We start from the raw sequence: 51,753 nt of genomic DNA, 5'->3' as shown, positions 1-51,753 counted from the left end.
ATCAGGTTTGTGTAGGGGACTGTGCGCGCAAAGCCAGGTAAGGGCAGCAGAAATAGGCATTCCTGCAACTGCGCGATTCCTCTCTGCATGCCTGCACGCTAAAAGCAAACCTCTGCACAGAAACACATCTAACTAGGTGCCCACACAGCTGCATGCACTGCTCCAGTCCAGTTCTGCTTTCATGGCTGTGCTAGGGTGCTCTGCTTTTGGAAAGGAATATGACCTCGAGTATCCTGGTCTTGTAGTGCTCCTCTTACATCTAAACTGGTGCAACATGTTTTGACATTCTATGGTGGAGCTGCAGCTCCTTTTCGTGATGAAAGCTCAAGCTGAACAAGCACAAGAGAGGTTCCTGGTTCTGGTAGCCGAATGCTTTCTGATAGAATGGCAACATCCATGCCAGGAAAGAGCTTTGGGTTTGTTGTTTTGGGTTTGTTTTTCTTATATAACCACAGGTGGATAATAGGTTTGCAAAACACAGGAACAGATGGGTATTTAAAATCAAAAGAAAGCCAGAGAGGTTGAGAGGGAGCGCTCTCTTTCCAGACAGTTAGAGCTCGATACCTGCCCAACTTCTCTGAAGAAATACCAAGAGAACAAGGTGGGGGAGGGGGGGGGGTGGTGGAAAAAAAAAAGGCAAAAGAAAAAAAAAAAGCTGCAGCTTAGTCATATTTGTATTCTTATTAAATGCAGGACTGCCTGAGGCGAACAAGAGCTGATATCATAATTATTGGCTTGCCTAGCCAGCTGCCTTCTCTCACCTGATGTAAGATCAGATCTTTCCAGCCTTTGGAGACTCTGTACCGCTGAGCCTCCACTCTCTCTGCAGGGCTGTTTGAATGACCTAATCCTGTCCTGGAGCAGCAGCACGCCGTTTTGCTTCAGTAAAAAGGTAAGAGGAAACCTCTGACAACTTCATATAGCTTTTTAGAATTCAGCCGTGAAAGCCAAACGGAAGGGGGAGCAGAAGTCTTTTGCCTTGGCTCATCTATTTAATCTGAAGTCCCTGAGGCTGACTTTGAAGAACTTCAAGCTGAGGGAAGGGGAAGGTCAGCACCTACATCCCGTTCCTCGGCAACTCCTGTAGGTATTTGTCAGCCACGAGTGAAGAGCAGCAAGAGGAGCAGCCAAGGAGACACCGGGTAAGTTAATCAATCTGTTGGTCTCGTTCTGGGAGAAATGAAGACTGTAGGTGATTTCCCAAAGGGAAAAACAACAGCTCTTGGTGTCTCGGGTGTTTACCAGCTTACTCTAAGCTCCTTTCCGTTCCATAGTTCTGAAGGAAGCTGGAAGTGTTCACCATTACCTGGGGAACAAAAAAGAAACCAACAACAAAAAATAAGTCCAACAGAAGTAAAAGAATTACTAAAAACTGGAAAAAAAAAATAGGAAGCCACAGGTCTCTTAGATTCCTACCTGGTTTGTTTTAAACTTTTCCAACAGCAAATCAAACACCTGGGAAGTTGTGTGTTTTGAAACTGAGCTTGCTGTTACTATACAGCCTCTGCTTTAGATCTGTCACTTCTGCCTCGTGTTCTGTAGTGGCAGAGGAAAACATTTGTTAGACTTACTTGTAATACAGAAAGGTGACTGAAGTGACACCAGGCAGAAGCCAGGATGTGTTCAGTGCAGAAATGGCCAAAGTGGAGTGCTGGGAATGGAAATTTGTTTCTGATTTCTTTGTTGGCACAGGAAGTTTATCGCTTTCTTCTTGCTTCTTAGTTTTGGACTGTTAGATTTCTAGCAAGAGAGGAAGCTTTTGGTTTACAAACACAATAATTAGCAAAGCTATAAATAACAACAAGCCATCACTCACTCTTGGCCCTCCTGCAAATTTACTGGACATCAGCTTAAATCTTGGGGAATTAGACTTTATCTTATAAATGTTTCTGGTTGATTTCCTCTAAATCATCTAACTTGAATGCTGATGGGAGCCAAGATGAACTGAAGGAGTTTGAAGCTGAAAAATATATGGATTTTGTTCATAAGGGGGGCGGGGGGGAAGGGGGGAAATACTAAATATCTGTAGTGCATATTTCTTAAGAAGTAAAGGATTGTGTAGTTTGTTCTCAGCCTGGTGTGCGCAGCCAAGAAAATATACAACTAAAGTGCATTGTTTACTGGTTAGAGGGGATGAACATAAGTAGAAGTAGTATTAATGTAAATTAAATAAGGGGCTACATCCTGGTAATTTGAGCATCTACACTCTCCTCAAATGTTAAAATATAATGTGAGAAAGTACTGGCTTGGACATGAGCACAGATACCTGTAAAGTACTGCTGTGTTCCTCGATACAACTGGAACCACGTGTCAGTTACTGAGGCAGGAGTCAGTCGAGTTCTCCAGGCAGCCAGTGAAAATATCTTTATGCCACTGTGATAGGTGTGATACAGGAACCTGCCAGGAACCCATGGAGACACTTGTCATTACTGCAAAACACTGAGCTGAAAGAGGAACACAGGAAAAGGGTCATCCACACAAAAACAATCTCTGTCTGCTCCATTCCTTGTAGGAACAGGGTTTTGCTGGTTTAGAATAGCTCACTGCTCAAATACAGCTTCTGAAGGGGATGATGAGAAACCTACCTCCACCCCCAGACATTGCACTGAGCCCTTTGAGAGCATCTCTGCTGTAAAACCAGAAATAAACCCATGATTGTTTAGGATCTCTGGAAACTAAACATAACCACAACGAAAAAAAAAACTCTAACCTTTTAAGCTGCAAACTTCAGAAATTTAGCACAAGTGGTGTGATGTAGAACTCCTTTCACTCATCAAATCCTTCCCATAGCCTGGTTTCTTACATTGTTAAATGACCAAGGTCAGGGAGGCAGTGATATGGCCTCCATAAAACTGAAAAGAGAAATTTCCAGCTCCTGGAAAAGAAATATCGATCACTGGCTCACAGCAGAACCAAAAGAAGCCTTTGATCACATCCCAGAATGACCACAGCTAGATCTGATGTCAGAAGCTCTGCAGTAATCCATGCAATAAAACTTAAAAGGCATGAAGTTGCAAATGAAAAGAAAAAAACAACAAAAGAAATCAAATCAAAGTTTCTCTACCATGTATTAAGCCTTGACGAGGTAGAGACTCAAAGCACTGAAGAGTGTGTAATGAAGTTTGTTGGGTGTTTTTTTTTCACATGCAATATTCTGTCCTGCTTACAAGCAATTAGAGATGCAAAATATTCTAGCAGCTTTTGCCTCACTCGTGCAGGAACTTTGAGAGCTGGCTTGTTCTGACTGTGCTTGTTGGAAAGTAGGGAAAAGTGGTGTTTCTGCTGTGCTGTAAGCAAGACAGTATTTGGTAGGTCTGTGACTGTAAACCAGAGAAATAGCACATGGAGATAACATCCAAGCAGAGAGGATGGGCTGTTTGTGGCCATGCTCTTTGTTGTCACTCAGAAAGTCTGAGCTTTATGGTTTGGGTCAAACACAGTTCTCTGCTGTCCTGCACCTCAAAAATCATTAGCCTGAAATGCAAAGAGATTAATTATGGAGATAGTGCACATTAAGCAAGGTATACAAACAAAATCCTCCTCTTGTACACCTGTGAGTATGGTCAGCGCCACAGCTTTCCGAGACAGTTCTTCAGGTGGTTAAGATTTGAAAGCCAGGTGGCTGTTTTCAGAAGTTATGTGAGGTTGAAGGAGGCTGAAATACCCTGAGCAGAAGCTCACTAACACATCACCACAGAATGGCATCACTGGTTTTTCACCATGAGGGTGGTGAGACACTGGAACAGGTTGCTAACCCTGACAATTCTGGTGATTCTTCCACCTTAGGAAGGAGAGCTGCGAGGTGCTGTTGGCTTTTCTGAGTCACTGTTGAATCAATGCCCTCACATAGTGCTAAAAACAGGATGGTGCTTACATTCAGGATCTGGACAATTCTATTTATCAAAGACATCATGGCATTTTTAACAAGGTTAGGGAAACAGTTAACCCTTTTGCCACATTTCAGATAGAAACTCTCATAAAATTGTCAAGGTTGGAAGAGACCTCAAGGATAATCCAGTTCCAACCCCCCTGCCATGGGCAGGGACACCTCACAGCAGGTTGCTCAGAGCCCCATCCAGCCTGGCCTTAAAACCCTTCAGGGGTGAGGCTTCTACCACCTCCCTGAATCATAGCCAGCTGCTCTGCACCTTCCCTAACTGGCTTCTCACCCAAGAGAGATTCGGGGGGGGGGGGTTGCTGTTTCATTTTAAATCTATTAAGCCCTGTAAAACACAGCCCATTTTTTGCACCCCTCTGGTCACACATGGGATACTAGCAGTGGTTTCTCCCATGATGGCAAGAAAGCTGAGCCCTATCACGGCTGCAAACCCCCTCTTCCCCAGGTGACCTATATGCCACCAGTCTTCCTTCAAGTCAACACTAGAAAGTGTTCCAAACAACTGTGAAAGAAAACATTGCTCTTCATGTTACTCAGGATGCAAGAGCTGTCCACAGAGCAGCAGTGTTACTTTCTGTGTTATATAAACAAAATGGTGCTACATAAGCTACTTGTATGTGTTTTACCTAAATTCTCTACCATTTTCAAATGAAACCTGCATTCCTTGTGCCCTGTTAAATGTTGCCAAGTACTGAAGGGAGCTGCTAAACGTGTGGTTAGTAAAGTGATCCCTGTAGAGCCTTTACAAATCTCAGCAGTGTCTTTTGAGGCTTAGTAACTATATGTAAAATCACTTTAAGATGTTTGGATGAGACAGGGCTGCTGCAATCCAGAGCATTATTATCTTTCTGTTGGTGAAGTGCTCAGAAATGAATGAAGCATATAGGGTGAGGTTCCATCAGAGTCATGTAATGAAGCTAAACATGCTGTCATTTTAACCCAATTTGTTTCCCTCTGTACTGCTGCCTCACCAGTTTGTTAGAGCCTCTCAAAGGAGCTCATCTAGTGTCAGCTTACAACTTCCACACCTAGCCCGTACTTTACTCCTGGAATGGGTAGGTATCCCTGCCCTGCAAACTCTTAACTGCTGGTTCAACAGACCTGCCAGGACAGGTCCCTGCAACATTCCCCTCTGTGGGCAAATGGTAGGATGCCAGAAATGTTAGACAGGAACCTGTTCTCCCAGGAATGTAAGTAATTCATAGAAGGAAATAATTTACTATTTTCCCAGCTGGAATAATTAAACAGCTAGGCACTGTCCTCCCAAGCTGCAGAAAAGGCAAGCAAACGAGAAGGGAAAGAAAAAAGAGCTGGAATATATCCTCCTCCAGACTAAACAACCTTAATTCTGGAAAACCTTCTTCATAAGCCACCTTTTTGAAGCCTCTGACCATTCCCTCTTCTCTCCTATGGACTCCAAATTGGAGTCCATTGTTTGAAAATGAAACCTGGACACAAACCTCCAGCTGATGACTTTATCCAGACCCAGAGGAGTTAAATGCCCAAATCTCCCAGAATAGAATCCTGTAAGCATCTCAGAGCTACTAGCAGTCTGCCTTCTCCATTAGGGCACAATGAGCCTGAGCTAGGCTCAGAGCCCATTAAAACCTAAAGATCTTTTCATACAGAAATGCTACCAAGTCCTTTCTACTCTTTCACTATCTGTGGAGTTTATTCTTCCTGCCTAGAAGTTGAGCTTAGTTATTCTTCAACTGCACTTTGCTTCCTCCAGATCATTTTTCCTGACTCCTTCAGAATATTAATCCTGGCCTCTAAATACCTACTCAAAGCCTTCCTCCTCCATGCTGTCTCCAAACCTGATTAGTGTACCTCCCTAGTCTATCACAGAAGTCATTAGTGAAAACACCAAGTAGAAGCAGACTCTTTAAGAAACCCACTCAAAATACCCTTTCATTCTGACAGCAGTCACTAACTGCTCTTAATGCTCTATTCCAGCCAGTTTTACCTCCTCTCCACTAGGAGTTTTATCTGAAATAAATGGTTCTGGTTTGCTTATGAGAACATCCTGGGAGACAGCATAGAAGTCTCAGTAACATCAAGCTGCACGACCTGTCCACCTTCTCCTCTCGCAAGGCCAGTCAGTGGACAGAGCAATTACACTGCTGTGATGATTCCTTCTTAGCACATTCAAAATGGCTTTTACTTTTGCCTTTTTTCCCCTTACTTGGGGGGGGGGGGGAGGGGGTTATTTTGTACTTTTCTGGGAATCATGGTTAGTTCTGCCACCTGGAATTCCCTCCCACTTTCTAGTCTCAGGACAGGCACCTCCTTGCAGTCTTCTCCGCAGGACTCAGACTTGGTGAATTCTCCAACGACCTGCAGCTCTGTGCTAATTTCAGCTGATTCTCTAAACTGACTAGAGCAAAATTAACTGAGGCTACTGAACCTGGTGTCCAAAAGCCTCAGCCCTGTCCTCTGGGAGGTGAGAACAAATGTATGCTTCACTGCATGAGATCAGAAGCAAGCAGCATTAATATGCCAGAATTTCTCATCCTCTGACTTGGCATTCCTCCGTTAGCTTTCCATTGTGCTTTAAGGTCACTAATTAATGTATGCCCTACTTTTCCGCCCAGGTTTGGGTTGGGGTTTTGGTTGGGTTGTGCTTTTTGTTGGTTTTTTTTTCTGGTTTGTTTTTTTTTTCACTTTGAAATGCAGAGTGTCTAGGAGCACCTGATCTACCAGATGGCTTTGGGGTCAGCTTTGTGATATCTGACTCCTGTTTTGGTAAACACACAACAAATACTATGGTCTAATGTCTTTTATCAGAGCCTTTCAAAGCTCTGACATTTCCAAGATTAGCCATTAATGCAAGGTGCTGTTTGGGACAGTCTGCACACTGTCTTCTGAGGTGTTGAGCAATCATACCACTTATTTAAATCTATGGAAATCGACTCTCCATAAGTATGTATCAGTTCAGCACACAGCATAAAATACCTATGCTCAGATGGGAAAACTCTTTGCCTCACAAAACATTTCCATGCAGTGGTTCAGGCTCTCAAGAAATCCAGTCATGGCTTCCTAGATTTCTGTCCATCCTCACCCAGGATAGAGAGTACCCTGCAGCCTAATTTGACATGTATTGGCTAGCAGTAGCTTTCAGTACACAAACCTAACAGCTAAAAAGCAAATGGAGCACAGCATAATTCAGTCAAGCCTGTTCTTTTTTTAACTCCCTGACCCTATCAAAATATAACAGGGCACTGACTTCAACTGGGAAAATCATTCAGATTTTTCTATGCATCTGTGCATGGAGCAGCTCCAGAGGACTGCAAGGGAGAGTGCAACATTGGTGCCACAGTGATGGGGTTCCTTATTGCTGGAAGCTGCCACAGAAAAAAAAAGACATTTTTGAAAAGATACTCAACAAAAGTACTTAAAGCTCAGGGGCACAGGAATTGAAGCTTTTCCCACATGTTAAGACAGTGTTGAGCTAAAAGGATTTGAGAGAGAACTGCAAAGTAAAAATTAAGAGCGAATGGAAATGTGGCAGCTGGAAATACACAGACACTGGAAGGGAAGGGAGGATGTACCAGGAGAGAATCTCTTGAGTGTAACAATACAGATAATCAAATCTTACCATCATGGAATTCTGAACTGTAGGCACATGATGGATCTATGCTACTTGCTTGTGGTTTTAGACGCTGGAAGAAGCAAGTTTTCACCTCTGTTTCATAACTACCAATGCAGAAATGCACATTCTTGAGGGATTCTCTTGTATTCACTATTCCAGCAGCACTGAGTTTATCAAGAAAGAAAAAAAGGTAACATATGCCAAGAATCACCCTAAGAAAAGTGGCAATTGGCAATATTTATCTTGGAAAGTGAGGAGGAAATTAATACATTACAGAAAAGCAAAGTGAATCTATCTGAAGAATTCCTTTGCCCTACTTTAAGCAGTCACATTTGAGGATGTGCTCATTAGTGATGTTTCTTGTTCAGACAAACATGAACAGTTTCTCTAGCAGACACAGTACCTGGACTCAAGGTGAGATTGGATGTGGCACTTGGTGCCATGGTCTAGTCATGAGGTCTGTGTTGATAGGTTGGACTCAATGATCCTCGAGGTCTCTTCGAACCTTAGTTATACTGTGATACTGTGACTTCCCTGACAGAAGAAATTGGGCAGATGCTTCTGATTCTGAAGCTGTTTTCCTTCTGATACCCTTCTCTCCCCTTTAACTGACCTGGCATGGAGCTGGACTAGATGCTCTCCTAAGGTCCCTTCCAGCCTCAGCTTTGATGTGATTCTGAATCTTTCCAATGGTATTTTTGCTCTGCAGACCTTGTTGTGAATTTGAAAGAATAGCTGTGAAAACCAGGCAGCTTATAGCTCTGCCCTACAGACTCCCAGCTGTGGTGAAAAACGGCCTTCAACCATAGCATGAGACCTGCTGTAGGAAGCCACTGTCACCACAAAATGGCCAAATGACCAAGGAAGCCAAGGGTGAGGTTGCTTGCATCTGGCCTCTTCACCAGCAAAGAGTAACTACAGCTGACAGGTGCTTCTTATATAGAAATTCATTTCCCACAGCCTCAGATAAAACTAATCCCCAAACAGAAATCTGCTCCTTGACTATGAGATACATTCCACACTTCATAACTGACAGCTAACCACGAGATAAAATTCTGAGTTCAGGAGGGAAAAAAAAATTAAATCAGAGGGCATAAATATGTGAATAATAATAATTGGGGGAAAAAAAAGTCTAAAATAAAACACACTCTTTGATTTCAGGACATCAGTTCATGAATAAGTACCTAAAAAGCCTCCAAGTAACATGCTCTTCGTATAGGGCCTTAATTCCCCCTTGCTGACATCTGTGAAGCTCTGCTCTGGTTTTGCAGTCTGGAGTCCCTCAAAAGAGTCTAACATTATCAATTTAATCCTAGGCTTGTTTAGTCACTCTGAAAAAGCTAAAACACTAAAACCAGTCGTTAAAAAATGGTTTATGCATAGAGGGCTTTAAGAAGAAGTAAAATATTGAGCTGCTGTTGTTACTGATGTGGGCACAGATTTGGGGGGCGGGGGGAAGCCAGTCTGATACAATATAAATGCATTTTAAATACAGCCATTCTCTTCTTTGCTCCTGAAATTACCATTCTGAGGACAGAGTTAGCAAGACTATAAAACTGCCCTTCTAGGCCCTTCATGAATATTCTTTATCAGCTGTGCTTTAAGCCTTGGAAACGAACACCTATAAAAAGCTTAATTTGCATTAATTCTTACGTATAAGGAAAAGGCAGTGGGGTTTGTAGCAGGTTTGGTTTTCCATCTCTCTCTTTAATGTGGCAATCCCCTTAGAGCACTTAATTATCTTTTATGTATCACTGAAATTTAATATTTTAAGAGCAGAAACGAGCACAGTTTCAACTTCTTTATAGCTTAGCTGCTCCCCCCCCAAATGCAAGACTCTATTTCAGCACAGGAGTTAATTTTTCACACTAAGGAGAGAATGGACAAAATCCCTGTTGGAAGGGGCACAAATCTCCCAGGAAGAAGCTCCTTGTGCTTCACAAGCTGCATGAGGATATATGTGTGTCAAAAGCAACAGGAGTGCAGGGGGGGCAAAAATATGGAGCACTTTCATGATTCCTGGTTAATTTTAAGCTTTTCCTAGTTCCTAATTTTCTCCTCTGTCAAGAATTTGGTAACAGCCCCAAGGATGTGTATCCAATTCCCTGCCCTTGCTTAAATGATGCTTCCTCCGTGAAAGGGAGGCTGTTTATTCAGCCTGTTTCTTGCAAAACTGTTCCTGAGTGCAGCTTTTTGATGTTTGCTCTTTCTGGGACCTTCTTTTTGTTTCAAGGGTGTTATTACCTCACATTGTGTGGTGAAAGAAATCTCTATTTTTCTAAGGTCACCGGGGCCTTCCTCTGAGTGAGTGGTGAGGAAGGTTCCTCATTCTGCAACAGAACTGAGTTTCTCCTACAGAAGCTGTGAACTTCACATTCTCTAGGTTTTGTGGTGTGTTTGGTTTTAAATGTTTTTAACCCAGCTTTAATGTTATTTTGAAAGACACTTTGCCAAAAGTTCTTCTAATTAACCATCACTTGAGACAGAAATAACTGAAACCCTATTTGTTGCCTCAATTATCGATAGAGTGGAAGTGCTTACCCTGAAGGGATCATCTCATGGAGTGGACAGACACACAAATGGGTAGAAGTCAGAATTGACTAAGAGGCAGCAGAAAGCACATCTGCAAGTTTGCAGAGATATGTAACTCCTGAAGGAGATACTCGTTAAAAAGTCAAAACATTGAAGCAAGGAAAATACCACTGCCGTAGCCTCCATTTCTTCAACACTCTATCGATAGAATATTTGGGAGAGTTAAACCTTGAAGGGGTGCCCTTAAACAATGCAAGTCACAAATTTCTGCATTTTCAGTGTTCTTTGCTGAGCACAAGAACCATTCATTACTTAGTCACAGGACAGTAGGGGTTGGAAGCAACCTCTGAAGATCATCAAGACCAACCCCCCTGCCAGAGCAGGACCACAGAATCCAGCACAGGTGGCACAGGAATGCATCCAGATGGGTCTTGAAAGTCTCCAGGGAAGGAGATTCCACAACCTCTCTGGGCAGCCTGCTCCAGTGCTCTGTCACTCTCAAAGTGAAGAAGTTCCTCCTCATGTTGAGGTGGAACCTCCTGTGCTGTGGTTTATATCCGTTGCCCCCTGTCCTATCACAGGGTGCAACTGAGCAGAGCCTGTCCCCTGCCTCTTGACCCCCAGCCCTCAGATATTGATAAACATTTAGTAAATCCTCTCTCAGTCTCCTCTTCAGGCAGGTAATGACCAAATAAAAATAATTAATGTAACAGCACCTGAAGGCTGATAGACCCAGCTAGAAATTTCATTCTCAATGATCAAATCCCATTATTTTGCATCAAGCATTTAAATCCTGCTGGCATGAACAATGTGCTTTTAAACAACAAGGAATGGAAAGCACTTAGGCAAGAAGCTTGACTCCGTTTTGCTCTTCATTCAGAAGAAAGATTTTTCATGAAGCTTGGTTTAAAACAGACCAAGAGGAAGAATCAAATCAAATTAACCCCTAAATCAAATCACCATTATGGATACTTCTGCTTTTGCCAGTTAGGAGCAGTGTTGATGAAACAGACTCGAGGAATCAATTAGGTGTGGAGAAAACAGGTGGGTGTAGCAGAGCAGTGAGTGCTTGGAAAGTGGGGAGGGTAAAGGGGAAGAGCAATCACTGGACACACTGCAGTCAGGCAGAGTGAAGGTTAATTGAGTGAATGAACCTCAGTGCAGCTTGGTCTGTCAGGTATGGCCACGCCTACAGTTTTTAGAGACTCTTCCACTGCTCTCATATCTCATAAGTGTCAATAGGGATGGTTTTAGCTGTGCCCATTCTCTCATCACTTCCCCCATTTTCAACTCTTTTCCCACTAGGAAATTCCTGGGTACTTACATTAACAACAGACACTAAGATTTCCAAGGCTTACAAACAACGAACATAATCCTTCCTGGGAAGTGCAATGCCGTCATGCACAGCTTCTTGTTTTGTTCACTGTGTTAGATTTGCTTTTTCTTCACCCTTCCTCCTCCTTCCAGTCTTCCTGATTTCAAGTCTCTTGTATCTCATCTTGTTCTCAGCAGTTATTCCTCTCTAAAGGATTAGCAAATGTGTATGTTACTTGTGTTGCAGAACAACATCAGGCCATGTTTTCCCCATAAGATTCTTTCATCTCCAAACTGTCCCTCATTTATTCTTCAATCTATCTGTCTCTTCCTTTTCCTGGTATTCTGATATATATATATATGATACTTTAAGTTACAAAACTAAGTTCTCAGCTTGATGCTGGAGCACAAACAACTTTGTAATTTGGGGGGCAGGGAGAGAAGCATGTGGGGATAATCAGGTATGTGCCTTTTTGTTTCTCCACCCTACATTTTTCTCTCTCTCTCTCTCCCTTTTTCCTAACTGGAACATTTGCTTCTGCAAGTATCTCTCTGGAAATAATTTAGCTTTTACACTGTAGAGAATTTATAGCATTGAAAATTCTTTGTTTTCCCATGTTTAAAAAAGAGTGCAAGGCAGTGCACAGCAGACAGAAAAACATCCATCCTAGGTGAAACCAAAAATCCATCTAGCCCAGCAACAGCCAGATATTAGCTGATCTGTTTCCAGCAATGGACTTGACTAAATGCCTGGGGAGAAGCATGAAACAATAAATGCAGTCTGCAAGTCACAGAGCTCTTAAGTTGGAGCTAGTGTCCACCTATTTAGTAAGTCACAATAGACTTTCCTTGTCAGGCATCCCTTGAATCTATCACAAGTTTTTACATCTACCTGACCCTGTGGTAGGAGCTTGCGTAGCTCAGCTACTCACTTTGCAGAGAACCACCTTGTTTTGAATCTCCTTCCTACTTTGATGGTCTGCAGCCATTGAAACAGGAGGCTGCTGTCCATGTCTGTTCACCCTCTTCTATTCTTTCATCCTCATCAACCACCTTTTTTCCAGGCCAAAGCCTACTTACTCATTCCTCCTGTGGAAGCTGGTCCAGACCTTTGATCAGACCTTTTCTTTCCCCAGTCTGTCCCCTACAACTGTCTCCTTTTCAAGATCAGAAGACCCAGAACCACACACTGTTGAAGCCAGCAATGCACTGTGGTTTTGTACCACGGTAAAGATGTGTTCTGGGTTTCCCCTCACAATTCCCAACATTTGACTTCACTTCTGTGGTTGCTGTTATCACTGAGCTGATATTTTCATGGAATCACTCAGCCTTATTCTTTCCTGAGTTTTAATGATCAACTAAATGCCTTTTTCTTTTGAGAGGAAGTTAAGATTGGGATTTTTTTTGGCAAACCAGATTTTTGTGCTTCTCTTCAGGTTTCCCTATCAGGTTAAAATGCCCCAGCGCTGACTCTCATAATGTCTTTGTGCTGTTTCTCCCACCTAATCTTCATCATACCTACTCAGAATAACAGGATGATCTGCACATGTTGTCATGGTGCTCTTCACCACTGTTCCAGTTTGTTTGTGAATACAATAAGCAGCACAAAGTTGTCAATGCCTCAGCAGGCTCCTAAACATCATCCCTAGCACCAATGACCTCCTTCCTTGTGAAAACCTTTCACTCACCTTTGACTTTCATTTTCTTTCAACCAAGTGTTTAGCCATGCAAAGACCTTTTCTGGGGACACCCAGGATTTCAGTAGATAATTAGACCCCTTAAAACCTCGTGGTGAAGAATCATGTCAGCCAAACAAATGATCAGCCCCATTTTCCCAGGCTGAAATTCTTCAACGTGCTAGCCAGCCCTGAGCACTTCACATCCAGAAACAACACTTCACTATTGTGGGCAGAAAAGTTATTGCAAGGACTGGAGGGTGGGTTCCCTCCAGAGAACTAAATCTCATTCTCCATTAACCTGTTCCTCCATTTTTTCCTACTTTATATGCTGCATTTTTCATGCATGCCTAGGAATAGGTGTCAGCATAATGCCTCACTCCAAATCAGCTGTGCTTCTGTCAGCTAGCTGAATTGCTTACTAGTTGCCAGGTGGATGCTGAAAGACCTTTGATCTCAAAAAAAAAAAACCAACCCACCCAAAGTAAGAGCCTGAATGTTGCTGGGTTTTGCTTTTGTTCCTTTCCAAACTTTTCCCCAGAAATTAGATGCTTGAATTAGGGCTGCACTGCTTCTGACTGCATACAATTCCTTTCCTTCACTGGCAGTCTTTGAGGCCTGTGCAAACTCCGCTGCACGACCCAGAGCAAACATGTCCAACGAGTCCAAACCGCAGCTCAGTGTAGCCCGGTGTAAAACGAACAGCGGCCGTTCCGACTGGAGCTGTCGCGCACAGCAGCTTTGCCTGCTGGCATTAAGGGCTCGAGCCAGGTGATAACAGGTGAAATTCCCCTTTGTTTCCACGTAGAGCAGTCAGGCATTTCCAAGGCAAAAACTCCCAAAGCAAACTTCAGTTAAACAGCTGCTGAACTTGGTTATCTGTGGCCCTGCTGTTTCCCTGCTTTACACATCCCTGCCGAGTGAATCAGTCCAAGGTGGTGGTGGGGTGGTGGTGTTTTTTTCTGTTGTTTTCTGGTTTAACATACTCAGCTTACGACTGTGCAAATAAGATTCCCAAATCCATTCCTCAGATCAAATAAAGGTAATTACAGAGCTTACTGTGGGCGATTCCCAGTGGGAGGGTGGGAGTGGCCACGGGTGGGGCTGCAAGGTGAATACTGTACATGCACAACAGAGAAAATGGGAATGTACCACACCCATCATAAAACATGCTGCCACAGCCAGCAACAGAAACCATTAGGGTGGATCATCATACACACCTTCTCATAAAGACAGAAAGATGGCATGAGATCCCAAGATGAACTCTCAAGTCACAGGGAGATGAGCATGACTCACTGAGAGAGAAAAGGAACATAAAACAAATTAAGAGACTGCTGGAGAATCTCTGCTGTGTGTCCCCATGCACAACAAGGATCCCCCAAAGAGGATTAAGAAGGTACACTGCATTCCACACAGCCCTGAAGCTATCCATAGGTAACTCATGGGAACAGTTTATGATTAATCACATCTCTTACAGGAGCACATAGAAAAGAAAGAATAGAGCCACAACATTTCAGATGCTGAGTACAGAGTGGCTGGCAACTTCTGCCCCATGTTACTTCTTGTATCATTCAGTGGTTCTCACTAAGCAATCTCAGCCCTTAGAATTTGTCTTTCAAACCAAGTGACATTTGCCTTTCAATTAAAATTTTAATGGTGAGCTCTAAAAATAAATAATCAATTGGGGAAGGGGGGGAACACATGAGAGAAGGAACTGAAGGGACATTGCAGGGAGAGGAAAGGAAAAAAGGTTGGATGAAGGAATCCTTAGAAGGAGATAAGCTACATGATGATAAGAGAAAGGTACATGGAAGGGAACAAAAGGTGGTGAGGAATAGGGCTATTAAAAAGGTCAAAGTGAAGCACAGGTGCAGGGATTGTGAGGGATACCTGGAGATGAGCAAAGTGATAACTCCCCAGTATATTCTCCTACCCTTCAACAATCTGCAGGTCATGAATTTTTGAGCCAAATGAGGTACCTCCTTATCTGCCTTTCAACTCTACGGCTATAGCTGCTTTATCTTTACTTTTTCCTGTGCTATTATTTTTTCTGTCACACGATTGTGCTGACAGCTCTGCCATCCACCTATACATTGCTCCTCCCCAGACTCACTGCCGAGTAAAACTTCACCCCAAATTCAACACAGAGTTCAGCTACACACTCACTATGATCAGCCTGTGAACACCCTCCTCCGTTATCTCTTGTGCTGGTTTGACCTGCCAGCCCAGCTGGTTATTCATGAAAGAATCACACAGTTTCTGGATCATATTAACTACTTCAACTCTTGGAACTCTGTCTGACTTCATGCTTAGATGTCTGGTATAAAGCAATGAAATTTCATACTCCTCATTCAGGAAACAGCCCAACCATTCATCCTGAAAACAGGATGCAAAGGAGAGGGTTTTTAACACACCATCAGAGCTGCAAAGCTGCTAGGCAGAGCTAACATCATTTAGTAGGTTTTTTTTTACTTAGGTTAAGTGGTGTGGTTGGAGAGATGTGCAAGGCTCTATTTTGCTGAGGAAAAAGGTGTGGGGAAAATCAAGTCCAGATGACAAGCTCACTCACCTTCTTAGCTTAATCTTTCCATGCTTGGTTTCTGCTCAGTGCTGGGCTCTCTTTCTGCTCAGTTCAACACCCAGGAGGGACTCTTCTCCATCAAGAGCTTCCCAAATGCTGGGTCTGCCCAGTCTACAGGAAATACAGAAGTTCTTATAGCATTGTTGTCTCAGTACCAAGATTTCTGCTGTGTTTTGTATTTTGGCATAAATGAATACTTTAGCATTAGAGACAAAACACATACCCAAAAGGAACAGGAGCAGGTGATCCTGCTCTGGCAGGGGGGGTTGGACTAGATGATCTCTCAAGGTGCCCTCCAGCCCCTAACATTCTGTGATATATAATGCAGGTGAGGAGAAACCTGGTGATCTCCTTTTCTCTGTTTTGGGTGAATTGCTGTGCACTGGAGAGTATTTGCTGTGTCAACACCATGGCATGCCTGCATCTTGAGTACTACATGTAATTTTAGTCCTCCCATTCCAGAAAGGTGCCAGCAGAACTAGAGGTTATTCAAGGAAGGGCTGCAGGTATAACCAAAGGTCTGGAGTGGCTTCAGAATAACAATGACTAAGTAAGATTCAGTCCAGGAAAAAAAAAAAAAAGAAGAAAGAAAAAAGGAAAATGTATGTAGTAAATGTACAAATGTAGTGAATTACAAACACAAAGTTCTGTGTTGGAACAGGTGTGCTCCTCTCTCCTCACAGCTGCCCTCAGAAGCAACAGGTGTAGGATGAAACATAAAGAAATAGGAAAGCTAAAATGTCAATGTAAGGATAGGAATCTGTGCTAAAGATCAGAGTGACAGTGACATTGCCTCTGTATTTTACAAAGGAAACATCCTAGATCTGCTTCTTAAAATATTTGGGTTTGTGGTCTGTTGCAGGTCTTTTTTTGTTTGTTTTGGTTTTTATCCCCCCCATACAACAGAGTTAGGCCAAATGCCTGCCTCTTTCTGGTTGTTTTTTTAAGTAGTTTATAGAGATAGTTCTGCTGTGTTCTAAAGGTGTTCCCACAGCACATTAAAAACCTGCTGCAAACATTCCCCTCTTCTCTCCACCTACCAGAAGCAGGTGGATGTTTTAGAGCTACTAACCACTCCTGCTTGAGAGCGTATCTGGACATGGTAGCAATTACCCTGGGTCCCTGTACAGAACATAGTGATCACTTGGTATTCAGCCTTGCCTGCGGGTAGCCCTTAAAGAAAAGAAGCAAACCCCTGATAATTCAGGAATGATCTCATTAAGTGGCATCCTTCTCTCCTTTGAATTCATTGCCCTGATGTAGGTGATCCAGCTCCTTAATGGATTATGACATTGCAGACCACCAGGCTACCCCTCTTAAATTCCTGAGAACTGCTAGGTTCAGTCTTCTTTATCATTTCCCCATTTGTCTTTACAGCTTTTGCTACTCCATACCACCACCATGTTTCTAGCACCCAATTCCCTTCAGTAATATTTCTCTTAATGCACAATCACAATCTCCTGCTACACGTGGATGTCATTAATCAATTCACTTGCTCTCAAATCTCTAATGAAAATAATGGCATTGGAGTTAATCCTGAAGTACTCCACCAGACAACTTGCCCTGGCTAGATTCATCACATTAAGTTCACCATTATTCTAGTCAAGTTCAACTCACTGAGCAAGCCTCAACCCCAAACTCCTGTGGCATTATTCCACTATCAGATCTACCTGAGTAAGATCTACACTTTTATGGAGTTCTGAAAACCAGCTACCTACACAAACTCATGTCATGTTGTAACATCCAGGTTATTTATATCACCCTCACAACAACCACTCCATGGGAGCTGATTCACGTGGAAAGATGTAACATCAAGCAAGCTGTAATGCAGCCATAGCTAAACCCTTTCCTCCCCATCAGTTGGTATTATAGGGTAGCCAACCCATGCCATGTACTGTGAGGCAGAAAGGGTTTCATGCTTGCAAATATTCTTTACCAATACTTTAGATTATCACTGCTTCAGCTCTGATTTGGTTTATTTTCCACGTGCCCCCACAAGTCCTTTTCAGAGACAGCTAAATGTGGGCAGTAATCACTGGCTGACCATGAGAAATTCGAGCTCAGAACCCTTGAATAAGAAAGCAGAAAGAGTTAAATTAAACAAAGACTCAGACAGATATAAATTCAGATGAGAAGGAAACACAATCCTTAGAAGCACTGTAAAAGCTGTTCAAGTATCCTATAATCAAGGTCCAACACACACTACAGAGAGAAGCAAGAAAGTAGTAAGGCAATGAAGTGGCTGATCCAGAGTTTAGTGCTCTGCAGATTGAAATCCTCCTTCTGAAAGTATCTTCTCAGAATAGGGAAAAACATTGGTGACAAGAATATTGGAGGTCAACAAAGCAAATCATAACTATCGCCAACCATCATCTGGCACAACCTTTGGTGTCAAACTGTCAAGAATAAGCTTACAAAGAAGGTCTTGCATGCATTGTAAGACACCCCCACCCCCCCACCCCCCTGTGATTCTCATTAATAAATTCTTTTACTTCTGAAAGTTATCCATATAAATAATAGCACATAGAATTATTCCTGTGTGCCTGGCAAGTGTGAGCCACAAAGTCTTGGTCATTTCTACAATATTTAGCACTTGTCGTTATCAGGGGGCAGATTTGTAAGCATAAACTGAAGAGTGGAATTCTGAAGCCCCATAGCTTCTCTGGCTCCTTTCTCATAAAAGACTGGGAGGTGGGGGGGAAATCCCAGATAGTTAATTCTTTCTTGCACTGGAAAAAAGCCATGTGACTTGGAGGAGGAAAAGATGATTTAGTGTTTTGGGGAGGGGGCAGAGAAGAGAGCAGCTCACACAAGCCAGTGTCAAGCAAGGATCAGCGAGCTGCCTAAGGCACGCATGCAGAATGAATTACAGATTGGGGAGCATCCAAACACACCTTCCTCTCCTGAAAACTGATCTCAGCCCCAAGGGACGGAGAGGGCATTTACAGTAACACACAGCACCGAGAGCAGTTCAGGTTGCTTAGCGGCCCAGTGCCGAGCGCTGCTGAAGTGTATCAGCGGCGCAGTGCCCTCCAGGATCCAGCAACGACACAAAACCAATAATTGTTTAAACTATGGATGGCTGCCACAGGATTCCAGTCATGCAGAGCTAATAGATCAGCTGCTGCTACTGTGCATGCCCAAACGCTCAGCTGAGGTTACAGTTTCTCACTCTTTTCTTTTCGTGGAAGATAGTTATCTTATCTCGGGGGCCGGGATTGTCACGCAACATTTACAGGAGTAAAAAGTGACATGAGCTGGGGAGAAATGGTTCCAGCTGCATCTGTGATAATCAGATACCTTTGTCCAAATCAAAGCATCATTGTTTTCTTCAACACGTCCCACATCCAGGCAGTGCATAATTTCCTTAAGCTGTCTCCCAGGAAGAGTTTATTGCAAATGATTTATTGTAATCCTGACTATTGGCAACCTCCTCTGACTGCAAGTTCTTCTCTCTTAAAGACTTTTAAGGAGCTAAAGATGGTGTCTGGGGTTTTTTAACTCTATGTTCTTTCTATGAAATAATTGCTGTCTCTAAGGGACATTTTACACAAACCAAAAGAAGAGAGAGCTTTAAAGGACATTAACAGGAAGGATTTTTCCGTGTGTTAATTGGGCAGTCGCTACTTATCGGCATTCATGGCCTGCTGTGACACACATCAGTGAAAGTAAAGTTACAAATGGCTTTTGGAGTGAGAAGCCTGGACACCAAGAGGAAATGAGAAAGCCAGAAATTCGTGGCCAGGCGTTTTTTTCTCTTGCAGCAAGCCATATCTACAGTATGTCATTGCTACAGCAGCCATTGCTAGGATAAGGGTGACTTGGAGAGGCAGTTAATGCTGAGCTGCTGAAGGCTGGTACTGACCTTAATGTCAAAACTGAAAACAGCACTGTGATCTTGGACTTGGGATTTTTCCCCATACAGGGAAATACCCTTTGAAATGGATTCTTGACAAAGGCATTAAATAACCACCACTGAATGCAGGTTATCAGCTCAATGTTGTTTCAGTACAAGGCTGCTTCTCATTTAATGTTTAAACTCTTCCACTATGCAGGGAGAAAATTTTATGGTAGCAAGACTCCTTCTTTCCTACTAGCTTCCATGAGACAGCAAAGTGAAATTCATAACTTGAACCTGGTAAAAGTTTTTGAGAGCAAGGAGAATAATAATTTGGCTTTCCTGGCCCTTTTGTACTGACTGTCCAAATAACCATGAAATACTCACTTCATTTTCAGAAGGGAAGTCTGATTGCCTTCAGTGAGCAGAGTCAGGCCCTTCTGACCTGTTGAATTCCCCCTTCAGATAATGCTTCTTTTTATCTGGTTCTGGCACAGATGCAAACAGAAAAGCTTCAAGCGTTCTTATTCCCTGCAGCCAGACTTTTTGACCAACCCATTTTATATTCCTTAGTCTGATATTCTCAGAACCAGGCTCCCTCATTGTCCTTATTTGTGACCATTTGTCAAGTGCCTCCTGGAACACAAAATTCATTAGGCAAGAGTCATAGCAAAAGCTTTTAATAGAATTCTAATGCTTGAGACCACAAATGAGGCAACTGGGTTGAAAAATTGCAGTATAAGAGAGAGGTCAGACACCGCTTTGTATAACCTGAAGATAAGTGGGAAAGCAGTAGCAAGAGAGCAGGCAGCATGGAGCACTTACAAATACACACACACACATATATTTCCTAACTGTCAGTTTTCCCACCTGCTTCTTTCAAGATGAATATCAGTTAGAATAATATCTCCTCATCAGCCTCCAGTTAAGCTACTGGGAGAGGAGCTTGTGCCGAAGACATTTCTGAACTTTATCTAACATCATTTTTTTTTCCCCCCCTGACAGACTACTAAAGGTCTCATACTTGATTTCCAAGCCCCATTGTGCTTTTAGCCCCTCAGGCAGCGCAGTCTTGCTCATCATAAATATAAATTTCTCTTTGAACTGGAAGGGCAAAAAAAGCTTTTCCCATTTTCAGGTGATGTAGCTTTGTTAACCAAACCTAACAAACCCCTTAGTTATTTACCTAACAGCCACTCAAGCACGTGGCAAAGGCCTTGTAAATTAACTCTTGAAGCAAAGTAGCTTTCTTTTTTTCCCCCCACTCCACCTGACTTGTGCAACTGAAATCTAAGCTGTGAACAAAAGACATTTTTGCATAGGTGCACACTTGGCACAGCTTTATGTGCATGCCATGAAAGAAAAGGATGTAAGTCTTTTGTAGTTTTACTGTGTGATTACAGTGAACAACAAGGAGTGGGGGGGGGGGGGGGGGGAAAAAGCCAACATGGTAGAAGCCAAAATACTGGAAGATTAAATTTATTCCTCTCAAACTGAAGAACACCATCTGATATGTCTCATATAGCCAAAGATCAAAGATTAGGAACTTCAGAGGAGATACAACACAAATAGGTATGGAATGATGAAGCTATTTACATATCTCAGATGCGTTGAATCATGCAAAACAGAATGAAAAGGCTGAAGGGATTGGTACTAATAAAAAAGCAAAGTGAAAGTATAAGCCTGTAGTAACCATCAGTCCAAGTAATGACAGCAAACAAACCTTTTATTTGCTGCAGTCCCACTGAAAGCTGTTGGGATGCATTGCTGTTGCAGTATCTCAACAAAGCAGCGTTGCTCCACCTGCATAACCCCAAAGCAAGACATTTTCATTAACTTAGGAGCCTGCAGAACACTAAACAGGGAATTTTAACAGCACTGTGTGGTAAATCCGCTTCAGCTCTGCACCACCTCTTTGAGACATTCCCATTAACTTAGGAACCTATAGAAAACTAAGGAAGGAATTCTTCACATTATAATTGTGTGGTAAATCCACCTCAGCTCTGCACCACATCTCCCTTGGCGTTGCACCTACAGAACTTAGCTTTCAGAGCTAAAATAAATCAATTCCAAAGGAATCCTTCAGGATGGGTTATTGTCCAGCTGTGCATGTGACACTATCTAGTCACCTGCACATAATGAGATGGCTTCTTTTGCAATTTAAGTTTCAGAAAAGCATTCATTGTAATTTGATGTTGTCACAGCAGGGCTCCTGTCTGAGGTGGATTTGGTAATGGTTTCACTACTCCAAGATCAATCGAATATTAAGTTTTCCTCTTCGGACACTCTGGAAAGGGACCAACAAGACCTCATGAAGACACAGAGGGATTCAGTATCTCCAGTTCAGCAAACTGTGAGTAAGATGTCCCACTTCTGTTCTCTTTCTTTGGGGTACAAGGGCAGATATTCAGCAACCCCTGTGCTACATCTCAGCATGCTTAACCGGTGGCATAGCAAACCCTGACAGTTTTATTCTTGAAGAGTAGAAACCCAAATTATTTTTCTGAGCTAATCTTAAGCTCCATGCTAAATTTCCTATTCAATTGCTTAAAACTCCTATTACTTTCAAAACAAAACAGGCAATCCATCTGGCTACTAAGCCAGTAAAAAAAAATACATGTAAAGCAATTCCATTTTATTTCTAGAACAAATAAATAACCAAGCAGGAGGACGGAGAAACATCAGAACCTTGCTGCCTACTCCCTGCCAGTAGCACTTCAAGCACTTCAAAATTCCTGGGGACTCTTTTGGGATAAAATGCTCTCTCCTGTTGCCTGTAGATTCATGTTTACCTTTCATAACAAAAGTACAAGAGGGAATAGTGGTTTCCACCAAACAGCAGCAAAATGACCAGCATTATACTTTCCTTATGACTCTTTCAGGTGGAGAATTGCCAGCAGTGCCATTCATCTGACTTTATATAACTAAATATAGGGTGGGTTAAAAATTCTTGTGTAACAGAAGAGATCCTAGACATGTAACTGGGCTACAGAGGAGAGCAAGGTAGTAAGAATTAAGAAGTTACCAACAGAGCAAGTTTGTGTTCATATGAGAAACCCAAAGTGTCAGGAGGTCAGATCTGCCTCTCGCAGGAATCCGTGACAGAACAAAGATATCGAGCTCTGAAACACAGAGCCATGTGCCAGTGAAGGAAGCAGCTGTGCCATATTCCACAGCTCAGAAAGCACTGGTTTTTATGCCAGCTTCCCTTTGGGACTTGCTGGAATATGGTTCTTCCAGGAAGGAGTATTGCTCTCTTACCTGTTCTCCTAAAATACTATGACACCACTGGATTTGGAGGGGGAAGGAGCAGAGGGACCAATGGATAATTTGGCCTGATTTTTTCATGTAACATACAACATTGTATTGTCTCCTTCACAGAAGGCAATAACCTGCTCTTGATTTAAGCATGTCTTCTCCAGAGGCACCCAAGTTGTTACTCATCCTTGACGTCAGGGGAAAATATGTGTTGATGTCTGAGCAGAATATCTTCAGGTTCAGGATCCAGACACTGGTTCTCGTTAAGCTTTTCTCTTCTAAATTAAAGAGCACTTCAGTAGCTGTTATTTTCTCTTTGCTAAAGTGCAAAAGGGAAGGGAGGAGATGAGAGAAGAACCAGGTTAAAATGTCTGCCCAGAGCCGACCTGTCTCACAGAATGAGTGTGGCTGTGTTAATGAAAGGAAGTGATGTAACTAGCAACATATCTGGCAGCTTGTAACACCATCAGAGAATGAGATCAAGCTTATTTGACTAAACTTGTAGATGGCAAGACTTGCACTTATCATATTCCTGACATTTAATCTTTCATCACTTGATCCTGTATCATCCTTTCCCTGAAGCTGTCAGTCAAGGGTTACCCAAGACATCCTGGTTTTCCATCCCGGTTCAGTCTTCTCAATGCTTTCATTAGTTTACTTTTGAACAGTTTGGGATCCCAACTAACTGCTCATCAATAGGATGCTTTAATGTACTTTTTCTGTAAATCATGAAAACAATAAAATCTTTGCTCATACTAATCCTAAATAAATGCTGATAATCCGTTGCAGGATAATCCCAGTTACAACTGCCAACCGTATGAGTCAGACAGCAGGACAGAAAGGAGTTGTTCAGAGTCTTCTCACAGCCCCAGCCCTGCTTCTCCAGCCCAGGATCAAATTCATGGGAGATACCCTACCAGCCAAGGAATTCAGTGTGGCAAGAACAAATTCAAAGCATCTTTCAGCACTGAAAAATTCAGACGGTACAGTTACGAGGAAAGTACTGTAGGGAATTACGACAGGTTCCTCAAGAGCAACAGGAACCCCTTCCACCCTTACAAGAGGCAGATCAGTGAGGATGTCTTCCAGGAAGCACATCAAGCCCTCCCACCAGAAGATTCACCTTTCAAAAATGCTAGAAGCATCGATGGCTATGAGGGTCTACCAGGATCTACAGGGCCTGACGAGTCAGAGTCATTTCCTACACACATTCCTAACATCTCCACAGAGCAGCCCTGGTGTAACAACCTCCAGTACAGCACCACAGGTCACGATCACAGTTCACAAGTCATGGTCAGTACTTTTTCTTTTATTAATATGTTTTGCTTTCCCTGATTTCAATGACAAAAGTATGCTTTTAGAATTACTTTCTTACTTCTTAATGCAGCCACAGGGACATTTAGTCTCTTGTGAAGTTGTGGGGTGAAGTGGAGGACAGACATTGATATTTACTTGTCAGAGTTCTCTGGTTTATGGCCTTTCCCTGCTGAAAAACAGTCCTCAGAAAGGTGCCCAAGAACAAATGATTTCCCACTGGAGGTGATACATGAATGTCAAACACCAAAATTCTTCCTGGCAACAGGTTTTATATCAGTGGTTGACATCAACTGGTGTTTTCAAGGCGCAAAAGTTCACCAACCAGTTATTTTTCAGGCATGAGGCGGCGTGTTTGAGATTCGTCACAACACTTCAGCTGCATTTCTCTCGACACAAATAGAAGAGAAAATCCAAGACACCAATTCTACTTAAAATTAAGCACAGTATTGATATTAATTTAAAGATAATTAACTAGATTTTAATCTCATTCATGGTATGGGCAATGTATCCCAGCTTATTGATATGCAGGACAGAGGTGGCTGCCTATGTAGGGCAGCACAGAGATCCCTGAAAAACAAAAGGTGCACAGGCCTCCAGGATCTCCCCCACACGGTATCTTTGCTGGGATCCAAAGTGTGAAGTGTTGTATCTTCATCACCCTGTGCAGACAAAACAGTGACTACATCTGCCAGGAGAGGGCCCTTAACCACTGGCTCGAAATTGCTGTGAGGCAAAGGAACTTCAGGGTTACCAAAAGGAAAAAAAAAGCAAACAACACATCAATCCTAATTGGATTAAGACAATTTACCAGGGAATGGCAGGATGTTGTCTGGGTACATACCTGGGGATTGAAGCCATTCAGGTTAAGGAGGAAATTGATCTAAATCTCTTATTTCCTGGATAAATACTCATCTAGGTCAGATGAGTTTAATGCAACACCTAGAAGCAGCTGATGAAAAGAAAAAAAAAAAGATGTATTTGTATTTCTTCCCAAGTCCCTGGGATGCATGATGGAGAGAGTGTGAAGCTGGCAATGCAGTGTGTGTGGCTGCTCAGGAGAAGGCTGGCTGCTTGTTGATGTCTGCCCTGGTTCAGTCACCATGCAGCTGCCAAGCTCTTACATAACTTACACTCTGCTGGCAAGCTGACACTTCTGGAAACCTTTATCTTATATCACTGAAATAGCAGGATATCAAATCAAGTCTAACATGTACAGCTACACCAATCTGCACCAGAAGAGATGATCATTAGGGCCTTGCTTTCAAACAGAAGGATAAGTGCTGCTCGTTTCTGAAGTAAGAAGGTGTCTGTGACATCAGCTCTCAGAAGAGAGTTGCTGGCCACCTATGCTAAGGACACTGCTGGAGACACATTACCCCCTGCCTACTTCATTACCAGCTAGGACTCTGTCTAGCACTCTGCTCCTCATGTACTTCATTTGAGCTGCTCTTCTAAAGCAGAGAATGGAGCAAAACTGGAAGTGAATAGATTCAGATAGGATGTTAGGAAGAAATTCCGCACCATGAGGGTGGTGAGACACTGGAACAGGTTGTTCAGGGAGGTGGTAAAAGCCTCATCCCTGGAAGTTTTTAAGGCCATACTGGATGTGGCTCTGAGCAACCTGATGTAGTGTGAGGTGTCCCTGCCCATGGCAGGGGGGTTGGAACTGGGTGGTCCTTGATGTCCCTTCCAACCCTGACAATTGTGTGATTCTGTGAAAGTGTTACTGCACACACCCTGTGGTGCACTCAGCCTTCTAGCTACAAGACAGCAACAGTCAGCATCCAGCAGCCTGAGCCCTCAACAGAATCAAGCCCTGTGTGGAATCCAGGGCAGGCAGCTGGGCAGACCTGGGAGAAATGAAGACTTCATCAACTTGTCTATGTTGATTTCCACTGCTGCAGAAATAAATCACATTCTTGCTGTATTCCAAGTATCATGATCAAACAGTCAGCCCAGTTTGATTCTTGTCTGGCATCCCTTTCCTGTGCATTACAGACCTCACCCTCTACCTAAAGACAAAACTCCAATGTCAGCTTGAGGTACTGCAGTGCACTCTGCAAGATAAAATCAGGGAGTATGAAAGAGAGAGAGAGAGACAGAAAACTATGTGCACACTCAGGAATGAAAGCTGGAGTATGCAGTTTGTGTCAGTAGAGGGAAAAAAAAGATACACAGAAACTGACCTTTTCTGAATTGCTTTTTGCATGGAATTCAGACTGGGATTTCCTTTTTCAAAGCAGTAAGTTATATAAATGCAGCAAAGTGTTTCTTCTTGTAGCACTACAACCCAACCCAAACTGTATGTAACCTTTACTGGGACAGGAATAAGTCCAAAACACTGCTGGGTATAATGAAAGACAAATCAGAACAGCAAGTAACAGAACTGTTCTATTGCTCTAACAATTTTTTTCCCTCCTTAAATATTTTCTATCAGGATGGAGATATGAAGCTTAGGACATCCCCAATGGAAGGGCAGCCTGGTTTGTACTGCTACCAGCCTCAAGTGCAGCAGATGTATTGTCCCTCACATCCTTTCCATCAGGTCAGTACAACACATAGACCCTGTTTTTCTAGCACCACAGTGGTACAGCAGCTATGGGAATGATACAAACAGAGAGGTGAAGAAATGAAAGGTTGGACCAAAGGTTGGACCAGATGATGCTTGAGGTCCCTTCCAATCTAGCATTCTATGGCTCTGTGATTGAATACCTGCTAAATCTGTGTTTGCAGGGCCGTGTTTGTGTACAGATCTTAAAAGAACCACATCTAAATGCATTTTTTAATGGCCATCCAGAACAAAAAGGGAAGAAAAAACACCTTACAAAAAGGGAATTTTGGGATTGCTTGGTTATATTTTTACCGTCATGCTCAAGAAAATTCACTTTGTATCCAGATCAAGTTGGCATTTTAATATCCATGGGAATTCAGTGGGCTCTAACTTTACAAATAGAAATCCCCCATGGGGCTGTGCACCTAAAATTCACATCAAACATCAAAAAGAAACCCAAAGACTGTGAAAGCAGCATTTTAACAGCAGGGTGATGTTCACTTTCCTTGTGCTTTGTGGCACACACATCTCTGTTGCAATCTTTCGACTGTTACAACATCCTCTGTGAAAGATTATTCAGCTGAAGCACAACTGACAATAGTGCTGATGAGGCAGGAGAATGCACAATATTAAGGCTGTTCTTCTGCAATGTAACTATATTATTAATGGCAAAATTGCACAGGAGTAACTGACAACTTGTTTTTCTCGAGTGTGTTTAGGTGTCATCTGACTACATGCCAGTTCCTATTTTCAAAGCAGCAGACATGCTGTGTCTTAGTAAAAAAAAATCACACGTCTGTGGCTTACCCTCACATGTGATCCCAGGCTGTATTTAGAGAGGTTGCCCTGTGTGGCCTGCTATGCCTTGAAAACCTGGCACAGAGGGAGGAGGTGTATTAGAGAAAGTCATTTTTCAAGACCCTGAAATGCCTTGAAGGAATTCCCTTGAAATCTAAATGGTGGTGCTGCTCACTGTATTGAAATTCACCTGGTTTATGCTCAGTCACCTGCACTGTCCAACATTTCACAGGACCACAGGATGCTAGGGGTTGGAAGAGACCTCTGGAGGTTGTCAAGTCCAAACCCCCTGCCAGAGTAGGACCATAGAATCTAGCACAGGTGGCATGGGAACACATCCAGATGGGTCTTGAAAGTCTCCAGGGAAGGAGACTCCACAATCTCTCTGGGCAGCCTGTTCCATGCTCTGTGGCCCTCACAGTGCAGAATTTCCTCCTCATGTTGAAGCAGAACCTCCTGTGCTGTAGTTTACATCCATTGCCCCTTGTTCTATCGCAGGGGGCAACTGTGCAGTTGCAAAGATGTTTGAGAAAATGTAACACTTGATAAGACCAAAAACAGGCTTCAAACATCCTATTTGCCAAAAGAAAAGAAACCCAAACCAAACAAACCCCAACAAAACCCCCAAACAAACAAGAAACACCCAAACAAAACCCAAACAAACAGACCAAAACCCAAACAAACAAACACAAAACAAACCCAAACAAACTCCTGACGGGTAAAAATTAAGACAAGGAGGATTTTTCAGGCTGAAATCCACATCTGAAAACACCTCAGCTGCCAAACCTCCCAACCATTAGAACCGAAGTCAATTAAGCTTATGGGAAATTCATACATATAAAATAGTTGAACATAAAAGCTCACACTTGAGTTATGACCCTTTTGATCCTAGTGGCTGATGACTGATGTTTGGATTGAGCTGTACCATCTCTTGCAGCTTGCTCAGGAAGTGTTATAAAAAAATGTGACTAACAGAGCAGTGATTTTACACTGTGCAAAAGACAACAAGGCCCAGGTTAATGTAGGAAATATCATGGGTATTGTTAATTCAGATGGTGCTACCAGTCTGAGTCACTGAAGTAGTAACCATACCACTCATCATCATCAGGGTTTAGTCCCTTGTGAGGCAAAAGAAAGGTTCTTTTGGGCATGATCTGAAGGGGGCCTACAGGAAGGCTGGGGAAGGACTTCTCAGGATCTCAGGTAGTGATAGGACTAAGGGAATGGAATGAAGCTGGAGGTGGGGAGATTCAGGCTGGAGGTGAGGAGGAAGTTCTTCACCATGAGAGTGGTGAGACCCTGGAATGGGTTGTCCAGGGAGGTGGTTGAGGCCCCGTCCCTGGAGGTGTTTAAGAGCAGGCTGGATGAGGCTCTGGCCAGGCTGATCTAGTGTGGGGTGTCCCTGTCTGTGGCAGGGGGGTTGGAACTAGATGATCCTTGTGGTCCCTTCCAACCCTGAATGAAACTATGAAACTATAATGATTTTCTTCAAGAGGAGATGTAAATACCTTCTGGATGCAGGTGCTGAATGACCATAAAGAACAGGAGTAGAGACAGAATGGAATTTTATGGTCATTGGTAACATTAAAGTGTCCATCACAGGTGACTTTAGGGATTTAGCTTAAGTGTTTTGTAAAAGGAGGAATGAAAGCATTCCACATCTCACTGGTGGATTTTCATGTCTTTAATTGTGTCTTTCCTATGCTTCTAAATCCCTCACCCACCTACTGAAACCTAAAGGAAGGTATCTCTGACAGGGCTTTGTATTCAAATCAGCTTAAAAACTGATTTGGGCAGGATTTTGGCAGAACCTCCACTCAGCTTGCTAGTTTATTTGAATAGTTTGTAATTTCTTCATTCATTCTTTCTGGGGCAGGCAGCCTTTCCTCTGTCACTGCTGATTTGATACCACTGATATTACTATACATTGGCGTTAACCACATTCAAAAAACCTCCCAAATTAAAGCTGAACTACACCTTCTGGGAGTTGTTAGGCAAGACACAACAAGCACTAAGAGGAAAGTCTTCCATCCACCTGCAGGCTGGCACTGTGACAGGGCTCTCAGATGCAGCAGGTTTCTCTTAGGCTTTTCAATAGTTGTGCTTCTTAATGCTACAGTAGTAGAAGTACAGCAAAATGGTTTTAAGGCCAGGCTGGATGTGGCTCTGAGCAACCTGATCTAGTGTGGGGTGTCCCTGCCCATGGCAGTGGAGTTGGAACTAGATGATCCTTGAGGTCCCTTCCAACCCTGACAATTCTATGATTCTATGTTTTGCTTCTCAGAGGGTTAAAAAACAAACAATAGGTATAAGCAGCCAAAGTCATGACAGGTAGAATTGCTGTCCCTGTGCCATAATCATATACTGGGAAATGAAAGAACATGGGATACAAAGCTGGGAAGAAGAGGAGCAATATCTTTTGCATGAGCAGCTCCAGTATGAGTACTTCACATTTCACATTTGAATGGAGCAATTTAAATCATGAGGTTACACTCAAGAGAACAGACCCTCTAGCCTGATCAGAAGGATATTCAAACTAGCCTTCATTTTTCACTACAGGGATGAGAGAGATCAACTCCTCTCCTTTAATTTTGTCCAGGTGATACAATGGCCTCACCTTCCCCTTTGCTGGACACAACACAGATGATGATTCACATGAAAAATTACTTCTTACTGACCTGGAAAAAACCTAGCAGACACTTAGTGAAGTCATTACCCACCCACCATAAAACATGGGCACCTTTCATGCCAGTTGTACAACTCCAAAACCAGCTCAAGCCTGTCATACCAGACCATTCCCCAGCCTCTGCTCCCTCAAAAAGGAGGAACGAAACCAATAAAACAGAAATAATCCTTAAAACGCCCAGCTCTTGCCTTTGGTGATGACATCACAGCCAGTCCCATCTTAGCATTCTTCCCATTCAAAGAGTCACTAAAAGCAATAAAAGCAACGTGGTGGCTGTATGAATTGCACAGGTTTCTACTCAGGTGAAAAAATCCACACAAAATGTGAGAAGCCAGCAGAGAACTGCAGCTGGAAAAGGAGCTCACGGCCGCTCTGCAGACTGCAGCTTTGCCCAGCGTTTAGTTTAACAAGGCAGGACAGGATTAATTATGTACATCTCATTACTTTCACCCTGCTCGCTATAGCAAACAAATCTGTGCACTCAGTATGCATTTCCATGCTCCGTTTCAGGCAGTTCAGTGCCAGGGAGGTAAAAGCAGACAGGCAAAAACTACAGCAACAACAATAAGATGACTGAGAACCTGGAACAAATGATGCAGAATCCAGAGCAAATGAACTGTGAACATTTTGCAAACACATCATAAACTCTGACATGCATTTTGAGGGCACAAAGACCAAGAGCAACAGAAGTTATTAGTCTGAAAACAGAGCTGATAGTAAGAAACTAAGACATATAAACTAATTACCAAGGAAATTTTCCTGGCAAGTCTCAAATGCTGCGTTCTAATCCTTCAGAGGAACCATAAAACCAGGTTTTTATGGTCTCCCTGACACAGGACTTCTAGAGCTAAGTAGTAAAACACTAGAACAAGGCTTAGCAACCTTTGAGTACTAGGGAAGGCACGCAGGAAGATTTTTTTAATTGCCCATGACATGACTCCTAATTTTGGCCATGCCCTAGCCCTGGCATCTGGAAAGATTCATCTGTACAAGGCAGAAATTATTCTCTGTGAGCTCTGAGTTCAGTGGAAATCTTTGCCTCATGTAGAGCCAACTGATGGTATCTCCCCTTAGCAGGGTAGTGTTTCTTTGTTCTTGCAAGTTGCTTGCCAGCAAGCTTAAACTGCACTTTGGAAAAGAGAAAAAGGTGACCAAGTCTGTGTTAAAAAGCAGAGAGCAAACCTACAGGAACTGAAGCAACCAAGGCTTTCTCTATGAACTGCCTCCCCTCTTTCACCTCTTTTTAGGCACTGTCATATTTCTGTTGTGGTAGACCAGCCAATTTTTAGCTTTTTTGAAAGCTGGACAGGTTGGAGATATAGTTTAGTGTTTCAGCCCCAGGTAGCATTTTGCTGTTAGTCTCTACAGGAGGGGTGAGGGCAGCATAAAAATTATTTGATTTTAGGTGTCCTCACTATTGTTTTTAGGTTTCTGATACACAGCAAATGGAGAGGTAGATGCTGTTTGAAGTGGTGGTGGTGGTGATTAACAGCCCTTAAATTCGTGGCCTCTTGAGAAGCCAATTTCTTGTCACTGACTGAGGGAACCTCACAGCTTCAGCATGTCAGGCAGCATGAAAATCCACCTGTGAGAGATGTCTCATATGCCACTCTCCTGAGCCCCAGGATGCCATTATTCATTTATTTTATAATGATACATTCACTTTAATAATTCCTCTGATGCACTTCATCCACAACAGCTTTTGTTGTTCAGTTTATTTGGGTTTTTCCTCCCTTCCCTGGTAACAGCTAACTAGGGAGGTGGTTGAGTCACCAACCCTGGATGCGTTTAAAGGCCCTTTGGATGTGGTGCTTGGGGATATGGTTTAGGGGTAAACCTTGTAAAGGAGGGTTACTGGTTGGGCTTGGTGAACCTGAGGGTCTTTTCCAACCTGAATGCTTCTGTGATTCTGTAACTAAATGGATGCTTTGGGATGCTGTTTCTCTTGGGAGTCCACTTTACACACTTTAGGGTTTAACCTTGTTGCATCCCTCTCCCCCCCAAATCCACACTCAACCAAACAACGCTCAGCCAAACCTTTCCTGGTTTTTGTCTATGCTTTTAGTGACTTCATTTAATAGGCTTATTTTTCTGTGGTGCACATTGTTTGAAGTATTTATTCTGATGGGGCTGCTCTTTGTTATTTTTCTTCACGTGTATATAACTAAAAATACACCACAAATGTATTTGTCTGCATAGTGCAGTGACCAGGGGAGGCTGAGCAGGCTAAGATGCTCCAGCTGCAGAAGAGATGGCTGAAGGGAGCTATGCTTGAGGTCTATAAAGTTATGAATTATCTGGGGAGAATTAATAGGCTCCAGTTGCTCCCATTTTTCACAAGAACTCAGTAGCATGGCAGGCAATAAAAGAAAAGGGTTTTACAGAGCTCAGTTTGGAAGACACTACAACAGGATCTCATAACAGCCAGTATATCAGCAAGTTCCTCCTCACACATGCTCTGTTTCTTCTACTTCTTAAGCCTTCATCAGCAACATTAATATTTTCCTGTACCATGCTAGAGAGAGACTTTAGGTCAGACTTGGCATTACAGCTGTTAAATGTAGGGCAGAGAGGACAATATCCCCAGAACTACATAGTTTAATACTGTTATTTAGAAAGAAATATTTTTGAGGGCTCATTGCTGCACCAAGTAACCTCTCTGTTATTGTATCATCAGTATTCCTCAGGAGGCAGCTACCCTGTGACTTACATTACTTCTTCACACTACCCTTACCAGAGAATCGCTCCTCAAAGCAGTCAAGAATCCCAGCAGCCTCTATTTCCCAAACCCATCTACTCCTACAGGTAATCAAATTATTTTTGTTTTCCCCAAGACCCAACATTGCAGGAAATACACTCTCTACCTATTTCCAGCACCGTTTGCAACAATTCTTACTCTTGTTTGCCTTGCTCCTGGTGTGCTCTGTCCTACTTGTATGAATCACAAGACTCTGGGGCCAAGGGGGAGGGAAATGAATGTTCTAAGGCATGTGAATGGTCTTGATCACCCCTACAAAATCCAGACATTTCTCTTCACACAGATTCTCAGGTGTTGCAAACATTATCAGCACACTAATTGCACATCTTGGTTTTTTCCAGGAACTAATTTTTCCCCCTCCAAGCACTAGGGTAAGAAAATACCTAGAAAATATAGCCAGACACCACACACTGATTTGGCCCCCAAAGAGCAGCCTAGCAAAGTAGATCAGGCAATTAAATTTTAATCATGCCTGCTGCTACTGGCAGTTTGATATTCTCTTTGTGGCCTTTATCAGGTTCAGCACCCAAATGCAACCTTCAGTAAATACACACTGGCAGGCTTTGAAGGCTGTGGCCTTGATTCCAATTTAAAATAAACCTAGGTTGGCCCTTTTAGATGCACTTTGACAATCACCTCTAGAAGTTAATCAGTGTGAGGAGATTGCTTATAAACAACTGAGTGGGAATTTAAAGCACCATTGGTATTCATGCTTTGGCAGCGAGAGCCACAGTAGTTGCACAAACGGGGGAAAAGGATCTTTTCTGCTTCCAAAGAGTCAAGCAGAACAGGCTAAAATACTTTTTCTTTCTCTCCTTAAAGCATCCTGATCTTCATGGCACTCAAAAACAGCAAGACAGGGAGTTTGCCAGTCAGTGAGATTTACAATTTCATGACAGAACACTTCCCTTACTTTAAGGTGAGTTCCACAGGGAAGGGGGGAAATCTCTTTCTAAGCTGACCTGGCAGCAGAGGGAATAAGGGAGGGGATTCAGTGTGTGACAAGGGATAATTTCTTAGCAGATTAACATCAAATCAGTTGCCCATTATGTGCCTTCATGATCACAAACTACCCAGCATTTTAAGCCTAGGCAGAAATGTGAGCATGATATGTGGCAACGCTGAACACAAAAAGTATTCAAACCTCTTCCAACGTTGAGTTTGTGCAGACAGCAGAGGCCATCCCTTGCTAATAACTCATAAAAGAGGGTATTTTAAACCAACACATCCATTCCTTCCTCTGAGGTCTCAAATACAGGCAGAACTGGTCTTGTGGCTTCCTCTGCCATCAAATAATATCTCTAGACTCAGGTGAAAGCAGAGGTTATTGTGCTCTCTTCTAGAGCTGGGATATCCGCATTGGGCAACATCACTTTCATGCATTGTACAAAGGAAAATATAATAAGTGATAAATGGTACTAAGCTTATAATTACACAGTGATGCTGGGGAAGGTAAGGGTGCATGGTTTGCAGCAGATAACTACTGAAATTGAAATCTGTGCTGTAAGAGAATGGTTTCTCACACTTGGAACGCAAGTGAGAAGAGATTAGTCAGCTCCTGATCCAAGAGCAGGAGGATTACAGCTCAGATTTTTGTTAAAAAGTGCTGTAACAGAATGGCCAAGTGCTGCTGCTCACCACAGAGCTATTGCTGATTCATCAAAACCAACTCACTGACAGCCCAGTCAGTCCACAGCTGCTAGCAAGGAGGCCCAAAAAGGAAACAAAGCCACATGAGTCTGTCCCATTTCCTATGGCAAATAAACACACAGCAATTAAACCCAAGGCAAAGCAGCTACAGAGTGGCAATTCAGACATTTGTACTAAGAAAAGGACACCAAGAACAACTAAAAAGAAACGTCCTGATACAATTCTGCAGTGGTTTTGGACACTGAGGATAAATACTGGCCATAAAAAAATCAAATAGAATGAAATGTGTCAGTAATCAGAGAGACCAGACACCATGTTTGGTCCCATTACTGAGATCCATAAGGGAGATGCTCCAGTCCCCTCATCATCTTCATGGCCCTCCACTGGGCTCTCTCTAGTAGTCTCTCTTGAACTGGGGAGCACAAAACTTGACATAATGCTCCAGATGTAGCCTTGCTAGGGCAGAGTAGAGGGACACTGAGAAGAGACTGAAATACCTGGGGCTGTACAGCCTGGTGAAGACTAAGAAGGAATTTTTCAGTGCTTGTCAACATATATAGGGTGGTGCCCAGTGACAGTACATGGGACAAGAGGAACAAACTGGAACGTGCTGGAGCCTTGGAGCAGGCTGCCCAGAGGGGTTCTGGAGTCTCCTTCTCTGGAGAGACTCCAAACCCACCTGGACATAAGCCTGGGCAACCTGCTCTGGGTGCCCCTGCTTGAGCAGGGGGGGATGGTCTAGGTGATTTCCAGAGATCCCTTCCAAATCCCAGATGCTGGCATTCTGTGATTACACTTCTGCATAGCCAAATTCTCTCCTAAAGGAATCACTAGCTGCTCCTTTGTTACAGGCAAGCAGAGAGGGAAATAACTTCTGGAATCATGTTTGTTAAGTTTGCCTTCACAGCAGGATTGTCCACTGACACAAACCTGAAGCACTCTGGCTTGTTTTCTTAAGTCAGAGTGACACAATGGATTTTTAGTCTTAAAACACATGTCAGTAATCAAAACAGGCATGGGGAGAAGATTAGAAAGGCACATGACAAGAATAGAGTACCTGCAGTTTTTTGTTGGGTTGTTTTGTTTATTGTTTTTCATTTTCAAAACAAGAATGCTCCCTAGCAGGGCATTAACTCCAGTACCCCCTGCATTTACCACCAGGGGCAAGAAATAATAATATAGAGAGGGGAAAACCTTTGGGGGGGATTGTGGAAAAGGCCTTGAATTGGTATTTTTGCAGAACTTCCCTTCTGAGCACAATGATCTCCAGCTAAGCAGCACATTCTTGCCAAATTACTGCTTCCTAGAGAAACAGCACCAGTTTCAACAGAGAGGTGGGAATGTGGAAAATAAGTGTGCTTTATAGGCATGTCCAGGTTTATTCATCAGATCAAACTGAAATTAATCCTCCTTTGTCTTACAACACAACCGATTATAAAATTCACCGGCAGCTCACAAAGCAAACGCTGCTGCCGCTGCCAGCGCACACAGAATTCCTCAGACAGAGGGCTGCCAGGCATCACCTCCCTGCTCCTGCAGTTAGAGTTACTCTGACACAGCAGAAATATTAGGGAGATTACACATCCTCTCCTCAGCCGTGTGTTGAGCATAGTTGCAGTGTGTTGTACAGATGGTGACATTCTGTGTGCAAACCTGTCTGGAGCGAGCAGCGTGCTCTGTCTCTGCGTGCGCACACGTCTCTGCAGCAGAAGTGCTTCTAACACAGCTTTACATAACTGCTTTACAGCTAAACTCTTCCCTTCTTACTCACCCAAACGTGCCTGTTCCACAGGGAGTGAGGTTTCATTTTGGCAGATCCTCCTGGCTCTTTCTTAATTCGCTTTAAAATTGATGATCCTGAGGATAGTGCTGTCATGTGCATGGTAGGAAAAGAATGGTGCAGGAAGCGCTACTGAAGCATTCGCTGCTTTGTGACAGCTTCATCTTTTCATTTTACTCACAATTACAGTCAAGTGATTGAACACTTCCATCCCAAACATCCTTAAAGTAAACAGGGGAGAATGATTTAGCAAATATTATGCTTAGAGGCACTAGCCCTGTCTACCTGTGGGCTTTATAGCAGCCCACAGAGCTATTAACAAATGGCAGGAGCTAATATCCTCGGTCCTCTCTTTATTTGCTGAGTCTTCAGCGAGATAAAGCAATATAAAAACCATTTTGCTGTTGCTACCAAAACTCACTGAATGGCAGGGGGAGGGGGAAGCAATTTAAGTTGGAGAGAAAGAGAGTACAAGTGTACACAGAACCTTGCTGGGAGACATTAGATGGTACAAGCCTAGTCAAATTAACTTGTATTCGCTGCCACAGCAAATTTAGTTTCTATGATGCAACAATCTCATTTCTAGTTGAAACAGAGCAATCCAACTCCTACGTCCTAAAACAAAACAAAAAAAAAGACAGACCAACAACAAAAAAAAAAATCTACACAGCTAAAGTTGAATTACTCTTTGAAGTACCTCTCCCTTCTCTTGAGACCTAGATTTAAAGAGAAAGGGTTTTGCAAGATCACTGAACTCTTTAAACTTCAAGAGGCGGTCAGGATCAATGGGGCTGTACAAGAATATTTTTTTGCTTGTCATCCTTTCTTGCCTTTGTAGTGATTAGTGAGTCCAACAGAAAGCTTTCATCTCATTAATTGGAGTTGTTGCCAGTGGGCCAAGAGGTTAGAAAGGTCTGTAGTCTGATGGAGCTTACGGCAGCAAGTATTCTCTCGCAGTGTCCATCTCCACACAGCTCCATCCGCTGTAAGCTGAAGGCAGCGGCAGAAGAAATGACCCAGAGTGGGGAGATTCCAGCTATACAGCAGCACCTGCAGTACCCAAAGCTCAGATCATTAACAACTATGCTAACTAAAAAGCTGTAATGTGAACACACTGCTGGAGCATTCCTTCAGGGTCTGCAGAAATAAATGATTTTTTTGCTGCTCAGCAATACCCAGCTTAGTGCTAGAACCTGTTCAGCTCTTGGCAGCAGTCTCCAGAACAAGTCTGTGTACTTTTTGCTCTTACTAAAGATCATTTCTGAGAGGATCTGACACCCCCCATACATTCTGAAAACCTCTGAGAAACACCTGCCACTCCCAGCTTCTCTGGTACTTAGCAGAAACACTAATTATCCTGTCTAGATGCAGACAAAGGTATATGTAGCATCATGTGCAAGGCAAGAAACAGGAATATTCTTTCAGGTCAGCATACTCAGTAGCTAAACACACATCTCACCTTGGAGGAACAGTTCTACTTGCTTTTGGAAACGCCAGAAAGCAAAACTAGTATGATCTGAGAGGCAGAAAACTTGCTTCATCATTAGAACTGCCCAGTGGCAGAAAGAGTGGGAAAGGATTTGTTTGTTGGTTCTTGTTTGCTTTCAAATAGAAAGGCAGCATCTCACCTACAGGACTGGCTAACAGAATAGCGAAATGCTGACATCAGGTGGGCCAGAAGGGTAGAAACTCTGCTGTTACAAGTGGAAGATCGATTCACTTGTAGTTAAATAGCATCTGCTCAACTTCCACAACTAATTAATTATTATTTTTTTATAATGAGGAAAGCAAGTATTAAATTTGATGCTCAAACTCTTCAGTAAGGCTTTTTCAATGCCTCAAACCTCAGGCCAGTCTGTCACAAGCTAGGAAAGAACAGATCTTGCATCCCTGATAAAAGCAGAATGTCTTCCCAAGTACATTCAAAAACTCATGGTGTTCCTCTAAGATGCTCTTAGAGGAACTCTGTTGCATCAGGCAACAACTAGAGAAACTATCCCAAAGCTGCCTTTCTGAAAGAGAAGGATCCCTGTTGATAAGGCATAAGAATGGAAAGGAAATTAAATATGCATTAAAGGGAAATTTTCCTTCCTACCCTCTTGAAAAAAAAAAAAACTATGGAAAATCTTCTTTTGGAGGGGTTTTGTTTGTTTGTTTGGGAGGCTTGGAGGGTTTTTTTGTGCTCTCTGCTCAACAACTCTCTGTGGTTGATATAAATAATTACAACCCAAACCATTTTGCATCCACAAATATGAGTCAGCAGTGATGTGCAGACAACTCCACCTACCTCTCAGAGAGGTGTTTCATAGATTCTGTTTCTTATGTCACACAGATGAGGATTTTTTTGGAAATAAGCAAAAGCATCCAGACAAAGATTGTTTTTCCTCTCAAAAAGGCCTCCCAGGCTAATAGTGTAGGTTGTTGTTTGTAATCTGATGAGCTCTAACTTCTCCCTCTCTTGAGATTTCTCATCTGCAAACACAGAGCTTTGGGAAAGACATTTGACTGTCACAGATCATCTTTTGTCGCTGGTTCTGGGGCAGCCCAGCTGCACTAGCTGGGTACAGCAGTCACCATGACTCTGTGTTTCTCAGACTGGCCCCCACCATCACCTAGCAAAGTCATTTTTCCTCTACCATTTATTGTTTTCCAATTACATTGCAGTGGCCATGAACTAAGGCAGTTCTGCTCCTGTGTGGAATAAGCAGCATTGTACAGTTCTACCAAAAGAAAAGCAAGGAAGTGACACCCCAGGAGTTTAATACAGCAACCTTCTCACATGGACATGCATACTAATTTACAGCATGGCAGGCACTGTCTTCTGGCTGCATGACTAAGCCAGCAGAAATAAGTGAAACAAACAAACAAACAAGCAAACACCAGACAAAGTTATCTGCAGTATCAGGACACTAAGGCATTTCAGCAGTGAGTATTCCAGACTAGACCTTTTCCATCAAAATCCAGGCATGACTATTCTCTGAGTGTTTCCCCCTCTGGCCCTCACACTAATATTCAGTTTCAAAGTTCATTTAGTGCAATTAAAATAGAAATTAAGATTTAAATTGTCTAAACAGAGGGACCTTTATTTCTTTTCTTTTTAGTAGTCTTATTGCTTTTGCCAAGGCCTTTCTTTCCTTTTTAGCAGTAGTATTGCTTTATAGTAGTAGTACTGCTTTTGCAAAGGATTTTCTCTTCTTTCCCTTCTTGCAGGTGAGTGCAAAACTGTCCTCAGAGAAAGGATAGAATCTTGAGTCCCTCATTTATCAGAAACCACCTAAATAAAACTGGATGGATCATTTTAATGAAGCTTTTATCTGTGAATCAGCCCAAAGAGCCTTCCAGCTTCCACTGCCGAGTTAAAAATATACGCAAAGCCAACAGATAAAAGCGATCAGATGCAGAAAACTCTCCCTCATCTGGAGGGCTTGTGATTAAAACATTTGGTTATGTAATTGGCTAGGAGGCAGAATCACACCTACAGCAGCCTGTGAAAGTTCTTTTGAAGTCTGCCTGGACACTTGAGTCCAAGCAGCACATAGTCCTTCAATGAAGCATTTGATACTTTTCGAGGTGTTCCAGGCCAGACTAACAATTTCTGTTAGCTCACACTTCTACAGCATCAGTCTTTACACACTTCAGTCTTCTGATTTGCTTTCTGAATTCACTCCTAAAAAATTCCACAGCCCCTCTGAAAAGGCCAATCCTACTGCTTAGGAGACCAGGTCCTGCTTTAGCTGATCCCTCTCCTTCCCACCACCACTAGAACACTGTGGGGTGTTCCAACACACAAGCTTCAGATTGTAGACAGCGTCATCTAAACAACCTTTCTGCTAGTCTCACCAGTTAAAAGGAAAAACAAAGAGAAATATATTGGTGGGGGGTGGGGTGGGGGGGTTGTTACCTTGAAGTTCCCACTCTTAGATTGGATTTGTTTTTCCAGACAGCTCCAGATGGCTGGAAGAATTCTGTGCGCCACAACTTATCTCTGAACAAATGCTTTGAGAAAGTTGAGAACAAGTCAGGCAATTCTTCTCGCAAAGGCTGTTTGTGGGCTCTGAACCCTGCCAAAATCGATAAGATGCAGGAGGAGCTTCAGAAATGGAAGAGGAAAGACCCAGTTGCTGTGAGGAAGAGTATGGCAAAGCCAGGTCAGTAACATGGCAGTGTGTTAAATATGAGAGCCCCCCCCCCCCCAAACTCTTGACCCAGAGCTTTCCTTAGCAATTGGCACCAGGCTGGATGAGAGATCACACTTCATTCAGGAAAGCATTTAGGGTTTGTTTGGGGGGTTTGTATGGTTATAAAGTAATTAGTTAAACAAGAAAAAAAATAGACAGCAGAATTAAATAAGACCTGGTTATGCAGGAGAGCTTCCAAACAGGCACAGGGAAGCTTCACCAACAAAACATCCTCTTTTGACATCTCACTGAACTTCAGGTTAAGAGCAAGATTAAAATAGGTACTAACAAATAAAATCTGATATTAGCTGCTAAGCATCCAACATTAGGCACAAAACTTGTGATTAGACACTCACTTAGCAGAGATGCCTTGGAAAAACTGTATTAGGCCCAGCCATAGGAACGAGTTGCCCAGAGAAGTGGTGGAGTCATCACCCCTGGAGGTGTTCAAAAAACATGTAGATGTGGCACTTTGGGACATGGTTTAGTGGCCATGGTGGTGCTGGGTGGAGGGTTGGGCTCAGTGATCTTAGATGTCTTCTCCAAACAAAATAATTCAATGATTCTATACAAGGACCAGCACTTCAGTTGCCACCCCCCTCTCCCAGTTCCTAATGAAACACTTCAAATCCCATCTGCAAGCCCTGAAGATTGAGGCTCTGGTAGGAATAAGCAAATTACAGACTGTTTTCTTTTTTGTAGAAGAACTTGACACACTGATAGGAGACAAAAGTGAAAAGCTGAGATCTTCCATCATGCCCTGCAGCCCTCCCGGCATTGCAAATGCATCCCTCTCCAGGCAGATGGCAGTCCAGCCCCACTCCTTAGGCGAGCCCACTCTCTCCTCCGGTGGACCACAGCCAATGCACAGTATCCACGCATCAGGGGCTCTACATGTCAAGAATCCACTACCAAATCTGCTCGGGGGCCAGCAGACTGCGTGCTACACATCACCACAGGGGTTTCCTCAGCTCTCAAGTACATTAATGCAGCAGTCACCTGACCCCCAGACCCTCTTTCCTTCTGGGGAGGCTCAAAGTGAACTCAGAACTCAGCCCAGCATCACACAGGATTCTCCACTGCCAGCCCAGACACCCCCTATGTGTGGTGTGAAGATGCTGACGGAGCACTCCACAGCCAGGACCATGCAGGACACACTCATGCAGGAAGGAGATCTCAGCAATGATATCGATGCTCTTAACCCATCCCTGACTGATTTCGATCTCCAAGGTGGGTACCTGAGGCATTTTTATTTCATAGAGTCAGGCTTATCACATCACATCTCAACCTGCATATTTTTCCCCCCTTCCATTTTCAAAGGCATCCTGCATTGATGCAAACACACACTAGCAGAATGAAGATATTCCTTTCGTCCTTCTTTTTGAACCGCTTGTCCTTGCCAGCGCTCACAGACCCACTTAATGGTTTACATTAATTTGCATAACCTGGAATTTTTGCATTGTATGTTTAAAAGGTCTCCCAAGAAACCTACAGATTCACATCCAGAGTTCAACAACTCTGCTTATTCTTGTCTCTGACTGCCGAGATTCAATTCTGCAAGGCAGTATTTACAGCGTCCCTTTCTCTCCCCTGAAGACTACTCAAGCACAACTACTTAGTGCTTAGCAAGACAACTGCCAGGTGAAGGGCACAAAGAGAAATAATTTTGATTGAATTAACCTGTTGACATGTTCCTTTAGCAATATTCATTCAAATACCCTCCACATCTTTGCTCCAATGAATGCTATTTACTCCTTCCCAAGGCATTTCATCTGAACTATGACCTGAACGATTTTATTTTCACATAATGCTGGTGACAGAGAGGTTCTTGGCATTAACTGACTGAATCATCTTGGATAGGACTTGCAACACTATGAGCATAGCTTTCCATCCAAAATGAGATATAATCTTGGTGGGGGTTTTGTTGTGTGTGTGTATATGCATGTATATTTATTTATGCATACACATGAGATCACACCTGTGAGCTCCAAATTATAAAGCCCTTGCTGGACCCAAAAAAAAAAAACAAACCATGGAAGAATTGTCTTCCTGCCCAGACACGAGGTGGCTCACAAAGCAACCTAAAAGACACCAAAAAAAAAACCCAAAGGCAAAACAGTCTTAACAATCCTCATGACTCACTGGATGCAGTCGCTGTATGTCACAAATGCTCTGCAGTCCTGCGGTGCCCGTGTTGCTTCACTGAGATGCACACCAGTGTTTTGAATCCTCAGCTTTTTCCTTTTCCAGGCAGCCAGATCTCACATCCTGCTCATTTTACTGAACCCTTCCCATTCTACTCAGATAATCTGCAGCCTGCTCATTTGTGCTGTGGATGTTTTGTATGCTTCACCAGCATGGTACAATTCCAGCTTTCCTCTGTCCTTGCCCTTTAGCTTAGATTATTTAACCTTATCTAAACTTCTAACTTCCTCTCTTTCTGAAATTGCCAAACCTGAGATTAGGGACCCTAGATCTTAAGACAAGGTCAGCAAGCATTATGCACACATATACAGTGAAAATAAAGAACGAAAGTTATAAATATAACCAAGAAGCAAGAGTTATTAACCCATTGGGGACAGCCTGCAGGTGGGTGGTGTAGCACTGCAGCAACAGCCTCCCTGCCACCACTCCCCTTGAAGGAGTCTTGAAGGATTCCTTGAAGGAATCTTCAGTGATGGAGATAAAACCCCAGCTCTCCTGCAGTACCTGGTTTAATGCTTTCCTTGCAAGATGCAGACTAAACAGAGAGATGAAAAGCTTTTTGGTACATTAGGGGGGAAAAGAGGCCACCTTTCAGCTCTTTCGCTTTGTCAGGTCAGCCAGATGTTCAGGAACGCAGTTTGCAATCCAGAGAGCACCACACCACAAGAACATGAGAAGTCCAGCTGTGCAGTAATGTCATTTGCAGATTTGCCCCAGTAAATGTCATTAGCTCCTCCATCTCTCATAAAGACAAGAGGGGGGCATATTCCTCTTTCAAAAATTAATGGTTTGGATCTTTTTTCCCAAACAGAAGTTAATGCTTTATAAGGATACATCTGCAAGAGGACCAAGTGAAATAATTGTCTTGATGCTTTCTCCCACACTTAATTGCATTATGGAGGCAGATAAATAATGATTATCACAATCTTTTCCCTTTCTTCACGGCAAATGACCAGGAGTGCCTGCACTCAGCATACACAAATGCGTTAACGATGACCTCTCCCACAAACCAGCGTTTCCAAAACACATATGTAAAGGCAGTTGGATCAATCCCTTTTGTTTTGTTACAGGAAATCTTTGGGAGGAGCTGAAAGACGACAGCCTTGCTGTGGATCCCCTAGTTCTCATTTCATCATCCCCAACATCTTCCCAGTGCTTCCCTTCTCACTGCCAGATGGAAAACAGCAGCAGCAGCAGCAATGTCAGCATCCAGCATGGGACTCCACACAGCAACATGCCCGACCTGCAGCTCACAACTCTTTACTCTGCCTTTATGGAACTGGATACAGTCTCTCCTGCCTATCTAAGTAATTCTGGATCCAAACCTATAGCACTAATGTGAACCACACAGCAACCTAATCATTATTCTTATCTGAATACAGTCCTAACCATCACACACTCTCACCTGGTTTGTGTCAGCTGAAACCGCGTCCGTTGGACTCAGAATGTTTCTAGGACTCCCCTGCAGGATATGTAGCTTTACTCTGGTAATTTTCTACAGACAGATACTGAAAGCAAGTGTAAAAATATTTAAAGATAATATTAATGGCTGAACTGGCCAAGACCATTTTATCAAGCCACTCAACTTCTGCATCTTCCAGCAACAGATGACTGTAACAGGAAAAAAAAACCAAACAAATTACTGACTTCTTTTCTTTCCTTTTCTTTTGGATGAAAGCTGCTTGCAACCAAACACAGAATTCAAAGCACACAACCACCTAACTTATTTCTTGGAGTCAGTGATGGCAACAACATTTACCACAGGCCACTCAAAAACCCATAATCCCTCTGCATACTAAAACATGGATAGTCCCCTTGAAAGGAGTGCTGGGGGTTGGTAAACAAGGACATCAACCCAAAAATCTGCAAGTATTATAAGATGGAGGAGTAGCTGCTGACAGAGTAAACCAAAGCAACAACTATCCTTTAGTGGAAAAGAAAAATATACACATAAGTTTTACTGTGTTTAAAAAGAAGTTTCAACCTCTGCTTTTTTTTTTTTTAATAAAAAAAGAACAAAACAATTTAGTAGAATTTATACTTGGCTGGGAATTATTCACATGCATTTCTTGGCTGGGAATTATTCACATGCATTTCTTGGCTGGGAATTATTCACATGCATTCCCTTGGCTTTATTGACAGAAATTCACACATTCAACCCTTAGATCAGGATTCTGAAAAATGCTATTAGTATTATTATTAATAATAATAATAGCAGCTGCAGTTGGCCTAATGCAAAGAGCATCTCTGTTTTAACACCCAGCTGACATCTAATACACCCAGCAGGGTTTACTGTGGTGCTAATCTAACCCCCTGCACTGGGATAATTCCTGACAGGAACTCAATTTAGGCATTCCAGTAGCCCATTTCTCAGGGCCACACTTCTTTTTTTTCCTCCTTTTCTCTCTCTCTGATCTACCATAAAGTTGCTGCTCGTGGCATGGTGGAGCAGTGTTTTATTTCAAGTGAAGCCATCCAAAAACTAAAGCAAGCTGGAGCAGGAACCTCCAGCAAAACTAGCCCCAAAACACACCAAACCAGACTAGAATTAACCAGGTTGGAAGAGACCTTTGAGATCATCGAGTCCAACCTATCATCCAACACCATCTAATCAACTAAACCATCGCACCAAGCACCCCATTCAGCCTCCTCCCAAGCACCCCATTCAGCCTCCTCCCAAGCACCTCCAGTGACGGTGACTCCACCAAACCAAACCTAACTAAACCCAACAGAGTGCTTGGTTGACATCTTCAGTCACAAGTTATAGGCACTCAGAACAAATTCAGGAAGTTAAAATTCAAGGTCAGTTACACTGTGAATAAGCAGCAAAGAATTACAAAGAGAAGCAGAGGCCAGGGAGAAGAGAGGGAGCATTGTTCAGGTAAACGCCTGGGGGGTTGATTAGCCGCTTGCTCTCAGCAAGGTGGCAGTACCACCGGAGGAGAAGGAAGCCAATCCCAGGCTCCAATCTACATCAATCTCAACCACGCCTACTATTCCAGACTTAAACCAACAATCAGATTAGGGGCAGGCGGATAAAGAAGATTTAGGAAGAGCACATGTGATCCAACTCTGTAATCCCTTAGGCAGCTATCAAGAAATCCTCATTTGACTCGAGCCCTTCTTCCTCTGCCTTCCTGCAAACAGAACGTGCAGGGTGAGAAACATATGCACAGAATCTAGCAGCAGGAAGAGTTACACAACCATGCTACAGCTGGCTGAATCAATCCTTGACCATCCTAATGTTTATCTAAAGAAAGTATGCCACGTCTCTAGGAATTTGCATATCAAAAGATCAGTCTAAAGCACATAGAGTAAGTTAAAAGTTGCTAAATATTATGAGTTAGAAAGCTACAAATAAATAGCTACCAAAACCAAACTTTAAGATCATTAATATTAGGGATTTTTTTCTGGGGGGGGGAGAAGACTCAAACAAATTCACATCCTTATATAGTCCTGCTCTGAGGAAGGGCAAAACCAAGCTGCTGCCCTGCTCTCCAGCTGCATGGATTTTGCACCACTGCTGGTTCTGCAGCACAGACCTACTATTACTGCTTAAAATTTGACAATATCGCTCTAAAGGTAACTATAATATTATTTACCAGATATTATTTATTATCTATAACTATTAGATTGTTTACAGCAGATCTGGCTTGTGCTGAGGGCCTGGTTCCCACAGCTCTGTGTCTTTGTATACTCTCTCTCTGACTTGAGCAGAAAACAACACCACAGGGCAAGCAGCCCCCACCAATGGGGCTAGTGCATCTGGCCAGACCCTCAGGCTTCTCAGATACATTCACTTAACCTCAGTGAACAGCCATGCTAATATCAGGGTGATTTCTGCATACAGCCACTTATATCCTTAAGGACTTCTCAGCAGAAAACTCTCTCTCCAGAAATCCTTCACTGCAAACACCAAAGAATTGGTACACAGATCAAAATCTGCACAGGCCTAATGGGATGAGATACTCAGTGCTTGGTCACTTGCAATCATCATTCAGATCAAATTCTTGTCAGCCCTGTTTAAAATCCTCAGAATGGTACACACCAAGTAACACACAGGCAACCTCACCATGCCAGTATACAGAATGCTACAGGGCTTTACAAGATACTACCTGACAGCAACATTCCCAGTATTTCGTATGTGACAGAGGGAGATGATGACAAGAAAATGGATGAGAACATAGCAGATGAAGGGGCACCAGGAAGGTTCCTCACTCTCAAACACAGCAAAATTGTGATTGAAACAAACAAAAGTGTTACACTAGACAATAATTAGAACTTAGATACTAGTGAGAACAAGACTGAAATAAGTACTATAAATAACATTTTAAACTCACTGTTAAGTACTCAAGTTTTAAACACACAGAAACTGAGATTTGATACACACTCACTTGGCTATGATGATTTAGAACAACACTTCAGGCTTCCAGAGTTCTCCCATACAAGGGCCAGCCCTTTCATTTGCCATCCCACCCACCCACCCATCTCCCGAGGAGCACAACTTCCAGCTGCAAGCCCTGAAGATTGAGGCTCTGTTAGGATTAAGTTGTTACAGACTTTTGGGGGGTCTTTTTGTAGCCACACTGATAGGCAGCAAAGGTGACAAACTGAGGTCTTCCACCATGCCCTGCAGCCTGGCAGGGGTTGCAAGTTCATCCCTCTCCAGGCAGAGGGCAGCCCAGTGTCTGTAGAACGAGAGGTGAACAAAAGGGGACAAAAGACTGGGGCAAGCATTTTCGCGTGCTGTGCTTGACTTCCTCGACATGCTCTATCTATACAAGAGAGATTTGGCCTCCCTATGTAGTTATTTATTCTATAGGCATTTATTCTTATTAATCAATATAAATTGTTCGGGTTTTCCCTCCTTTCCCCTACCAGGCTTTTACATCCAGAATTTTCATTGAATTGCTTCAGTTTGGCAGTTAGTGATTCCTGTACACTTTAAAAGAATCCCACTGAAATATAGGTGCAGGAGGAGATCTTCAGACTATAACTCACAATTCTGGGACAATTCTTTAGTAATTCTTTTTACTCTATCTATTTATTTAACTACTTTTATTCAGGTTTCTATAGAGGAACAACCCTTATCTTGTGCAATCTTTATCTTGTACCTTTACAATCATTTTTGACACAGTAAACGTTTTCTCACAGCTTGTAGAGCTGGGGCCACCTGACTTTGTGCCTACCATGAAATAAGTATTTGCACAGACTGCAAGTCCATTGAAGGCACATTTGCATTAAAGATCATTTTAAGGAGTGCTCTGAAAAGAGAGGCAAGAGAGCAGGAAAAGAATGAAGTTTTCCCAGTCCAAGGCTAATGATGTTTGCTTAATCAGCCTAAAGCAAACCCATTATGCAAACAGCTATTTCTGTCTAGGGGGAAAAAAACAACATAAACCTTAAGTGTGATTGCCATAAAAAGATCTTCTTAACAAACAGAAGAAAGTGTTCACTGTTGCCCTTTCCAATGTGTGATTAGGAAAAACTTGCATTCTGAAGTTTAGGGTTTATTAGTTTAACCTTTTATTATTGCTGTTAGCTTCATTTAAACTTCAGAAAATTCAAATAATAGCAATCTCTATCAGAATTATGCTTTCAAGCCCATTTTTTCCCCCCTTGACATGAGCCAAATTTTACTGTTAGAAGGCTTCTAAAGCATGCTGCTTCCCATTTGCTTTCCTGTTCTCAGTGCAAACCCTCTAAAGATTCATTTGCTTTCATTGATCCAGTTCTTTCTAGGTATGTTCATATCTTTGCACAGTCCTTCGAACCCCTGGCACAGCACTGAACTGTTTAAAGCCAGCAGTGATTATCAGGCACTACCAAACAGATGAAGTATTAAATAGCACCTCAAGGCTACTTTAGGGCTCTAACTTTGCACAGAAACCTTGCAAAGCACACCCAACTTACTGGCACTTCTGAGCAAGTTCAAGCCACTGGGTGAAACAAATATTTGGCTTCCAGAAGTTAGTTTACAAGTGCTGAGGCTCCGTTTCTATACTTCAATATTCTTACTGAATATCAAAAATGACAAACAGCTTTACAGAAGCTCTTTCTGACCTGTGATTTAATTTCTAGTCCAACATGAACTGAATCAAACCAAACCATTCAAGAGCTGTAGGACAGCTAGCTGGTAGCCCATGCTTCCCCACCACCACGATAACATAACCAAAGCTTTCAAGTAGCATTTACCCACATGCAGCCATAGAAAATATTTAATTGAGGACTAGAGATTTGTTCTTGACTAAAATAAGGAATGATGGAGTACAGCCTGGCTGCACAACCAGGCCTGCCATTAGTCACTTTGCTCAAATTTCTTACTCACACGACTGTCACTGGAAAATCTGTGGCATCAGCTAAGGAGCAGCAGGCTGGGGTGGAGGGCAGCAGAGTGGGCAACAGCATCCTGAGCCTACACTGAGGGAAGGGTCAACCTGGTGGTGCTGGGCCAAGAACTTCACTCATGGAAGTTAAGGTGAAGGGCCTGGCAGCAGATGGGGATGAGTAATCAGCTAAAAGCAAGGCAGGTGTGGCCCTGTGTTTCCTACAGGCTCTGCTTACCTCCCTAGAACCCTCCAGGGAGGTGCTGGTGGCCCAGAAGATTCCTGCTGGTTAAGCGAGTGGCTGTGAGCAGCCACATATGGGGTAGAAGTAAATCAGAAACAACAGCAACAAAAACCCACTAAAAACAGGGAATTTACATGATTTGGGTGAACAAAGAATTTAAGATCTCAGCCATCAGGCATCTACTGAAGAATTTAATTTCAACCACATGAATAAGCCCTGCATGTTTGTGCAGGTTAGAGGCACCAGGTCCAAGTGATTACTTAAGGCATTTATTACACTTACCTTTAGCTCTGATTTTAGAGCACAAAAAAAGGCCCCAAAAAACCCAAACCTATGGGAAAATGTTTTGTACCAAACATCCAGTTAATCTAAGGAGACAAACAACAATGCTTTTAATAGAAGCTTTTCCTTTGGCTAGAAATTACCTGGCTCATTTTAACTTAGGTTAGGGGGGAAAAAAAAAGTAACTAAATGTTGGCTGAAATAATAATAGCCTTGAAAGTTATCTAAGTGGTGACACTTGTGCTTGTGTTTCCCCAAGTGCCTCTTGCCAGCCAGCCACAGGAAGTGTGTGTGTGTGTGTATTTGTCATCTGCAAGGAGCACTTCTGGACTGTTATTTCGAATATAGTTCATGACAAATGCCAGCTGAGGAATTCCAGTGAAGGGACATTTCTGTGCTAAAGAGACTCAGCATGTCTGGGGCAGAAAGTTTTATTTCCTTCTAATCAGGTGGCAGTCCTCTGAACTGCATCATGGGTGCAAGCTTTAATTTTAGGGAAGGCAGTGTGCACCCTCTCTTCTCCTGCCTTATGAAACTGCACAGACATCAAAGCAGTCCGCGGGTTTAATTAGACACTTAATTATATGTAAGGGTGGTAAGGTATGCATTCAGGAAATAAAAACATGATTCTTTTTTCCTCCCCCCCAAACCAGTTGAATGCCAATGAGCAGAGTGGCATTCACAGAGCTGTGGTGCACCGTGACATTCACAGAGCTGTGGTGCACCGTGCCTTTCACAGCACCATTCAAAAACGGTTTGGGGTTTGAGTTTTAGTGGCTTCTTTGGCTTGGGTTTTGGATTGGTTTGGTTTTTGCCCCCCACTAAAATAGGTTCTAGATATTTCTAGCTTGCAGGTCTGGCGCACTTAGCTCCTTTCATGGCTGAAACAGGGTCAGCATGCGCACACTCAAAGGGTGCTTTGTATGCCTGTGGCTTTAGAGCGCACACAGGAGCAGTAACTGACACAGAAATAGAAGTTTGGTCTTTTACTGAAAGCTGTACCTGTAACTGCCAGAGCTTTCCCTTTCCTCAAGCTTTGCTGCTCCATTTTTTCCTTGTCTTTATTGAAACAACCAACCAACCAAAAGCTACTTACACTTCCACAGCCAAGCAAGTGCAACTGTTTGCATAACTGTTCCTGGAAATGTGATGAAACTGACATATTCCAATGATTGGGCAGCTGGAATAATTCACTTTATTCTCTGCAGAGAAGAGTAAGTATACTCTACTCTTTTTGCCCAAACTGTAAAGATTATGAAACACCCAGTTTGCTCTTCCCCCTCCTCTGATTCATTCTGTCCTTCAGCAGGAAGGGAAGAACCCAAAGTGTTTAGAAACCTTTTCCTACATGTGCTAACATCCTCCGTAAAGCCAATTTCGTGATCTGTTTTCTGTATTGCTGTTTGTAACCTCCCTGCCTGTTTTTATTTCTTGCTACAAATTACTTTCAGGTGCAAGCTTCATTAACATGGTTTACACCCTCTTCTAGAGTAATTAATTATTATTAAATAAACCAGGCCTTTGTCATTTAAGGTCCTTCATGCCAGTCTTCAAAATAATGGCTGGGAATCATCCAGCTGCAATTATGCTTCTACCTACCTAAATTCTCTTTGTAGTTTTAATTAAAACACAGTATCCAGCATGATTTCACCTCCTATTTTAAGTTCTTGTACAGCACTGGTTAAGGAAGGAAAAAAACCACTGTCTCAATGAAGCAATGACTCCTTTTTGTGGGCTTAAATAGGTAGAATAAACCCCTTGGTTTACCCCAGCATGCAGCGACAGACTTCTGTAACCTCTGAGAGGGTCTTCAGAAAGAAGATATATTGGCCTTCAAAAAGAAGATATATTGTCTTCAAGGCACACACTGGGGAACTCAGAACAGGGTATGGCTGAGAATTGTTCTTGCCACAGTTAGCAAATGTTAGGGGAATGCAAGTCACAGAGAGATGAATGCCCTTGAACAATGACAAAGGAATTAGAGGCGTGATGCAAACACGGTGAGGATTGCCACAATAGCAGAGCAGCTGGCAAATGGCATGACAAATAAGAATCTGAGGAGAGGTACAGAAAATCTCTGGGATGATTGGGCATATTTATTAATAAATGAGACTGGAATGGTAGCTAAGGGGAGAGAAATGAAAAAGCATTGGCAGTGCAGTGTATTTTTGGCAGGCATGAAACACAAGGAAATTGGCTTTTGAATCATTTTTTCTTGTCAAGGTTCTCCTCAGGATCAAAAGTTTCTCACCCAGGCCAGGTAATTATACTTGAGCATCAAAATCAGAG

General features: G+C 42.8%; 1 protein-coding gene across 4 annotated transcripts; it reads left to right on the top strand.

Moving 5' to 3' along the window:
• Positions 1-721: 721 nt before the first annotated feature.
• On the top strand, positions 722-44,636 carry FOXN1 (forkhead box N1). Of its 4 annotated transcripts, none has more exons than XM_068154584.1 (9): positions 722-892; positions 21,639-21,784; positions 23,479-23,982; positions 26,444-26,551; positions 32,719-32,846; positions 33,622-33,718; positions 40,170-40,377; positions 41,110-41,637; positions 43,683-44,636. In XM_068154584.1, exons 2-9 carry the CDS (start codon positions 21,665-21,667, stop codon positions 43,952-43,954), a joined length of 1,965 nt encoding a protein of 654 aa, XP_068010685.1. In that variant the 5' UTR covers positions 722-892; positions 21,639-21,664; the 3' UTR covers positions 43,955-44,636. The 4 variants fall into 4 exon arrangements, with proteins under 4 accessions (XP_068010685.1, XP_068010684.1, XP_068010686.1 ...); XM_068154583.1 differs by having other exon boundaries at positions 21,636-21,784; XM_068154585.1 differs by having other exon boundaries at positions 722-1,142.
• The last annotated feature ends 7,117 nt before the right edge of the window (positions 44,637-51,753 follow it).

This window comes from Melanerpes formicivorus, unplaced genomic scaffold (assembly GCF_026170545.1).
Source record: "Melanerpes formicivorus ecotype bairdi unplaced genomic scaffold, bMelFor1.0.p_v2 SCAF_29, whole genome shotgun sequence".
Taxonomy (NCBI): Eukaryota; Metazoa; Chordata; class Aves; order Piciformes; family Picidae; genus Melanerpes; species Melanerpes formicivorus.
Note: the sequence above shows the minus strand (reverse complement) of the source record. Positions and strands in the feature narration are given on the sequence as shown.

Coding starts and splice junctions, on each gene's coding strand:
- FOXN1 (XM_068154584.1), top strand. CDS start 21,665: ATGGTTTCACTACTCCAAGATCAATCGAATATTAAGTTTTCCTCTTCG. Junction 23,983..26,443: donor ATCACAGTTCACAAGTCATG/GTCAGTACTTTT, acceptor ATTTTCTATCAG/GATGGAGATATGAAGCTTAG. Junction 40,378..41,109: donor GAAGAGTATGGCAAAGCCAG/GTCAGTAACATG, acceptor TCTTTTTTGTAG/AAGAACTTGACACACTGATA.